The sequence below is a fragment of the Lolium perenne genome, chromosome 7 (genome assembly GCF_019359855.2).
Source record: "Lolium perenne isolate Kyuss_39 chromosome 7, Kyuss_2.0, whole genome shotgun sequence".
Classification (NCBI taxonomy): domain Eukaryota; kingdom Viridiplantae; phylum Streptophyta; class Magnoliopsida; order Poales; family Poaceae; genus Lolium; species Lolium perenne.
The window spans coordinates 33,211,604-33,283,692 of record NC_067250.2 but is presented as its reverse complement, the minus strand read 5'-3'; the positions used below and the strand labels follow the sequence as shown (position 1 = coordinate 33,283,692).

Genomic DNA, 72,089 nt, shown 5'->3' with positions numbered 1-72,089 from the left:
CAAAATCGTACCCCTGTACAAGAGCACAAGAGGCATGGCTGTAGGATCCTCACTAAATTCTCTCATGTCATCTTTGGTGGCTAATGAGACTAAGGAATTGACTCTCTCACTTTTCGTTATATCACTCACGACATTACAATTCTCTCGTCTATCTAAAGAAGCATCCTCCAAGTTCACTTCAACTTTCTGACGAGATTCATTGACAATTTGTTGTGGTGACATAGACTGTAAATTGATTTTCTTGCCCTTGAACTGATATGTATTGGCACGGCCATTGTGTTGCATAGAACGGTCATAGAGCCAAGGCCGACCCAATAGTAGGTGACACACCGTCATAGGAACCACATCAAAATCAATGGAATCCTTATACGGTCCAATCGCAAATTCAACACGCACCATGTGGTTTACCTTCATCTCACCATTGTCGCTCAACCGCTGAATATAGTATGGATGCTGGTGCGGTAGATACTTCAACTTCAGCTTGGTACACAACTCCTTGCTTGCTAAATTGCTGCAACTCCCGCCATCAATAATGACCTTGCAAGCCTTGTCAGGACCAACTAAAGCCTTTGTTTGGAACAAATTGCAGCGCTGAGTAGATGCACTAGGCAACACATTAAGAGCACGCTGAGACACAAATATAGTGCGAGCTTCAGACGGATAAGCATCTACACCATCACTGTCATAGTCATCATCTTCTGGAGCATTTGGATCAACCTCATCTCCAGTCTCATACTCATTGTCCTCATTGATAATCATGACCTTGCGGTTAGGACAATCCCTTCTAAAGTGACCCTTGCCACCACATGTATGGCAATTCATATCGCGGTTGCACGTAGTAGACATGCTAGAACCACTCGTACTTGCAGCAGATTCAGACTTCTTTGTGTTAGAAACATTGGAGACCGGTTTGCTAGGCGGAGTAGAGTAAGGTGCGGAGCGCGTAGATGGCGCCGACGCCATTGATGGGGGCGCCCGAGGCGTGAAATGCCCTGCTCCCGTAGTACGGCCTTTCACCTTAGCTTCGTCAGCCAACTGTGATTCAGCTTCTCTTGCATGATGTAGCAACTCATTCATAGTGGTGTAACTGTAATGACGAACAATGCCTTTGATATCATACTTCAAACCATTAAGAAAACGAGTCATTGTCATCTCAAGTGATTCTTTGACACAGCCATGTGATCTCTACGCACGCTTCTAGTCCTGTAGACAGTGGTGGGCCTCCAAGAGCAGAGGTTTGTAGAACAGCAGCAAGTTTCCCTTAAGTGAATCACCCAAGGTTTATCGAACTCAGGGAGGAAGAGGTCAAAGATATCCCTCTCAAGCAACCCTGCAATCACGATACAAGAAGTCTCTTGTGTCCCCAACACACCCAATACACTTGTTAGATGTATAGGTGCATTAGTTCGGCGAAGAGATAGTGAAATACAAGTAATATGGATGGATATGAGTGGTAATAGCAATCTGAAATAAATATGGCAGCGAGTAAACATGCAACAGAACAGTAAACAAACGGAGATTCGATGTTCGGAAACAAGGCCTAGGGATCATACTTTCACTAATGGACACTCTCAACATTGATCACATAATAAAGCCACTCTACATTTTCTTGTTGGATGACAAACACCGTTAATTGTGTAGGGCTACAAGAGCACCTCAATGCCGGAGTTAACAAGCTCCACAACATTCGATGTTCAAATTTAAGTAACCTTAGAGTGCATGATAGACCAACGCAATTATACCGAGTACTAACATAGCATGCACACCGTCACCGACAGGCTATGAAAGGGGGAATAGATCACATCAATACTATCATAGTAATAGTTAACTTCATAATCTACAAGAGATCACAATCATAGCTTATACCAAGTACTACATGATGCACACACTGTCAACAATACATCATGAAGGAGGAATAGACTACTTTAATAACATCACTAGAGTAGCACATAGAAGATATTCAACTAGATCACAAAGAGAGAGATGAACCACATAGCTACGGTAGAGCCCTCAGCCCCGGGGGAGAACTACTCCCTCCTCATCATGGGAAGCAGCGATGGCGATGAAGATGGCAGTGGTGTCGATGGAGATGGCTCCGGGGGCAATTCCCCGTCCCGGCAGGGTGCCGGAACAGAGACTACTGTCCCCCGAATTGGAGTTTCGCGATGCCGGCGGCTCTGGAAGGTTTTCTGGTGTTTCGTCAATCCGTATCGAAGATTTAGGTCAGGACGGCTTAAATAGGCGAAGAGTCGGAGTCGGAGGGGCCACGGGGCCTCCTCACAGTAGGGGGGCGCGCCTCCCCCCTTGGCCGCACCGCCACCACGTGTGGTGGCCCTGGGCCTCTCCTCTGGCCCCTCTTCGGTGCTCTGGAAGCTTCCTTGAAATATAAGATACTGGGCGTTGATTTCGTCAAATTCCGAGAATATTTCCTTAGTAGGATTTCTGAAACCAAAAACAACAGAAAACAAGAACTGGCACTTCGGCATCTCGTTAATAGGTTATTTTCGGAAAATGCATCAAAACGATATAAAGTGTGAACAAAACATGTAGGTATTGTCATAAAACAAGCATGGAACATCAGAAATTATAGATACGTTGGAGACGTATCAGCATCCCCAAGCTTAGTTCCTACTCGTCCTCGAGTAGGTAAACGATAACAAAGATAATTTCTGAATTGAGATGCTACCAACATAATCTTGATCATACTATTGTAAAGCATATGAGATGAATGAAGTGATTCGAAGCAATGGTAAAGACAATGAGTAAACAACTGAATCATATAACAAAGACTTTTCATGAATAGTAATTTCAAGACAAGCATCAATAAGTCTTGCATAAGAGTTAACTCATAAAGCAATAAATTCAAAGTAAAGGCATTGAAGCAACACAAAGGAAGATTAAGTTTCAGCGGTTGCTTTCAACTTGTAACATGTATATCTCATGGATAATTGTCAATGCAAAGTAATATGATGAATGCAAATATGCAAGCATGTAAGAATCAATGCACAGTTAACACAAGTGTTTTCTTCTAAGACAGAAAGAAGTAGGTAAACTGACTCAACATAAAAGTAGAAGAATGGCCCTTCGAAGAGGGAAGCATGGATTGCTATATTTGTGCTAGAGCTTTTATTTTGAAATCAAGAAACAATTTTTTCAACGGTAGTAATAAAGCATATGTGTTATGTATAAGATATCCTATAAGTTGCAAGCCTCATGCATAGTATACCAATAGTGCCCGCACCTTGTCCTAATTAGCTTGGATTTACATGGATTATCATTGCATAACATATGTTTTAACCAAGTGTCACAAAGGGGTACCTCTATGCCGCCTGTACAAAGGTATAAGGAGAAAGCTCGCATTGGATTTCTCGCTTTTGATTATTCTCAACTTAGACATCCATACCGGGACAACATAGACAACAGATAATGGTCTCCTCTTTAATGCATAAGCATTCAACAACAAATAATATTCTCATAAGAGATTGAGGATTGTTGTCCAAACTGAAACTTCCACCATGGATCATGGCTTTAGTTAGCGGCCCAATGTTCTTCTCTAACAATATGCATGCTCAAACCATTCAATTCATGATAAATCACCCTTACTTCAGACAAGACGAACATGCATAGCAACTCACATGATATTCAACAAAGATAGTTGATGGCGTCCCCAGGAACATGGTTACCGCTCAACAAGCAACTTAATAAGAAATAAGATACATAAGTACATATTCAATACCACAATAGTTTTTAGGCTATTTTTCCCATGAGCTATATATTGCAAAGACAAAGAATGGAATTTTAAAGGTAGCACTCAAGCAATTTACTTTGGAATGGCAGAGAAATACCATGTAGTAGGTAGGTATGGTGGACACAAATGGCATAGTTTTTGGCTCAAGGATTTGGATGCACGAGAAGTAATCCCTCTCAATACAGGGCTTAGGCTAGCAAGGTTGTTTGAAGCAAACACAAGTATGAACCGGTACAACAAAACTTACATAAGAACATATTGCAAGCATTATAAGACTCTACACTGTCTTCCTTGTTGCTCAAACCCTTACCAGAAAATATCTAGACCTTAGAGAGACCAATCATGCAAACCAAATTTCAGCAAGCTCTATGTATTTCTTCACTAATAGGTGCAAAGTATATGATGCAAGAGCTTAAACATGAGCACAACAATTGCCAAGTATCAAATTATTCAAGACCATATACCTATTACTACATGCAGCATTTTCTGTTTCCGACCAAATAACAATGAACGAAGCAGTTTCAACCTTCGCCATGAACATTAAGAGTAAAGCTAAGAACACATGTGTTCATATGAACGAGCGGAGCGTGCCTCTCTCCCACACAAGCATGAATTTATTCAGAGAATGAAAATAACACAACGAAAATAAAACACACAGACGCTCCAAGTAAAGTACATAAGATGTGACGGAATAAAAATATAGTTTCACTAGAGGTGACCTGATAATTTGTCGATGACGAAGGGGATGCCTTGGGCATCCCCAAGCTTAGATGCTTGAGTCTTCTTGAAATATGCAGGGATGAACCATGGGGGCATCCCCAAGCTTAGACTTTTCACTCTTATTAATCATATATCATCCTCCTCTCTTGACCCTTGAAAACTTCCTCCACACCAAACTCGAAACAAACTCATTAGAGGGTTAGTGCATAATAAAAAATTCACATGTTCAGAGGTGACACAATCATTCTTAACACTTCTGGACATTGCCCAAGGCTACTGAAAGTTAATGAACAAAGAAATCCATCCAACACAGCAAATGAGGCAATGCGAAATAAAAGGCAGAATCTGTCAAAACAGAACAGTCCGTAAAGAAGAATTTTTCTGGGGTACTAAACTTGCTCAGATGAGAAAACTCCAAACTAATGAAAGTTGCGTACATATCTGAGGATCACGCACGTAAATTGGCAGATTTTTCTGAGTTACCTACAGAGAACCCTGCCCAAATTCGTGACAGCAAGAAATCTGTTTCTGCGCAGTAATCCAAATCTAGTATCAACCCTCTATTAGAGACTTCACTTGGCACAACAATGCAATAAAATAAAGATAAGAAGAGGTTGCTACTGTAGTAACAACTTCCAAGACACAACAAAACAGTAGCAAAATAAAGACATGGGTTATCTCCCAAGAAGTGCTTTCTTTATAGCCATTAAGATGGGCTCAGCAATATTAATGATGCACTCGCAAGAAATAGTAGTTGAAGCAAAAGAGAGCATCAAAAAGCAAATTCAAAATAAATTTAAGTCTAACCCACTTCCTATTAAAAGGAATCTTGTACACAAATGAATTCATGAAGAACAAAGTGACAAGCATAGGAAGATAAAACACGAGTAACTTCAAGATCCTCAACATAAAGAGGGGAAACTTAATATTATTAAGATGCATATAACCATGTTTCCCTCTCTCATAATAACTTTCAGTAGCATCATTGATGAAATCCACAATATACCCATCGCTTAAAACATTCTTATCATGGTTCATATGCATAGAAGTATCATTAATTTTGGCATAAGAAGAGTTCTTCTCATTAATAGCAATTGGAGCAAGATTATTATCAAGAATTTGAACATGGTAAACAAGTTGCATACTAAGGGAATTGTTTTTGGCAATCCAATCATAACTATGACAAGTTTCATAAGGATATTTATAACCTATATCATAGCATTCTTCATAATAATCATCAAAGGTCGGAGGCATAGTGTCATCATAAGAAATAGAATAGTTATCTTTCACAGTAGGTTCATCCGTGACCATACCATCATTGTTACTAGAAGGAGATGAATCAAACATATAATGTGTAGGGATTCGTTGCAATGGAAAACAAAAAATTTCCTACCGCGAGAACGCAATCCAAGCCAAGATGCAATCTAGAAGACGGGAGCAACGAGGGGATGATCAAGACTAACCCTTGAAGATTTCCAAAGCCTATAAAAGTAGGCTCTTATTGCTACGGTAGACGATCACTTGCCGCTTGCAAAAGCGCGTAGAAGATCTTGATCACGGTGCCACGATCGGGCAGCACCTCCGTACTCGGTCACACGTTCGGTGTTGATGAAGACGACGTCCTTCTCCCCGTTCCAGCGGGCAGCGGAAGTAGTAGCTCCTCCTTGAATCCGGCAGCACGACGGCGTGGTGGCGGTGGCGGTGGAGATCTCCGGCGGAGCTTCGCTACGCGTGCGGGAGAAGAGGAGGAGAGAGGGGGCGGCTAGGGTTTGGGAGAGGGGGTGGCCGGCCACCTAGGGGTGCGGCCAAGCTATGGGCTTGTGGTGGTCAGCCCCCTCTCCTATGCCCCTCATTATATAGGTGGAAGCCCCAAGAGTTGTAGTCCAAGTCTTCGAATAAGACCCCAACACCAAAACTTCCCAAAGGTGGGAAACCTACTCAAGGAGGGAGTCCTACCCAAGGTGGGACTCCCACCTTTTCCTTAGGTGGGGTGGCTGGCCACCTTAGGTGGAATCCACCTGGGATTCCTTCCCCTTAGGGCTGGCCGGCCATGCTAGTGGAGTTCCTCCGGGACTCCACCTTCCATAGTGCTATTCTTCCGGACTTTTCTAGAACCTTCTAGAACCTGCCATAAATGCACCGGATCATTTCCAAACTTGGAATATGACTTCCTATATATGAATCTTATTCTCCGGACCATTCCGGAACTCCTCGTGATGTCCGGGATCTCATCCGGGACTTCGAACAAAACTTCGAACTCCATTCCAGATTCAAGTTCTACCATTTCAACATCAAACCTTAAGTGTGTCACCCTACGGTTCGTGAACTATGTAGACATGGTTGAGACTTCTCCGACCAATAACCAATAGCGGGATCTGGAGATCCATAATGGCTCCCACATATTCAACGATGACTTAGTGATCGAATGAACCATTCACATACGATACCAATTCCCTTTGTCACGCGATATTTTACTTGTCCGAGGTTTGATCATCGGTATCACTCTATACCTTGTTCAACCTCGTCTCCTGACAAGTACTCTTTACTCGTACCGTGGTATGTGGTCTCTTATGAACTTATTCATATGCTTGCAAGACATTAGACGACATTCCACCGAGAGGGCCCAGAGTATATCTATCCGTCATCGGGATGGACAAATCCCACTGTTGATCCATATGCCTCAACTCATACTTTCCGGATACTTAATCCCACCTTTATAACCACCCATTTACGCAGTGGCGTTTGATGTAATCAAAGTACCTTTCCGGTATAAGTGATTTACATGATCTCATGGTCATAAGGACTAGGTAACTATGTATCGAAAGCTTATAGCAAATAACTTAATGACGTGATCTTATGCTATGCTTAATTGGGTGTGTCCATTACATCATTCATACAATGATATAACCTTGTTATTAATAACATCCAATGTTCATGATTATGAAACTAATCATCCATTAATCAACAAGCTAGTTAAGAGGCATACTAGGGACTCTTTGTTGTTTACATATCACACATGTATCAATGTTTCGGTTAATACAATTATAGCATGATATATAAACATTTATCATAAACATAAAGATATATAATAACCACTTTTATTATTGCCTCTTGGGCATATCTCCTTCAGTCTCCCACTTGCACTAGAGTCAATAATCTAGTTTACATTTGTAAAGATATAACACCTTGGCCTTCCGGTGCTTTATCATGTTTTGCTCACGGGAGAGGTTTTAGTCAACGGATCTGACATGCTCAGAACCGTATGTATTTTGTAATTCTTTTGCGTCTCAACGCATCACTCATTTCCAAATGAGTCGGCATTAAATATGTTTGGTCTTCTGGTGGAACCTTAATTCCGCGGTCTGAAATATGTCACTAATATTTTCACACACAATATAGCTTCAAAGTTCTGACACTATCGGAACTACACCAAGTTCTCAAAGAACTTCTTGACTTAACATCCACAGTCTTCGTTTGTAGAATCCATCACAATATTTAGAACTCTTCTAAATCTAGCATAGACAACTTCTAGCTCATTGTGCTACCTTTTAAACAACACTTAGTCTAATTTGAGATTGAAATTTTATTTTTATATGTGACTAAACAAATATCGGTGCAACACCTTACAGCGATTTGTTTGTCATTTCTCCATACAAAACTATATATATATATCCTTGGTTCTTCTTAAGTACTCAAGAATATTCTTACTGTTTTTCAATGATCATTACATGAATCATTCTGGTACATGCTCATAATACTTTTAGAGCACATGACATCTGATTGTGTACATATTATTCGTGATCCATAATCACTCATGTGTTTTTACTCATTAAGTGTCAGATACACTCACGTCTTGTTAAACCTTCACATGACAAGAACATTTTCTTAATATTTCTATATTGAACTACTTCAATATCCATTCTATGTACTTTGACTTAAACTTATTATGTGTTTCAATCTATCTTCATAGATCTTGACACTAAACTTGTTTCAGTCCATATCCTTTCATTGAAGTTAATTTTCAATGAAACCTTTTTAATCAAGTATATAATTACATCATTTATAACCAACTATATGTCATCTACATAAAGTATTATAAATATGTCTCAGCGCTCCCACTTAATTTCTTGCAAATGCAAGCCTCTTCATCGTTTCTGATGAAATCAAAAACTCTTTGACTATTTCATCTGGTGAAGATTCCAACTCCGTGATACTCACTTCATCCAATTGAAGTTCGTATACCTATCTAGTATTCTACGGACTAGCAAAACAATTGGTTGTATCTTGTATACACCTTTAATACACACTTCTGTTAAGTAGTGTATTTTGCCATCCTACTAGCATATCTCATAAAAGAAATATGTAGTGATTACTAGAATAATCCACATAGACTATAAGCATTGCTACGGAAGATCTAATCTTATCGTAGTCAACTCTTTGAAATTTGTTGTAAACAACTTTTCAACAAGTCGAGCTTCTTCAAGGATATTCCATCCAAGTCCATCAATTTTATAGATCCATTTACTTTCAAAAAGTATTCATCTATCTTGGATTTTATGGCGTATAGCCATTTTAACGGAGTCAGGGCCCATCATAACTTCTTTGTTTGTAGTTGGTTTATCATTGTTCAAAATCAATCCTTTGTCCACAAATCATTTATTTGATCACAAAGTAAACCATACCTACAAGGTTCAATATGTACTTCGATCTCCATGGCTAAAACACTTTGTAGTCATGGGAGCCATGATCGTCGTGGCCGCTTCCGGAACCAATTCCAATGCTGCGCTACTCTGATCATTATGCTCAAGTTCATAAACTTTATCAAGTTCTATTGTCCTCCCACTCAAATACTTCGCTAGAAACAATTTCTTGGAAATAAGAAACATTGACAAACACTTTTGTCTTTGTCTCCATAGTGGGAAGAATTCCCAATCAATTCTCTGGGATAACCAACAAAGACATTCATCCGATTTTGGTTGTAAACTTATTTACTTATGCTATGCATACCAAAATTTAAGAAAAGACTATTAGGATTCTTACCCATGCCATAACTCGTATGGTGTCATTTCTACGGATCATGATGATGCTCTATTTAGTGTAAAAGCGGTAGTCACTAAAGCATAATCCACAAAATATAATGGCATCAATATTTTATCTCATCATTGATCCAACAAGGTTTGGATACATCTCTCGGATACTATATCATCATTATGATACTCCAAGAAATGTGAGTTGTAGAACAATTTCATGACTCTCTTAGATGTTCGCTAAAACTCGTAATTCAAATATTTCCACCATGTTCCAATCATAGATATTTGACTTTTCTATTACGATGATTTCCACTTCATGCTGAAATTTATTTGAATCCATTCAAATTTTTCAAACTTCTTCCTTATCGAATATATCCACATATATATACTCAATTCATTGTTGAAAGTTTTCATGAAGTAGAAGAATCTCCCGCACACAACTATGCCTAGTGAACCACATACATCATCATGTATTTTTCCACTAAGTTAGTTGCCCGTTCAACTCTTGGCCTATGAACGGTATTTCAGTCATTAGTTTTAGAAAAGATTTTGCAAGCGCCAAACGATTCAAAAATCAAATGACTCCAAAAATCCATTTGCATGGAGTTCCTTCATGCGTTCCTTTCCAACATGACCTAAATGGCGGTTCCACAAATAAGTGGAATTCAAATCATTTGCCTTATGGCATTTTAGCGTCAGTGTTATGTATGTGTGTTTCACCATTAAGATTTATAATAACTTATCCATCGTACATGGAGTAATGTCATAATTTGAACAACTCATTGTTTTCATTTGACCAGAGCAAAATAACAATTATTAAGTTCTTTATTTATAAATTCTAAGGGCTAGATAGAATGCCAACGACGAACATAATAACACTTTATTTTGTTCCAGACGTGCATTCCTATCATATTCCTTGTCAGTCACTTAGGCCATTGTATTCTTGTATTGCGTTGTTTTGTATGACACTTCATACCAACCAATATAGTACTAATACCCAAGAATTTCATAGTGTGACTTAACTAGGAATACAACCATAACATGTATATCATTTATATACACTTGAGCTAGACTTTCTAGTCTTTTCTTTTCTTTTTGCCAAAAAATCTTTTGCAATTTCTCTTTTAGCTTTCCTCATTATTCAGAAAAACACTTCAACATTATTAACTTCTAGGTTTGTTGGTCAAATACCAATAACCTTGAGGCTCTTACTTTAAGTTGATCATCATATGACAAGTGTTTCAGATTTCACTATTAGTAACTTTGTAATATGATGAACAATTTCACTCATAATTTTATCCATCATATCATGACGACTTTCCGAGACCATGTCTGTACATGCTAGGCTCGTAAAGTTTTAACCTTGGTATTCGCATGTGCAAATCTGGCTTGCACCCGTTGTATGCACACGTAGAATCTATCACACCCGATCATCACGTGATGCTTCGAAACGACGAGTCTTAGCAACGGTGCATACTAAGGATGATAACTTCATGGATATGCGAATATTATTAGTGCCCCAATAGTTGGAGGATTGTGACGCCTGGCGTCTTCAACCTTCATACATTCCCATAAAACTTATGAGTTTATGTAGTCTCACCAAATTTATATTCTATCATCTTGCAATAAGGTCTTAGATATCACATATATCTTATACCTTGATTATTTCTGAAAACTAAATTTTCAGCTCCTTACTTTTCAAACAGATTTGAACTTCAAGTTTCACGGAGACAAGATAACTTTAGGTACTAATTGAAACCATAGCTCTTTGAATCAACAATGTGAGGTTTACTAAAAGTTTGCAATAGGACTTAATTAATTCTTTATTCTTTAACAATACGGTACCAATCCATAAAGTTTCTTGTTAGATTTTAACAGTATTTCTATCTCAATAACAAGACTAGCGCATGGTAGAAAACGGATGCCAACACTACAAAATTAATTCAAAATACTACTCAGACTATGTTTATGATAATTAGTTCATGTTTTAATCTAATTACTAATGAACTCCCACTTAATACAACATCCCTCATAGTTGTTTAAGTGGTACACGATCCAAATCCACTACACCAAAACCGATCATCACGTGAGATGATGTAGCTTCAATGGTGAACATCAACATGTTGATCATATCATCCATATGACTCGTGTTCAACCTTTCGGTTTCCGTTGTCCCGAGGCCATTTCTGTACATGCTAGGCTCGTCAAGCAAACCCAAGTATTCCGCGTGTGCAACATGGCTTACACCCGTTGTATATGAACGTTTGAATCTATCACATCCGATCATCACGAGATGCTTTGAAACGACGAACTTTGGCAACGGTGCATACGAGGGGAGAACACTTTATTATCTTGATATTAATGTGAGGGATCATCTTATAATGCTACCGCCGCGTTCTAAGCAAAATAAGATGCATAAAGGATTAACATCACATGCAATTCATATGTGATATGATATGGCCCTTTTTTCTTTGCGCCTTTGATCTTCATCTCCAAAGCACGGACATGATCTCCATCATCAACGGGCATGATCTCCATCATCGTCGGCGTAGCGTCAAGGTTCATGGCGCCGTCTTCATGGTTGTTCACCTCATGTAGCAACTATTACAACTACTTTGAAATACTACTCAACATGAAATTTAAAGACAACCATAAGGCTCCTGCCGGTTGCCACAATACAATAATGATCATCTCATACATATTCATCATCACATTATGGCCATATCACATCACCAAACCCTGCAAAAACAAGTTAGACGTCTCTAATTTGGCTTGCATATTTTACGTGGTTTAGGGTTTTCGAGTAAGATCTAATCTACCTACGAACATGAACCACAACGGTGATACTAGTGTTGTCAATAGAAGAGTAAATTGAATCTTCACTATAGTAGGAGAGATAGACACCCGCAAAGCCTCTTATGCAATACAAGTTGCATGTCGAACAAGGAACAAGTCTCATGAATGCGGTCATGTAAAGTTAGTCCGAGCCGCTTCATCCCACTATGCCACAAAGATGCAAAGTACTCAAACTAAAGACAACAAGAGCATCAACACCCACAAAACGATTGTGTTCTACTCGTGCAACCATCTATGCATAGACACGACTCTGATACCACTGTAGGGATTCGTTGCATAGAAAACAAAAAATTTCCTACCGCGAGAACGCAATCCAAGCCAAGATGCAATCTAGAAGACGGGAGCAACGAGGGGATGATCAAGACTAACCCTTGAAGATTTCCAAAGCCTATAAGAGTAGGCTCTTATTGCTGCGGTAGACGATCACTTGCCGCTTGCAAAAGCGCGTAGAAGATCTTGATCACGGTGCCACGATCGGGCAGCACCTCCGTACTCGGTCACACGTTCGGTGTTGATGAAGACGACGTCCTTCTCCCCGTTCCAGCGGGCAGCGGAAGTAGTAGCTCCTCCTTTAATCCGGCAGCACGACGGCGTGGTGGCGGTGGCGGTGGAGATCTCCGGCGGAGCTTCGCTAAGCGTGCGGGAGAAGAGGAGGAGAGAGGGGGCGGCTAGGGTTTGGGAGAGGGGGTGGCCGGCCACCTAGGGGTGCGGCCAAGCTATGGGCTTGTGGTGGTCAGCCCCCTCTCCTATGGCCCTCATTATATAGGTGGAAGCCCCAAGAGTTGTAGTCCAAGTCTTCGAATAAGACCCCAACACCAAAACTTCCCAAAGGTGGGAAACCTACTCAAGGAGGGAGTCCTACCCAAGGTGGGACTCCCACCTTTTCCTTAGGTGGGGTGGCCGGCCACCTTAGGTGGAATCCACCTGGGATTCCTTCCCCTTACGGATGGCCGGCCATGCTAGTGGAGTTCCTCCGGGACTCCACCTTCCATAGTGCTATTCTTCCGGACTTTTCTAGAACCTTCTAGAACCTGCCATAAATGCACCGGATTATTTCCAAACTTGGAATATGACTTCCTATATATGAATCTTATTCTCCGGACCATTCCGGAACTCCTCGTGATGTCCGGGATCTCATCCGGGACTTCGAACAAAACTTCGAACTCCATTCCATATTCAAGTTCTACCATTTCAACATCAAACCTTAAGTGTGTCACCCTACAGTTCGTGAACTATGTAGACATGGTTAAGACTTCTCTCTGAACAATAACCAATAGCGGGATCTGGAGATCCATAATGGCTCCCACATATTCAACGATGACTTAGTGATCGAATGAACCATTCACATACGATACCAATTCCCTTTGTCACACGATATTTTACTTGTCCGAGGTTTGATCATCGGTATCACTCTATACCTTGTTCAACCTCGTCTCCTGACAAGTACTCTTTACTCGTACCGTGGTATGTGGTCTCTTATGAACTTATTCATATGCTTGCAAGACATTAGACGACATTCCACCGAGAGGGCCCAGAGTATATCTATCCGTCATCGGGATGGACAAATCCCACTGTTGATCCATATGCCTCAACTCATACTTTCCGGATACTTAATCCCACCTTTATAACCACCCATTTACGCAGTGGCGTTTGATGTAATCAAAGTACCTTTCCGGTATAAGTGATTTACATGATCTCATGGTCATAAGGACTAGGTAACTATGTATCGAAAGCTTATAGCAAATAACTTAATGACGTGATGTTATGCTATGCTTAATTGGGTGTGTCCATTACATCATTCATACAATGATATAACCTTGTTATTAATAACATCCAATGTTCATGATTATGAAACTAATCATCCATTAATCAACAAGCTAGTTAAGAGGCATACTAGGGACTCTTTGTTGTTTACATATCACACATGTATCAATGTTTCGGTTAATACAATTATAGCATGATATATAAACATTTATCATAAACATAAAGATATATAATAACCACTTTTATTATTGCCTCTTGGGCATATCTCCTTCATAATGATCAGTAGAAAAAGGATTTTCAAACACCTCATCCCCAAGCTTAGAGCTTTCTATATCATTATGGGAGGAAGCATGGATAGTACTGATACTATGGCAATTATTATCATCAAGTGTAGGACGCATAGTATAATCATAATAAAATTTATCCTCCATAGTAGGCGGCACCAAAAGACCACTATCATTATAATCATCATAAATAGGAGGCAAAGTATCATCAAAGTAAATTTTCTCCTCCATGCTTGGGGGACTAAAAATATCATGCTCATCAAAACCAGCTTCCCCAACCTTAGACTTCTCCATAGCATTAGCAGTGATTGCGTTCATACTAATAACATTGCTACTAGCATGCAAATAAGGTTCCATAGGTTTTTTAATTTTCGCATCACACAATTCATGTCTTAACTTAGGAAATAAATTAAAAAGCTCACAGTTGTTTTCCATTATGCCTAACTAGTGAAAAACAAGAAACAAAAAGATGCAATTGCAGGATCTAAAGGAAATAGCTTCGAGCACTTACAACGGCACCAGAAAATAACTTAGTTACCTGGGACCGGAGTGTGAGTGCCTTTTTACCTTTCCTCCCCGGCAATGGCGCCAGAAAATAGCTTGATGTCTACGCACGCTTCTAGTCCCGTAGACAGTGTTGGGCCTCCAAGAGCAGAGGTTTGTAGAACAACAGCAAGTTTCCCTTAAGTGAATCACCCAAGGTTTATCGAACTCAGGGAGGAAGAGGTCAAAGATATCCCTCTCAAGCAACCCTGCAATCACGATACAAGAAGTCTCTTGTGTCCCCAACACACCCAATACACTTGTCAGATGTATAGGTGCACTAGTTCGGCGAAGAGATAGTGAAATACAAGTAATATGGATGGATATGAGTGGTAATAGCAATCTGAAATAAATATGGCAGCGAGTAAACATGCAACAGAACAGTAAACAAACGGAGATTCGATGTTCGGAAACAAGGCCTAGGGATCATACTTTCACTAATGGACACTCTCAACATTGATCACATAATAAAGCCACTCTATACTCTCTTGTTGGATGACAAAAACCGTTAATTGTGTAGGGCTACAAGAGCACCTCAATGCCAGAGTTAACAAGCTCCACAACATTCGATGTTCATATTTAAGTAACCTTAGAGTGCATGATAGACCAACGCAATTATACCGAGTACTAACATAGCATGCACACCGTCACCGACAGGCTATGAAAGGGGGAATAGATCACATCAATACTATCATAGTAATAGTTAACTTCATAATCTACAAGAGATCACAATCATAGCTTATACCAAGTACTACCTGATGCACACACTGTCAACAATACATCATGAAGGAGGAATAGACTACTTTAATAACATCACTAGAGTAGCACATAGATGATATTCAACTAGATCACAAAGAGAGAGATGAACCACATAGCTACGGTAGAGCCCTCAGCCCCAGGGGAGAACTACTCCCTCCTCATCATGGGAAGCAGCGATGGCGATGAAGATGGCAGTGGTGTCGATGGAGATGGCTCCGGGGGCAATTCCCCGTCCCGGCAGGGTGCCGGAACAGAGACTTCTGTGCCCCGAATTGGAGTTTCGCGATGGCGGCGGCTCTGGAAGGTTTTCTGGTGTTTCGTCAATCCGTATCGAAGATTTATGTCAGGACGGCTTAAATAGGCGAAGAGTCGGAGTCGGAGGGTGATACGTCTCTGACGTATCGATAATTTCTTATGTTCCATGCCACATTATTGATGATGTCTACATGTTTTATGCACATTTTATGTCATTATTATGCATTTTTCGGAACTAACCTATTGACGAGATGCCGAAGGGCCAGTTCCTGTTTTCTGCTGTTTTTGGTTTCAGAAATCCTAGTAAGGAAATATTCTCGGAATCGGACGAAATCAACGCCCAACATCCTATTTTTCCACGAAGCTTCCAGAACACCCGAGAGTCGCCAGAGGGGAGCCCTGGTGGGCCCAGGAGGTAGGCCGGCGCGGCCCAGGCCCTGGCCGCGCCGCCATACCCCCTCACCGCCTCGTCGCCCCTCTGACTCCGCCTCTTCGCCTATATAAAGGTCCCAGACCTAAAACCTCGATACGAAAAAGCCACGGTACGAGAAACCTTCCAGAGCCGCCGCCATCGCAAAGCCAAGATCTGGGGGACAGGAGTCTCTGTTCCGGCACGCTGCCGGGACGGGGAAGTGCCCCCGGAAGGCTTCTCCATCGACACCGCTGCCATCTCCACCGCCATCTTCATCACCGCTACTGTCTCCCATGAGGAGGGAGTAGTTCTCCATCGAGGCTAAGGGGCTCTACCGGTAGCTATGTGGTTAATCTCTCTCCTATGTACTTCAATACAATGATCTCATGAGCTGCCTTACATGATTGAGATTCATATGAGTTTTGTATCACAATTCATCTATGTGCTACTCTAGTGATGTTATTAAAGTACTCTATTCCTCCTGCACGGTGTAATGGTGACAGTGTGTGCATCGTGTAGTACTTGGCGTAGGCTATGATTGTGATCTCTTGTAGATTATGAAGTTAACTATTGCTATGATGGTATTGATGTGATCTATGCCTCCTTTCGTAGTGTGAAGGTGACAGTGTGCATGCTATGTTAGTACTTGGTTTGGTTATGTTGATCTGTCATGCACTCTAAGGTTATTTAAACATGAATATCGAATATTGTGGAGCTTGTTAACTCCGGCATTGAGGGTTCGTGTAATCCTACACAGTTAGTGGTGTTCATCATCCAACAAGAGGGTGTAGAGTCTAGCATCTATCTATTTATTCTGTTATGTGATCAATGTTGAGAGTGTCCACTAGTGAAAGTATGATCCCTAGGCCTTGTTCCTAAATACTGCTATCGCTGCTTGTTTACTATTCTACTGCATCTGTATTGCCTGCAATATCACCACCATCAACCACACGCCAGTCCTGGGCAGCAAAGCACTTTTCTGGCGCTGTTACTACTGCTCATACTTATTCATACCACCTGTATTTCACTATCTCTTCGCCGAACTAGTGCACCTATTACGTGTGTTGGGGACACAAGAGACTTCTTGCTTTGTGGTTGCAGGGTTGCATGAGAGGGATATCTTTGACCTCTTCCTCCCTGAGATCGATAAACCTTGGGTGATCCACTTAAGGGAAACTTGCTGCTGTTCTACAAACCTCTGCTCTTGGAGGCCCAACACTGTCTACAAGAAAAGAAGCGTGAGTAGACATCAAGCACTTTTCTGGCGCCGTTGCCGGGGAGGAAAGGTAAAAGGCACTCATACTTCGGTTCCAGGTAACAAGATTTTCTCGCGCCATTGTGTTTGTGCTCGAAGCTATTTCCTTTAGATCCTGCAATTGCATCTTTTTGTTTCTTGTTTACACTAGTTAGGCATAATGGAAAACAACAAAAATATGAGAGATCTTTATGAACTTTATCTTGAATTAGGACATGATGTGTTTGAAGAGAGAATTAAAAAACCCATGGAACTTTATATGCATGCTAATGGGAATGTTATTAATATGAATGCTTTGAACACTATTGTTGCTAATGCTATGGAAAATTCTAAGCTTGGGGAAGCTGGTTTTGATGAGCATGATCTTTTTAGTCCCCCAAGCATTGAGGAGAAAATTTACTTTGATGATACTTTGCCTCCTATTTATGATGATTATAATGATAGTAGTCTTTTGGTGCCACCTGTTATGGAGGATAAATTTGATTATGATTACAATATGCCTCCTATATTTGATGATGAGAATAATGATGATAGCTACTTTGTTGAATTTGCTCCCACTATTACTAATAAAATTGATTATGCTTATGTGGAGAGTAATAATTTTATGCATGAGACTCATGATAAGAATGCTTTATGTGATAGTTATATTGTTGAGTTTGCTCATGTTGCTACTGAAAGTTATTATGAGAGAGGAAAATATGGTTGTAGAAATTTTCATGTTACTAAAACACCTCTCTATGTGCTGAAATTTTTGAAGCTACACTTGTTTTATCTTCCTATGCTTGTCACTTTGCTCTTCATGAACTTGTTTATTTACAAGATTCCTATGCATAGGAAGCATGTTAGGCTTAAATTTGTTTCATACTTGCCTTTTGATGCTCTCTTTTGCTTCAAATACTATTTCTTGCGAGTGCATCATTAAAACTGCTGAGCCCATCTTAATGGCTATAAAGAAAGCACTTCTTGGGAGATAACCCATGTGTTTTTTTTACTACAGTACCTTTTATTTTATATTTGAGTCTTGGAAGTTGTTTACTACTGTAGCAACCTCTCCTTATCTTAGTTTAGTGTTTTGTTGTGCCAAGTAAAGTCGTTGATAGTAAGGTTCATACTAGATTTGGATTACTGCGCAGAAACAGATTTCTTTGCTGTCACGAATCTGGGCAAAATTCTCTGTAGGTAACTCAGAAAATTATGCCAATTTACGTGAGTGATCCTCAGATATGTACGCAACTTTCATTCAATTTGAGCATTTTCATTTGAGCAAGTCTGGTGCCTCAGTAAAATTCGTCTTTACGGACTGTTCTGTTTTGACAGATTCTGCCTTTTATTTCGCATTGTTTCTTTTGCTATGTGGGATGGATTTCTTTGTTCCATTGACTTCCAGTAGCTTTGAGCAATGTCCAGAAGTGTTAAGAATGATTGTGTCACCTCTGAACATGTGAGTTTTTGATTATGCACTAACCCTCTAATGAGTTTGTTTCGAGTTTGGTGTGGAGGAAGTTTTCAAGGGTCAAGAGAGGAGGATGATATACTACGATCAAGAAGAGTGAAAAGTCTAAGCTTGGGGATGCCCCGGTGGTTCATCCCTGCATATTTCAAGAAGACTCAAGCATCTAAGCTTGGGGATGCCCAAGGCATCCCCTTCTTCATCGACAAATTATCAGGTTCCTTCTCTTGAAACTATATTTTTATTCGGCCACATCATATGTACTTTACTTGGAGCGTCTGTTTGTTTTTGTTTTTGTTTTTGTTTGAATAAATGCTTGTGTGGGAGAGAGACACGCTCCGCTGGTTCATTTGAACACATGTGTTCTTAGCTTTTAATTTTCATGGCGAAGGTTGAAACTGCTTCGTTAATTTGTTATATGGTTGGAATCGGGAAATGCTACATGTAGTAATTTGTAAAATGTCTTGGATAATGTGATACTTGGCAATTGTTGTGTTCATGATTAAGCTCTTGCATCATATACTTTGCACCCATTAATGAAGAAATACATAGAGCATGCTAAAATTTGGTTTGCATATTTGGTCTCTCTAAGGTCTAGATAATTTCTAGTATTGAGTTTGAACAACAAGGAAGACGGTGTAGAGTTTTATAATGTTTACAATATGTCTTTTATGTGAGTTTTGCTGCACCGGTTCATCCTTGTGTTTGTTTCAAATAGCCTTGCTAGCCTAAGCCTTGTATCGAGAAGGAATACTTCTCATGCATCCAAAATCCTTGAGCCAACCACTATGCCATTTGTGTCCACCATACCTACCTATTACATGGTATTTCTCCGCCATTCCAAAGTAAATTGCTTGAGTGCTACCTTTAAACAATTCGAAATTTATCACCTCTGATTTGTGTCAATGTTTTATAGCTCATGAGGAAGTATGTGGTGTTTATCTTTCAATCTTGTTGGGCAACTTTCACCAATGGACTAGTGGCTTCATCCGCTTATCCAATAATTTTGCAAAAAGAGCTGGCAATGGGATTCCCAGTCCCAAATTAATTAATAAAAATAGACACTCCTCCATGGTATGTGATTGTTGGACGGCACCCGAAGGATTCGGTTAGCCATGTCTTGAGAAAGCAAAGGTGGGGAGGAGTGTCATCATAATAAAACTAAAATAAAAAGGCACTCCTTCATGGTATGAGATTGTTGGCAGGCACCCGAAGGATTCGGTTAGCCATGGTTTGTGAAAGCAAGGTTGGAAGGAGTGCCACCCAAAAATAAAATAAAATGGGAGCCGCTCTTTGAAGGTTTGTCTGGCAAGGGGGTTAGAGTACCCACTACCATTCGTTGACAACAACAAACACCTCTCAAAAATTTACTTTTATGCTCTCTTTATGTTTTCAAAATCAAAGCTCTAGCACAAATATAGCAATCGATGCTTTCCTCTTTGAAGGACCATTCTTTTACTTTTATGTTGAGTCAGTTCACCTATTTCTCTCCACCTCAAGAAGCAAACACTTGTGTGAACTGTGCATTGATTCCTACATACTTGCTTATTGCACTTGTTATATTGCTTTGCATTGACAATATCCATGAGATATACATGTTATAAGTTGGAAGCAACCGCTGAAACTTAATCTTCCATTGTGTTGTTTCAATGCCTTTACTTTGAATTATTGCTTTATGAGTTAACTCTTATGCAAGACTTATTGATGCTTGTCTTGAAGTACTATTCATGAAAAGTATTTGCTATATGATTCATTTGTTTACTCATGTCATTTACCATTGTTTTGATCGCTGCATTCATTACATATGCTTACAATAGTATGATCAAGGTTATGATGGCATGTCACTCCAGAAATTATCTTTGTTATCGTTTACCTTCTCGGGACGAGCAGGAACTAAGCTTGGGGATGCTGATACGTCTCCGACGTATCGATAATTTCTTATGTTCCATGCCACATTATTGATGATATCTACATGTTTTATGCACATTTTATGTCATTATTATGCGTTTTCCGGAACTAACCTATTGACGAGATGCCGAAGGGCCAGTTCCTGTTTTCTGCTGTTTTTGGTTTCAGAAATCCTAGTAAGGAAATATTCTCGGAATCGGACGAAATCAACGCCCAGCATCCTATTTTTCCACGAAGCTTCCAGAACACCCGAGAGTCGCCAGAGGGGAGCCCTGGTGGGCCCAGGAGGTAGGCCGGCGCGGCCCAGGCCCTGGCCGCGCCGCCATACCCCCTCACCGCCTCGTCACCCCTCCGACTCCGCCTCTTCGCCTATATAAAGGTCCCAGACCTAAAATGTGATGACCCAGCGTACCACTGCATGGTGTAGTACACAAGTCGTTGACATAACACAAGTGAAACACCGTTCCACTCATATTACATCTCTCAGAGTGGTACAACAGAAACATATGCGAGTCCAAGGTATGTCTATAGAAGTACACACGAGCTGTTTACATAAGATCAACACAACCTCCTACTTTACAGTGAGGTAAAACTTCAAATAAAGCTTCAGAAGAACGACTCGTAGTCTATCTTATTGCTAACTCAAGTTTAAGAGCTACTTGGCTTGCTATAGAACTCTAGCTACTTAGGAGCTATGATTAGGGAAAGGTTCCCTTCTATTACTAGTCTAGGTTTCCATTATAGCTGATGCATAAGTTGACTCCATTGACTTCTTTGATTGGATTCTTCATCTTGTTGCAGTTGACTCCTTTGTCTTCGAGTTCCACGGTAGTTTCTCCTTCGGTGTCTTGATCTAAGAAGGGGGTTCAAATGGGATAGAATGAGTACGAGCGTACTCAGCAAGTTCATATTAGGAAATAGGTGTATCATGCACTAGCTACAGCCATAGACCAGAAAGTCATAGGCCAATGCAAGTTTTCATAATCATTTCTTCAAAAGGTTGCTTTTATTCAGAAGAACTATGTCCGTCAGCCTTCACCGGTTTACTAGAACTTCATGGAGTTCCTTTCCGGCAGCGTTCGCAGTTCCAAACCCGGAACAGGGAGTGACAGGTCACGATTCATTACACTCTGCAGAGGTGTGTTGCTTTACCCATAAGAGATCTTAACCTTGGTGCCAACCGGGCGTACACCCCGTCCACACTTCCTTTGGTGTGAGGCCCGGTATAAGGTCATAGCCAATCATATTCCTCCGCTACCTCATACACCCACCCGTTGTTGCAAACTCCGACCCTGGGTCCTCGTCGGTCCACTTACACCACTTAGGGACGGACCCCGACCACGACAACAGTTCAGGTCTCTACCATGAACTCCTTCGCCGGTAGCTGCAACCCATCATAGACCGCAATACCGTGGGGACTTAGGGCTTCCCCAGCCTGCCGCTTGATCCTCGGGCGACAAGTGCCTACGGTCTCTACCGTGGGGACTTAGGGCTTCCCCAGCCTGCCGCTTGCCCCTTTGGAATACAAGTGCCTACGGTAAAGCGCATCCGTTGATATACAAGAGGTGGAAATACAATTGACTATTCCGTCCCACTCCAGATCTTATGGTTAACACGGGTATTACGGCACAAGAATCACTGGACGACATTTGTTGTTTAATCCTAGATGGATATAAACCCTTGCAATGGAACCTCCACCATATCAACACATACCATGGTTCCATTGCCCACCACATAGTCATATTCATAGTTATGAAAATAGTACTTTTGCTTTTTATGCAAGAGTGATAAGTATAGTACTTTGCAAGTAATTTGGTAAAAATACTCAAATGACATGAGCAAGCGATGAACTTGCCTTTCTTGACTGCAAGATTATGCAGGCAAAAGCTTCGATACGTGAGAACTACAAATGCTGAAATACCATCATCGTCCGGTAAGGACAATGTTTAAAGAATTGGCAAGGATGCTATAATGCATAGTATGAGATGCAATCGTCCCGAGCGTAACCTAATCTCGATGATTTAAGATTGATGGGTTGTAAAGATTTCTTTAGGGTTGGTTGCACTTTTAGAATGGTTCTCAAACAAGGTTCTTATTAGGGTTTGGTTTTATTAACATCTTAAACAAGTGATATAAGACATCATAACAATCTTACACATAAAGAATAGTGGTGGAATAATATGTAAAGAACAGTTGTCAATTTTAAGTTCTACAGAACATGGTTGATGATTACTTCTATTATACTTCAAAAGAATAACTTTTGAAGAACATGTTGTTTAAGAAGTATTTAGTATTTCAAACAAGTATTGGGGCTTCTAAGGTTTGATTGACATTTGTACTTCAAAAGAATAACTTTTGAAGAACATGTTAAAATAAGAATATGAACTACTATATATAGGTGCTATGGCTTCTAGGGTTTACTATTGGATTCATTTAGTTTCACTAATAGGAACTAGTAGGGTTCTTAAATAGAAGTGGTCTATATGTAGAAAGTATTAGTAGGTTTATTACTAAGGTTGATTATGGGTATCATATTAAATAATGATGGTCAAGGTGTTGCTATGAGTTAGGGTTTACTATGACTTCACAAATACTTAATTAAGTAATCTCTAATGGTTGCCCAGCTAAGTGGTTTATCATTTCCTAAGTAGGGTGTAGTGGAATAGGAGCATGTGATGTGCACTACTACACAAGATTGGTATTAGGGTTTATCATTACGGTGCTACTAGGGTTTGATGATTTAGGTTGACCTTAATGGTATGGTATATAGGATAGTGGTTAGTGGTACTAACTCCATTCACAAGTTAGGGTTTGCAATTAAGTGGTACTAGAGAATCATACAAGTGTTAACTAAAAATAAACACATGAGATGATGGTCTCCTGTAAATTGTACTTAGTTTTATTTTAGTGGATCATGAGTATGCACTCATTGGTTGTTTTATTAAGTTTCTACACCTAAAGGTGAAGTGGATATAATCATATGGGCTAAACCCCTAGGGTTTTAGGATTTCAACTATTTAGGATGAATACATAAAATAATGGGATCCAGGTCTGACTTAAATTCAAACTAGGGTTTCTAAATTATGGTACAACTCCTAAAATGATGATTGGCAACATAGGTGTGGTAACTAATTACTTTGAAACAAAATTAATAATGGTTTAACATTTTATTAATTTTTACAAGATTTAATAATTAGAGTAATTTCTATTTAGGTTTAATTAAGAATCAGGGTTTAATAATTGTTATTAGGTTTTAGAATAATTAACTTGTTAACTAAAGATGTTTAAGTAAATAAGTTTTGGATTTACCAAAATAATATTGGCTTATAATATTTTCTTGAGTTATTACTTATTTAAAGAAAATGGTAAATGGTAATTTGCAAATTAGGGTTTATGAATTACCACTAATAATTAAGTTAATGCAAATATGATAAATAAAATTAATCTTAACATTTTACTTAGTTACTGAATAGTTAAAATTTAATTTTGAAACTTCACTAATTCTTGAATTCAAATTGTGTTTTAAATAAATGAAAAGGCATAATTAATGAAGTTAAAAATAAATGGATTTTTATTTTGTCACACATTTTTGTTTTATATTTTATTTGAATAGAGTTTATTTTTGTGAGCATTTTGATATATTATTCATATTTTTCTGAGTTGAAATGAATTTTATATAATTTTTCAAAGTTTCAACTATTTACTGGAATTTGAAATTAAACCTAAATACTAAACGTACCGGTTCGTTTCTACCCACACACGCTGACATGTGGGGCCTATTGACTGAGTCAATTGCCACGCAGGCAACGACCAGTCAACAAAGCTGAGGTGGCGGTGACACGTCACTCTCGCCGGAGAGAACGCCGGTGACGCTCCGGCGAGCGACGGAACGACGGCTAGAGACCTACAGAGACATCCTAACTAGGTGCGTTCGAACCAGTACTCGATGCTGAGCAAACGAGCGTGAACGCCTCCACCCAATGGTCACCGGAGCATCGGCGGTGAACACGTCTGCGGCGGCGAGCTCCGGCCAAATATCGATTGCAAGCTAGAGATGGTTCTAGAAAGCGAGAGTATGCTCCACAGACGCGGAAGCTCACCGTGAAGCTCAAGGTGTGGTCGGCTCCGGCGATGGTCGACGGAGACGATGGCGATTGATGATTTCCCGGCGAACCCGAGGGAAAGGGAACGCCGAAATTCCTCCTCGACTTGGCTCCCCTTGATGCTCTGCTCCTCCAGGGTGATCTACGCGGCCAGGCGCGTCGACTGAGCCACGCCATGGACTCCGGGGTGGCTTGTACCGTCGGGTTCGTCATCGACGCCGGCGACAGTACGTGGAAGAATACGAGAGATAGAGAGGTTCTAGGAACAAATGGATGGGCGGCGAAGCTTTAGGGTTTCCAGGGGAAGCTCTGGGCCTATTTATAAAGCTCGGCGAGGTCAAATTGGTAAGTTCACCGCCGGCGACGGGCGAGATGTAGCGGTGACATTGATACTGCAAACGAGCACGAATCAAAATGTTTCTAGATAGGCTCGGACGCGAGAAGAGTTGGGCGCGGTTCAGAGATGGCCTGCGACGTCCAGGGTCGTCCTTATCTCCGATGAGGTCGTGGCCTATTGTCTCCAACGCGTTGTCGACGCCGGGGAAGAAGAAGAAAGAGGTATCCCGCTTCGCACGATCTTTGACGCAACCGAAAATGGTACGGTGGTGTTGGGCTGACTTCGCTCGCGGGCTGGGCTGGCGACATAGGCTTCTGCTGGGCTGCGACGGCCTGCTTCGGTGGACAGGTAAGCCCCTCTCTCTCTTTTCTATTTCTGTTTTATTTTCTGTTTTGAATTTGATATTTGGACTCAAATTGATTTCTGTTTTTTTTGCAGGTACTAAATAATTTGAACATTAGTATAATTTGATAATGATGCTTACTGCATTATGTTGTTGTTTAAACAAGTATTGCAATCTTGGTTATATTTTGTGAGATTTGAGTAGAGTAGAAATAGGTTTAAATATTTATCTCAATTCTCTTTTATTTAGAAACCAAATTTATTTTAAATGGTTTGGAATTTGATAACATGTGTATGGTAAGCATATTACTAACTTTTTACTAGGGTGCTTAACAATATTGATGGTTCACATGCATTTTATTATGGCTAGTAGTTAAAGTAGATGGTAATAGGGATGGATTGGATCATGATTTCATGTGGAGAACTATTCCTGAGGTTTTAAGAAGATGATTGAATAAACTCTATAATTATTACTCTTGCTTAGCAACTTGTAACTTGGATTACTTAGGATAATTCCCAAGCTCTTCATTAGTCAATTCACTTGTTGAGGTGATGGTTCAAATTATGATACCTCTTCCTATTTGGTTAACTAAACAAGTACTTGGGATACCAAATAGAATTGGATATTGGTTTTACTCTTCTCACCAAATGGCATTTAGTCCATAAGCATATATGGCTTGGTTTATACTTGTGATCCTTGATACACAAGTTAGGACAACATTTCATGTGGGGTGAATCCTAGGTGAAAGGTTTAGGGTTTTGGTGATGCTTCACTAGTTGAAGTATTAAATAGGCATGAGGTATGGCAGGGTTATACTTATCCTCCCAAGTGATACTTGGATTGAAATTCAAATGTTGTCTAGGGTTTAAGTAGTGATCACCAATGTGATACACCACTAGGTTTAGGATGTGAGCAATAGTTAGGTTATGTTTAATTAATGGAACATGGCTCTCATCTACAAGATTAAAGGTTGGTTTAAACAAGTAAGATGTAATACTACTCTAAAATTCTCTAGGATAGACATGGATATGGTTAGCATCTATAATCTCTCTCACTTCTAAATGTCTTGTAATAGCCTAAGGTCCTACTCAAGATATGATGATATGATCCTCTAAATATATGGTTTGTCTAGGGATTCTACCTTGGTATCTTCTGTAGCTTGTTCTTCAGGAAATCTGATAAACCTGCATCTTGTGGTATGCCTCCACCTCCTAGCTTCTTCATATTGATCCTAGCTAATTCACATGGAGTAGCTCTATGTGTTTTCTTCCTTGTATCATGCTACAAGGTGACCAAATGGATGGAGGGTGTGGCTCTATTTATAGGCTTGGACAAGCTCTAGTATCATGACACATATGTGGTGACTCTTGTGTTGGTTTGATGAGTAAGGTGCTTGGTTGTCATGCCCTCATCCATAGCAATCCTTGGAGCATGAGGTGGCATAGGTTGGAAAGCAAGTCATGTAGATATTTTCATCCTATGTGGCAAGATCATTATCCTCTCATATGGTTTATTTTTGGATAGCCAAGTGGCATTTGTTACTAAATATCTTGTGGATGGTTTTATTATTGTGGATGAGTCACTATATAATATTGGATTGGATTCATATTATAATATTGATCCAAAGATCAAGGTTGAAGGTTATTCCTCAAATTTGGGTAGTGGGTGTTTGATTTCACCAAGGCATGATCATATGAGTTTCAAAATACCCATAGTTAGTTTTATTCAAATAGTTTGAACTATAATTTGTAATGTAAATGTATTTAGTTTTATGATATTCCATATATTTAATAAGTTATGATTTAAATAAGAATGTGTGGCTTTTATGCACTTTAGACCCTGTGGTTTACCTTATTTGGTAATAAGTTTAGAAGTGAATTAATTTACACACAAAGGTAGTTGCTAACTTTTAAGTGTTAATAACTTAGGGTTTGATTCTTAAAGAATGTGTTGTTGTAAATATAATTCCATTTGATCTAATCCATAGATCAAATCATCTCTACCCAAAACAAGGTTTTAGCAAAGATCATAGTGAAGTTTATAGCGCTTGACTTGATGATCTACTTCAATTCCAGCAAGTCAAGTGAAACTTCAGTTACTGTGGTAAGTTTTATTTGAAAGCGCGAAAATTCCCCGGATTTTCTATGCATGAATGCAATGCACACTTTGGTGTTCTCTCATTTTATAGCCTCTAAACCTGGGATATTACATAAAACCTCGATACGAAAAAGCCACGGTACGAGAAACCTTCCAGAGCCGCCGCCATCGCAAAGCCAAGATCTGGGGGACAGGAGTCTCTGTTCCGGCACGCCGCCGGGACGGGGAAGTGCCCCCGGAAGGCTTCTCCATCGACACCGCTGCCATCTCCACCGCCATCTTCATCACCGCTGCTGTCTCCCATGAGGAGGGAGTAGTTCTCCATCGAGGCTAAGGGGCTCTACCGGTAGCTATGTGGTTAATCTCTCTCCTATGTACTTCAATACAATGATCTCATGAGCTGCCTTACATGATTGAGATTCATATGAGTTTTGTATCACAATTCATCTATGTGCTACTCTAGTGATGTTATTAAAGTACTCTATTCCTCCTGCACGGTGTAATGGTGATAGTGTGTGCATCGTGTAGTACTTGGCGTAGGCTATGATTGTGATCTCTTGTAGATTATGAAGTTAACTATTGCTATGATGGTATTGATGTGATCTATGCCTCCTTTCGTAGTGTGAAGGTGACAGTGTGCATGCTATGTTAGTACTTGGTTTGGTTATGTTGATCTGTCATGCACTCTAAGGTTATTTAAACATGAATATCGAATATTGTGGAGCTTGTTAACTCCGGCATTGAGGGTTCGTGTAATCCTACACAGTTAGTGGTGTTCATCATCCAACAAGAGGGTGTAGAGTCTAGCATCTATCTATTTATTCTGTTATGTGATCAATGTTGAGAGTGTCCACTAGTGAAAGTATGATCCCTAGGCCTTGTTCCTAAATACTGCTATCGCTGCTTGTTTACTGTTCTACTGCATCTGTATTGCCTGCAATATCACCACCATCAACCACACGCCAGTCCTGGGCAGCAAAGCACTTTTCTGGCGCTGTTACTACTGCTCATACTTATTCATACCACCTGTATTTCACTATCTCTTCGCCGAACTAGTGCACCTATTAGGTGTGTTGGGGACACAAGAGACTTCTTGCTTTGTGGTTGCAGGGTTGCATGAGAGGGATATCTTTGACCTCTTCCTCCCTGAGATCGATAAACCTTGGGTGATCCACTTAAGGGAAACTTGCTGCTGTTCTACAAACCTCTGCTCTTGGAGGCCCAACACTATCTACAGGAAAAGAAGCGTGAGTAGACATCAGAGGGGCCACGGGGCCTCCTCACAGTAGGGGGGCACGCCTCCCCCCTTGGCCGCGCCGCCACCACGTGGGGTGGCCCTGGGCCTCTCCTCTGGCCCCTCTTTGGTGCTCTGGAAGCTTCCTTGAAATATAAGATACTGGGCGTTGATTTCGTCCAATTCCGAAAATATTTCCTTACAAGGATTTCTGAAACCAAAAACAGCAGAAAACAGGAACTGGCACTTCGGCATCTCGTTAATAGGTTAGTTCCGGAAAATGCATCAAAACGATATAAAGTGTGAACAAAACATGTAGGTATTGTCATAAAACAAGCATGGAACATCAGAAATTATAGATACGTTGGAGACGTATCACCACGCTGCATGAGCATCTCCATCTCCATGTAGTATTCATCAACAGTCTTCACACCTTGTCTCAATAGGGTCAACTTATCAAATATATTGTGCAAATAATTCGTGGGCACAAAACGCTCGGTCATTGCCGCCTTCATAGCACGCCATGTGATAATAGGCAGTTCACCATCTTCTTCACGATCACTTACATATCGATCCCACCAACGCAATGCATATCCATCAAATTCAGAAGAAGCAAGCTTGATCTTCCTATCTTCCGTGTAATTATGTAGGCGCCATAACTTCTCAATCTTCAGCTCCCAAGTGAGGTATTCTTCAACATCAGCACCTCCTTCAAACTTGGGTATGGAGAACTTAGGCTTACCCAATCCATCTTCTTCCTCAAATCCACGACCTGGACGTCGGAGTTCAGCAAACCCACGAGGACGATTCCCACATGGCGCACCACGAGCATTATGAGCGTCATCTTGAAGCTCAGGATCTTCATTGTCTTCTTCTTGTTGTTGTTGGGTCAAATTCTCAACAGCTAGTCGCAAATCTAGAAGACTGCGCTGTATATCCGTCATTTGATCTTTCATTGTAGTGGCGGTCTCACATGTAGTATCCAACTTCTGGGAGATCCCTTGGACCGTTCCCCTAAGCTCATCATCCTGAGTGCGGAATTCACGTCGCATCTCATTACGAAGAGCCTCATACTCCCTCCATGTCATCGAATCCGCGGAGTTCTTGTTCTCCTGGTTAACAATTTTTTCATCACTAGCAGACATGGTTAGTAGGTTAGTGCACTAAAACAAATATATATGGTGGTACTCTCACAACTCACTCAAAACTGATAAGAAAAGGAAATCTTACCGCTACAAAGTGAATTAGTATTGCTTACCACTTGTAGTGACAACTAGTGCACGGATGTAGCGAAGCGAATATCAAGGGTATAAGAACAAATCACACGGCAAAGCAGGATATGAAGGAGATATGCCCTAGAGGCAATAATAAAGTGGTTATTATTTATATCTTTATGTTTATGATAAATGATTATATATCATGCTATAATTGTATTAACCGAAACATTAGTACATGTGTGATATGTAGACAAACTAAGAAGTCCCTAGTATGCCTCTTAACTAGCTTGTTGATTAATGGATGATTAGTTTCATAATCATGAACATTGGATGTTATTAATAACAAGGTTATATCATTGTATGAATGATGTAATGGACACACCCAATTAAGCGTAGCATAAGATCTCGTCATTAAGTTATTTGCTATAAGCTTTTGATACATAGTTACCTAGTCCTTATAACCATGAGATCATGTAAATCACTTATACCGGAAAGGTACTTTGATTACACCAAACGCCACTGCGTAAATGGGTGGTTATAAAGGTGGGATTAAGTATCCGGAAAGTATGAGTTGAGGCATATGGATCAACAGTGGGATTTGTCCATCCCGATGACGGATAGATATACTCTGGGCCCTCTCGGTGGAATGTCGTCTAATGTCTTGCAAGCATATGAATGAGTTCATAAGAGACCACATACCACGGTACGAGTAAAGAGTACTTGTCAGGAGACGAGGTTGAACAAGGTATAGAGTGATACCAAAGATCAAACCTCGGACAAGTAAAATATCGCGTGACAAAGGGAATTGGTATTGTATGTGAATGGTTCATTCGATCACTAAAGTCATCGTTGAATATGTGGGAGCCATTATGGATCTCCAGATCCCGCTATTGGTTATTGGTCGGAGTGAGTACTCAACCATGTCCGCATAGTTCACGAACCGTAGGGTGACACACTTAAAGTTGGATGTTGAAATGGTAGAACTTGAATATGGAATGGAGTTCGAATATTTGTTCGGAGTCCCGGATGAGATCCCGGACATCACGAGGAGTTCCGGAATGGTCCGGAGAATAAGATTCATATATAGGATGTCATTTTATGTGAATTAAAATGTCGCGGAAGGTTCTATGGAAGGTTCTAGAAGGTTCTAGAAAAGTCCGGAAGAAACCACCAAGGAAGGTGGAGTCCACATGGGACTCCACCTCCATGGCCGGCCAACCCTAGTGGGGGTGGAGTCCCAAGTGGACTCCCCCTTAGGGGGCCGGCCACCCCCCCATATGGGAGGTGGAACTCCCACCTCTAGTGGGAGTCCTAGCTTGGGTAGGTTTGCCCACCATATGGAAGGTTTTGGGTTCGGGTCTTATTCGAAGACTTGGAGACCAACACTTGGGGTTCCACCTATATAATGAGGGGCCAAGGGAGGGGGCCGGCCACCCCAAGACCACAAGCTGGCTGCCCCCCTTGAAGTGGCCGGCCACCCCCTCCCAAACCCTAGCCGCCCCCCTCTCCTCCATATCTCCCGCGTAGCTTTAGCGAAGCTCCGCCGGAGTTCTCCACCGCCACCGACACCACGCCATCGTGCTATCGGATTCAAGAGGAGCTACTACTTCCGCTGCCCGCTGGAACGGGAGGTGGACGTCGTCTTCATCAACAACCGAACGTGTGACCGAGTACGGAGGTGCTGCCCGTTCGTGGCGCCGGAAGCGATCGTGATCAAGATCTTCTACGCGCTTTTGCAAGCGGCAAGTGAACGTCTACCGGAGCAACAAGAGCCTCATCTTGTAGGCTTTGGAATCTCTTCAAGGGTGAGACTCGATACCCCCTCGTTGCTACCGTCTTCTAGATTGCATCTTGGCTTGGATTGCGTGTTCGCGGTAGGAATTTTTTTGTTTTCTATGCAACGTTATCCTACAGTGGTATCAGAGCTGTGTCTATGCATAGATGGTTGCACGAGTAGAACACAATGGTTTGTGGGCGTTGATGCTCTTGTTATCTTTAGTTTGAGTACTTTGCATCTTTGTGGCATAGTGGGATGAAGCGGCTCGGACTAACTTTACATGACCGCGTTCATGAGACTTGTTCCTCGTTCGACATGCAACTAGTATTGCATAAGAGGCTTTGCGGGTGTCTGTCTCTCCTACTATAGTAAAGATTCAATTTACTCTTCTATTGAAAACATTGGTATCAACGTTGTGGTTCATGTTCGTAGGTAGATTAGATCTCTCTCGAAAACCCTAAACCACGTAAAGTATGCAAACCAAATTAGAGACGTCTAACTTGTTTTTGCAGGGTTTGGTGATGTGATATGGCCATAATGTGATGATGAATATGTATGAGATGATCATTATTGTATTGTGGCAACCGGCAGGAGCCTTATGGTTGTCTTTAAATTTCATGTTGAGTAGTATTTCAAAGTAGTTGTAATAGTTGCTACATGGAGGACAATCATGGAGACGGCGCCATTGACTTTGACGCTACGCCGACGATGATGGAGATCATGCCCGAAGATGATGGAGATCATGTCCGTGCTTTGGAGATGAAGATCAAAGGCGCAAAGACAAAAGGGCCATATCATATCACATATGAACTGCATGTGATGTTAATCCTTTTATGCATCTTATTTTGCTTAGATCGCGACGGTAGCATTATAAGATGATCCCTCACTAAAATCTCAAGATAATAAAGTGTTCATCCTTAGTAGCACCGTTACCAAGTCTTGTCATTTCGAAGCATCTCGTGATGATCGGGTGTGATAGATTCAATAAGTACATACAACGGGTGCAAGACAGTTTTGCACATGCGGATACTAAGGTGGCCTTGACGAGCCTAGCATGTACAGACATGGTCTCGGAACACGTGATACCGAAAGGTAGAGCATGAATCATATGGTTGATATGATGAACACTTTGAGTGTTCGCCATTGAAATCACACCTTATCTCGTGATGATCGGGTTTAGGTGTGGTGGATTTGGTTCGTGTGATCACTAAGACAATGCGAGGGATATTGTTTTGAGTGGGAGTTCACCTAGATTTTTAATTATGTTGAATTAAAATTTGAACTCAATTTGTCATAAACTTAGTCTAAACTTTTGCAAATATATGTTGTAGAGATGGCGTCCCCAATCAATTTTAACCAGTTCCTAGAGAAAGAAAAACTTAAGAGCAACGGTAGCAACTTCACCGACTGGTTTCGTCATGTGAGGATCTTCCTCTCTGGCGGAAATCTGCAATATGTGCTTGATGCACCGCTAGGTGACCCTCCTGCAGAAACTGAAACCGATGAAGTAAAAGCTGTTTACGAGACTCGGAAAACTCGGTACTCTCAAGTTCAGTGTGCCATCCTGTGCAGTCTGGAATCCGATCTTCAAAAACGTTTTGAGCACCACGATCCTCATGAGTTGATGAATGAGCTGAAAGCTATATTCGAAACTCATGCGGCTGTGGAATGCTATGAAGCATCGAAACATTTCTTCAGCTGTATGATGGAAGAAGGTAGCTCCGTCAGTGAGCACATGCTCGCCATGACCGGGCATGCGAAGAAACTCAGTGACTTGGGAATAGTGATTCCTAACAGACTGGGGATTAATCGTGTCCTTCAATCACTGCCACCAAGTTACAAGAACTTCATGATGAACTACAATATGCAGAACATGAACAAGGAGTTACCTGAACTCTTTGGCATGCTAAAAGCTGCTGAGATTGAGATCAAGAAAGAGCACCAAGTGTTGATGGTCAACAAGACCACCAGTTTCAAGAAACAGGGCAAGTCTAAGGGAAAATTCAAGAAGGGTGGCAAGAAAGCTGCCACGCCTCCTGTGAAACCTAAGAACGGCCCTAAGCCTGATGCTGAGTGCTATTACTGCAAGGAGAAGGGACACTGGAAGCGTAATTGCTCCAAATATCTGGCTGATCTGAAGAGCGGCCTTGTCAAGAAGAAGAAAGAAGGTATATCTGATATACATGTTATAGATGTTCATTTCACTGGTTCTCGTTCTAGTACCTGGGTATTTGATACTGGTTCGGTTGCTCATATTTGTAACTCGAAACAGGAACTAAAGAATAAATGACAACTGCTGAAAGATGAAGTGACGATGCGCGTTGGAAACGGATCCAAGGTCAATGTGATCGCAGTCGGCACACTTCCTCTACATCTACCTTCGGGATTAGTTTTAAGCCTAAATAATTGTTATTATGTACCTGCGTTGAGCATGAACATTATATCTGGATCTTGTTTAATGCAAGACGGTTATTCATTCAAGTCTGAGAATAATGGTTGTTCTATTTTTATGAATAATATCTTTTATGGTCGAGCACCACAAAAGAATGGCTTATTTCTGTTAGATCTCGATAGTAGTGATACGCATATACATAACATTGATGCTAAATGAATTAAATTGAATGATAATTCTACTTATATGTGGCACTGTCGTCTTGGTCATATTGGAGTGAAACGCATGAAGAAACTCCATACTGATGGATTACTTGAATCACATGACTTTGAGCCACTTGATAGATGCGAAGCATGTATAATGGGAAAAATGACAAAGACTCCATTTTCTGGTATGATGGAGCGAGCTACTGACTTATTGGAAATCATACATACCGATGTGTGCGGACCAATGAGCGTAGAATCGCGCGGTGGTTATCGTTATGTTCTAACCTTCACAGATGATCTGAGTAGATATGGGTATATCTATTTCATGAAACATAAATCCGAAACTTTCGAGAAGTTTAAGGAATTTCAAAGTGAAGTAGAAAATCAACGTAACAAGAAGATTAAATTTCTACGATCTGATCGTGGAGGTGAATATCTGAGTTATGAGTTTAGCATGCATTTAAAGAAATGCGGAATACTTTCACAATTGACACCGCCGGGAACACCACAACGAAACGGTGTGTCTGAACATCGTAATCGAACTCTCTTAGATATGGTTCGTTCTATGATGTCTCTTACTGATTTGCCGTTATCATTTTGGAGTTATGCATTAGAGACAGCAGCATTCACTTTAAATAGAGCACCATCAAAATCCGTAGAAACGACACCGTATGAATTATGGTTTAATAAGAAACCTAAGCTGTCGTTCCTAAAAGTTTGGGGTTGCGAAGCCTATGTAAAGAAGTTACAACCGGACAAGCTAGAACCCAAAGCGGAGAAATGCGTCTTCATAGGATACCCTAAGGAAACTATAGGGTACACTTTCTATCACAGATCCGAAGGCAAAATCTTTGTTGCTAAGAACGGAACCTTTCTTGAGAAAGAATTTCTCACTAAAGAAGTGACTGGAAGAAAAGTAGAACTCGATGAGATTGATGAATCTATACTCGTTGATCAGAGTAGCGCAGTACCGGAAGTTGTACCTGTACCGCCTACACCGGCAACAGAGGAAGCTAATGATAATGATCATGAAACTTCGAACGAGGAAACTACTGAACCTCGCAGATCAACAAGGGAACGTGCCACTCCTGATTGGTATGATCCTTGTCTAAATGTCATGATTGTGGATAACAATGATGAAGACCCTGCGACGTATGAAGAAGCGATGATGAGCCCAGATTCTAACAAATGGCAAGAAGCCATGAAATCCGAAATGGGATCCATGTATGATAACAAAGTATGGACTTTGGTAGACTTACCTGATAGCCGAAAGGCTGTCGAAAATAAATGGATCTTCAAGAGGAAAACAGATGCTGATGGTAATATTACTGTCTATAAAGCTCGACTTGTCGCAAAAGGTTTCCGACAAATTCAAGGAGTTGACTACGATGAGACTTTCTCACCTGTAGCGAAGCTAAAATCTGTGAGGATTTTGTTAGCAATAGCTGCATTTTTCGATTATGAGATTTGGCAGATGGATGTCAAAACGGCGTTCCTTAATGGAGACATTGAGGAAGAGTTGTATATGGTACAACCCAAAGGTTTTGTCGATCCTAAAAATGCTGACAAAGTATGCAAACTTCAGCGTTCAATCTATGGACTGAAGCAAGCATCAAGAAGTTGGAACCGATGCTTTGATAAGGTGATCAAAGACTTCGGGTTTATACAGTGTCATGGAGAGGCCTGTATTTACAAGAAAGTGAGTGGGAGCTCTGTAGCATTCCTGATATTATATGTAGATGACATATTATTGATCGGGAATGATATATAACTATTAAGCAGTGTTAAAGGTTATTTGAATAATAGTTTTTCAATGAAAGACCTTGGTGAAGCATCGTATATATTAGGCATCAAGATTTATAGAGATAGATCAAGACGCCTAATAGGGCTATCACAGAGTACATATCTGGACAAGATTCTAAAGAAGTTTAGAATGGACGAAAGTAAGAAAGGATTCTTACCTATGTTACCAGGCAAGGTCTTGAGTAAGACTCAAGGACCAGCTACGGCAGAAGAAAGAGAAAGGATGAGTAATATCCCCTATGCCTCGGCAGTAGGATCTATCATGTATGCCATGCTATGTACTAGACCGGATATAGCACATGCTGTTAGTTTGACTAGCAGATATCAAAGTGATCCAGGAATGGAACACTGGACAGCGGTCAAGAATATCCTGAAGTACTTAAAAAGAACTAAGGATATGTTTCTTTGTTATGGAGGTGACCAAGAGCTCGTTGTAAATGGTTACACCGATGCAAGTTGGAACACTGATCCTGATGACTCTAAGTCACAGTCTGGGTACGTGTTTATATTGAATGGTGCTGCAGTAAGCTGGGCAAGCTCGAAGCAGTGCACGGTGGCGAAGTCTTCAACGGGAATCGAGTACATAGCGGCTTCAGAGGCTTCATCAGAAGCGGTATGGATGAAGAGGTTCATTGTAGAGCTCGGTGTGGTTCCTAGTGCATTGGACCCATTAATCATTTACTGTGATAACATGGGTGCCATCGCCAATGCACAAGAGCCAAGGTCACACAAGAGGCTGAAGCATATCAAGCTGCGTTACCACTCGATTCGCGAGTACATCGAAGATGGAGAAGTAAAGATTTGCAAAGTACACACATATCTGAATGTAGCAGATCCGTTGACTAAAGCTCTCCCTAGGGCAAAGCATGACCAACACCAGAATGCCATGGGTGTTAGGTATATTACAATGTAATCTAGATTATTGACTCTAGTGCAAGTGGGAGACTGAAGGAGATATGCCCTAGAGGCAATAATAAAGTGGTTATTATTTATATCTTTATGTTTATGATAAATGTTTATATATCATGCTATAATTGTATTAACCGAAACATTAGTACATGTGTGATATGTAGACAAACTAAGAAGTCCCTAGTATGCCTCTTAACTAGCTTGTTGATTAATGGATGATTAGTTTCATAATCATGAACATTGGATGTTATTAATAACAAGATTATATCATTGTATGAATGATGTAATGGACACACCCAATTAAGCGTAGCATAAGATCTCGTCATTAAGTTATTTGCTATAAGCTTTTGATACATAGTTACCTAGTCCTTATGACCATGAGATCATGTAAATCACTTATACCGGAAAGGTACTTTGATTACACCAAACGCCACTGCGTAAATGGGTGGTTATAAAGGTGGGATTAAGTATCCGGAAAGTATGAGTTGAGGCATATGGATCAACAGTGGGATTTGTCCATCCCGATGACGGATAGATATACTCTGGGCCCTCTCGGTGGAATGTCGTCTAATGTCTTGCAAGCATATGAATGAGTTCATAAGAGACCACATACCACGGTACGAGTAAAGAGTACTTGTCAGGAGACGAGGTTGAACAAGGTATAGAGTGATACCAAAGATCAAACCTCGGACAAGTAAAATATCGCGTGACAAAGGGAATTGGTATTGTATGTGAATGGTTCATTCGATCACTAAAGTCATCGTTGAATATGTGGGAGCCATTATGGATCTCCTTATAACGCTATTGGTTATTGGTCGGAGTGAGTACTCAACCATGTCCGCATAGTTCACGAACCGTAGGGTGACACACTTAAAGTTGGATGTTGAAATGGTAGAACTTGAATATGGAATGGAGTTCGAATATTTGTTCGGAGTCCCGGATGAGATCCCGGACATCACGAGGAGTTCCGGAATGGTCCGGAGAATAAGATTCATATATAGGATGTCATTTTATGTGAATTAAAATGTCACGGAAGGTTCTATGGAAGGTTCTAGAAGGTTCTAGAAAAGTCCGGAAGAAACCACCAAGGAAGGTGGAGTCCACATGGGACTCCACCTCCATGGCCGGCCAACCCTAGTGGGGGTGGAGTCCCAAGTGGACTCCCCCTTAGGGGGCCGGCCACCCCCCCATATGGGAGGTGGAACTCCCACCTCTAGTGGGAGTCCTAGCTTGGGTAGGTTTGCCCACCATATGGAAGGTTTTGGGTTCGGGTCTTATTCGAAGACTTGGAGACCAACACTTGGGGTTCCACCTATATAATGAGGGGCCAAGGGAGGGGGCCGGCCACCCCAAGACCACAAGCTGGCCGCCCCCCTTGAAATGGCCAGCCACCCCCTCCCAAACCCTAGCCGCCCCCTCTCCTCCATATCTCCCGCGTAGCTTTAGCGAAGCTCCGCCGGAGTTCTCCACCGCCACCAACACCACGCCGTCGTGCTGTCGGATTCAAGAGGAGCTACTACTTCCGCTGCCCGCTGGAACGGGAGGTGGACGTCGTCTTCATCAACAACCGAACGTGTGACCGAGTACGGAGGTGCTGCCCGTTCGTGGCGCCGGAAGCGATCGTGATCAAGATCTTCTACACGCTTTTGCAAGCGGCAAGTGAACGTCTACCGCAGGAACAAGAGCCTCATCTTGTAGGCTTTGGAATCTCTTCAAGGGTGAGACTCGATACCCCCTCGTTACTACCGTCTTCTAGATTGCATCTTGGCTTGGATTGCGTGTTCGCGGTAGGAAATTTTTTGTTTTCTATGCAACGTTATCCTACAGGATATATGTGGGGCTGTAGGTGGGCTACCTATTTTCACTAATAACAAGCTCTAGCGCTGACCGTAGACAACCAATGATACTCACATAAGGCGATAAATGTGGCAATGCAACTATATGTAGGAAAGATTGCAATGCACTAGAGAGACGCTAGCAAAGCTCAACGAGACAGGCACAAGATTGCTCAACTACAGGTGCAGTAAAGTAAACTTAGGCCTACACTTGATTCTTCTAGCACTTCACTTTTCTTTTTGTATTTTTCTTTTTGTATAACACGCGGCTATGTAGCTCTTTTGCTTCTTTTCAATTTTCTGTTTTTTTATATGACACTACTCCTTGATAACACGGCCAACAAAATATGCAAATCACCAAACCCTAATGAGCAGCCTGTCGAGCTGTAAAACTAGTCTCTTCTGGGGAAGTTCCTAGTCACTTATATCGAAAGGCTGTGGCTATGGTTGGGACAAACACACTGTATGCTATGTGGACTCAGAGTAACAAAAAATAAAACAAGATGATAATAGAGACTCAAACCCTAACAACTAGATGAAAGAAAAAGATACGCAAAAACACTACGAAAAGCAACTAAAACATGAAATTAGTGCAATCTAAGGCTATGGCAAAACCTAACCCTAATTTTTTTTTTGGCTTTTTCTGGATAGGAAAACACTCACAACTCAACTATGGGGTGGATTGTGGATGGCTTACCGAGGAAACCCGAGAATCTGATACCAAGATGATAAGGGGTGGCTCGATCTTCTCAGTAAGCAACGGTGGTGATGATGATCACGGGGTTATTGCAGCGGAGGTAACTTGATGAAGTGGATGATAACTTGTATGATGCAACGAGATCTCTCAATTGGTCCCTGTCGCCAATGCAACAGCTCTCAACTCTGCAAGATATTCGCAACTCCACACACTTGCGCACGTAGCCGTTGACCACGAAGCGGTAAGTTGCAACTTTCTAATTCCCAATGGAACAGCAGATTACACAATACTTTCAGATCTACACAATATCAAGCAACATGGTGTAGGGAATTCAATAGTTTTGCAGAGCAAACAACTAGGGTTTATCTCAAACATGGTCTAAAGCAGCTAGGGGGGGGCGTCCTGGGCACTTATATAGGCGTCCGGGACGACCTCAAGTCGAAAAGATACAAAAATAACCGACCTAGAATAGATCTGGTCGAGACAGACTCGGACACGGCCGGTCTGGGGGCCGGTTGACCGGGCCTGGGACCGGCCGGTCCGGTTTGGACCGGGCCTAGCGCCGGGTGGCGACCGGATGGAGCGTCCAGGCTTACTGTATACGCCCCGGTTGGCACAAGCGTGGAACCCGGTTTGGACCGGGCGGATCCGGCGTGGGAGCCGGCCAACCGGGTCTGGGACCGGGTGGCCCGGCGGCACGGCCGATTGGACCGGCCCTGGAGCCGACCTCCTGAACTTCATCTCCTCCTCTCGCGCATGCCTCCCACTCCTCCCTCACGCGTCCATGGGATGTCTTCAGGTCCAGCTCCATGTCCAGCTTCACGTCCATCGTCTTGTCCAGCTGCTCCTCTCCTCCTCGTGCGATGCTTGTCTCCTCTTCATACCTGATGATACATAAGTAACAGGACTTAGGCAGTATAAAGTTCTCATCAATCAATGTATTGTTTAGAAACAAGTTCACCTGTTGTTTAAGTAGCTTCGCACGAGCCCTTGTAATAGGTCCATTCCGAACTTCATTGGACTTGAGCTTCACAACAGGTTCATCTTCATTTGGCAACGACGGAGGTAGTGGTGTAGTAGGGATGTCCTCATCACTCTCGACGAGATCACAGCCGAAACCTTCGGCACCCCATTGTAACCCGATATTTTCATAATCAAGATCAGACAGGCAGGACGTAAGGGTTTTACCTCATCGAGGGCCCCGAACCTGGGTAAATCACTTTCCCCGCTTATTTGATAACCGATGTCTCGTGTCAGCCTACATGATTCCATCTACCCTAAGCCCCAAACGGAGGGCATTGCTGAGGAGTACCCTCGACACCATGTGTAAAATTACCATAGAATTGATTATGTAAGGTCCAAATTTATAACATGAAAAAATAATTACTAAAAATAAGTTCTAAATTTATCTTGTGAAAAGTGTGACTTAGAAGACAAATTTGTACCTTTCCTTGTAGTGGAAGGCACAATAACCTTCTTAGAAAAATCCTTATCCTTTCCCATGGTGAGAAACAAATAAGTACAAAAATTAAATAATAACAAGTGTTCTTACCAATAAATCTAGGCTCTCTGGCAACGATGCAAGAAAATGGATTGATGCCCACAAGTAGAGGGGATGCTAAAATCTTCGATAGGAAATATTACCCTAATTTATAGTTCGACTAAAGGGGAACACAAGAATATCAATAAGACTTCACACTCCCAACCACACATGTGTATCAATAAACTCAGAAAGCAAGTGGTGATTTATAGCAGTTCATTCAAAGCAGTAACCAATAGTAGCAGATTTCCAGTTTTCACCGGAAGTAGTGACGTGTAACTTTCAGTGGCTAAAGGCGTATGCATGAGGTGATAGCGGGGTGTTGGATGAATGATATTGATCATATAATGTAATCCTAATAACATGACATTCATCTCTAGTTCAGTTATATATAGGTGTGTTATCCAAAAATAGTTATGCATACTGACCAAGAGAATATGCATTATTATCCCGCCTGCCCATTTCACAGGGGACAACTTGGAACTACATGAAATTAAGGATATCCTTTCGAATAGGCCGGAACATAGCATTAACACTCCATGAACACACAATATCCTCAAACTATCGCATATTCCCATTGTTTTCCCTAACTGTCACTTTAGGGTTCGCATGTTCAACACAATAATAGGCAATACACTTTGCAAATAGATACCAAACTCATATAAATGATATGGCAATATAAGTTTAATACTACAATCATGTCACTTGGGTCCTAGCAATAAGAATTAAACATAGCAAAGGTGTACCAACACCTATCCAAGAATATCCTCAAGACAAATACCTCAACTATCCAATGGATGATTGCATGATTAATCTCATCCATTCCCCTTACCCCTCACTTGCATAGAGAGACTTACTCACACATGATGATGGAGAGTGAGCACATGGTTGTTGGTGATGAACGTTGGTGGCGATGATGGGGGAGAAGACCTCGAAATCTCCCTCTCCAGCGTGGAGAGCAGGACCAATCTGACCCCAAAACAAAGATTGTGGATGTGGGGGCGCTCTGTTTATCGAAAGGGTCCCTCCTCGTGTGATTCACCTAGTAGAGGGGGGCACCACCTGCGCTATTTTGGGCCTCGTGTCCCCCTGGTGTGATTCCAAATCCCAACCTCCTTGTTTTGGTGAAAAACCTGTGTGGTAGTTTTCCTCAATTTTATTTCCTGCGAAAATAGATAGAAATAAGATTTTTGCTAAAAACAACATCAGATTCGGCAGTTTTATCAAAGTATGGTGAGATTTCGGAGCAAATCATCGAGCAAAATATTTGAAAAAGTAGATACATTCGAGATGTATCGACCGGCGGCACCCTTCTTATTCAGGAACACTTTGTTTGAGGGGACATAGCCGCCGGAGCTCGACATAATCGAGCGGCGATCGATGATGGAGGCGACGCGGAGTCGCAGGAGCACGCAGATGAGCGACTTAGAGAGAGAGAGAGAGATAGATAGAGAGAGAGAGAGAGAGAGAGGCCGGGTTGGATCGACCGACCGAGCTGGTCGAATCAGTTCAGTCTCTAGACTGACTAGTGGGGGCGAGGATGATATATAGTCAAATTAAGAAAATACAAAAAGTAAATCAAAAAATAAACGTAACTCAAAAATGCAAAGCAAAATCATTTTTAGGACCCCAATGACCCAATGAGTTCAAATATGATTGTTATTAAATTTTATGAAGTCTTGATGATTTGTGAGTCAAAGGAGTTTAAAAGACTTAGGAGCCAAATGGTCATTTTGACAATGATTCAAAATAGATACAAGTTTTTCAAAAAACTATGATATTTGCGCCAAACATGATTTCAAACCTTGAAATCATGAAAATAATCAAATTCTTACAGACATTTCAAATCACTTTGAATGAATTATAAAATACCCTAAAATTGAGTCTATATATATAACTCAAGGGTAAAAATACACAAAGAAGGGGAAACAACAAATTAAACCAATAAAGCATGTCATGATTATGCTTAGTAGCATAACTTATTTCTTAAAATATTATCTTATTAGGCGTTGGTACTCCTTTTTAGAGCACGAGGTCCAGGGTCAAGCTGAACCATTGAATTGCATTATCTTGCAGTCACAACTCACAAGGCCAGTTTAACACTTCGCATGCAGGTCTGTACAAGATCCAAATGAAGACGGAATATCTCATGAGTCCATTAATTAAGCAGCATGCAGACTCCCCAGCTCAGGAAATTAACCAAACAAAAATACTGTTATTAATGAAAGCATGCATATAGGAGCATGGAGTACTAGCTTATTCATCAATAATCACGAGCAATCAAGTCATCAAGAGCTGGTCTAGCCGATGTAGTACATGGGGTCAGGCAGCTTGAAGGTGCGGGTGCCCTCAGGCGCGCCGAGGATGTCGCTCCACTGGTCGCCGATGTTGCCGACGATGACGTACCCGGCGTCCTGCAGCTTCTGCCTCTCGCCGGACTTGTACGCGATGGCGGAGCCCTTGAACCCGGGCTGCTTGAGCAGCAGGTTCATCCACCCGGAGAAGCCCTGGTGGAGGAGGTTGGCGATGGTGATGGCCCTCTGGTCCTCGGTCCGGCCCGTGAGCAACACCGGCTTCACGCCGATCGATAGCAGCTTCTTGTACAGCCGCTTCGTCTCCGGCAGGGCAAGCGCGCTCCCCTCCAGCACGTACGCGTTGAAGCTCGTCGCGTTGAACGGCTTAGTCCTGCGTGCGTATACATTACACGACACAATGGATTAACGCCACACTTTAACAGTAGCAATACATACATGTCTGCTGTCTGCATATGCAGTTCTAACAAAAACATGACCATGATCTTTGTTTGGAACACACTAACTTTACAGTTATGTGCAACAATCCATTTACTGTAAGGTTTTTAATTACTTGCTCTGTATGTGAGCACGTGCATGAGCATGCTGTTGTCGACGAACCAGAGACCGATGATAAGGTGACCAAGAAGAGGCCATAAATTGATACCAAACAATACATATACCGACGTGAACTCGCCGTCTGGATCACGCCACTGTTTGATGGACCAAACGGTGTCAGACTTGCACCTTTTTTAGTTCCATCGTATCTCACACTCCTCATCCAAACGTAGTACTATGCAACAGCTCAGCTTTATTGTTTTTGTCGATATATATAACCTTTTTTCGACGCAGTTGTCACTATCTCTTGCTGGCATACTTGTCTTGTTCGTCATTGACAGGTCCTATTGCCCGTCCGTGTGTTTTGTGATGACTATATATCATGTCCAGACCATACATTTTTATTTCAAACTTCAAGTTTAATATATTTCTCCCCTATTTTTATCTATGAGGGATCCGGTGCTGCAGACGCTTATGATGATGTGTTGTGTTAAGCATATTTTTCGAGTTATCTATTTTCTACAAGGTGTAGTCAGATTTTATTCTTTATCTGAAGGATAAAGTAAGTGTCTCAAATGCAGCTACAAAAATAGCAAAACTAAGCAACTAAAATGCGTACCCGAAGCCGTGCTTGGCGTAGTATGGGAGGTTGGAGAGCGTGGTCTCGTCGATGTCGAACACCCACACCTCCTTGCCTTTGCCGGCGAGCTTGAGGGTCTCGGCGTAGGCGAGGGCCTCGTCGACGACGACCTTGGAGTCCCGGCGGTAGTGGCTGCCCAGCATGTAGTGCCCGACGTAGCCCTCGCAGTTGGCCGGGACCGTCTTCCAGTCCCTCACATTGTGGGCCTCCACGCCGAGCATCCAGCTGTCGCACGGCACGCCGCCGCGGCTTGCCAGCACCCTGCCGGAGCCAAGCAGCTGCCGCAACGGGTGGATGACCGGCGCCCCCGTTAGCTCCGAAGCGCTGCAGGAGCCCAGTAGAGCCATGGTGACGAGGAGGAGGAGCATCCTAGCCATGGCCATTGTAGGAGCTGCTCTTAAGCTGCAATGTCCAGAGTAGTGTGTGCGGTTAGCCTTTTAAATAGGATGGCTACAGGCAGGGTGTGTGTCATGTGTGAGCTTGACAAAGACAAATTAGCAAAGGTGGGGGCATCGGCGGGGTCGCATTCAGCCATTCAGGGCGTGGAACACGCGAGCTGCAAAAATATGATTCGATCGAGCTGCGCGTGTACCAGGCAGATCAATCTACATTGATATATTCATATTTTTCTCTCTACGGCAGTGTCAGCTTGTGAACATCAATCAGTTGGATAGAGAGACAGCAAGATATGCATGCAGTACTGTACAGCTTCAACGCGATCGATCAGATCTGATGACCAGCGACAAAACTAAAACTGAGGAGCTTAATATAAGTACGGTGCTTTAAGCTAATTGTAAAAGCATCTCCACGGACGCTCCTAAAATAGATACCGGCACTAGCCTGCCGGTACTCGCTTCCACCATTTGGAGAGGAGCTGCGCACGCAATAGACCATCCCCTATAGAATTAGACCTAAAAATATATGTTCAAACTCACAATCAAAATAGAAAAGGAAATTCAAAGCCTAGAATTTATGAATAAAATTCAAAGTCTCCCACATCAAATTCTGGCCAGCACAAGCCACTATATCGTCATCAAAGTTCCGCTACCAGAAAACATAGACTTCTCATCGCCAACATAGATCAAATGAATGGTGTCGACACCTCCATCACGTCCGGTTCCTCCTTCACCGGCGGTGTTACAAGGGATGCCGATGTTGGCACCGATAGGGAGGTGCTCCTTGAATAGCTGTCAGTTGGTTCTCCCTTGACCGTGTTCGTCCGGTGCCGGTGAAGAAGCTGCACCCGCCTTTAGATTGCGTGCTTCCGAGGCTTAGGCAAACCAGCGCTGCCGCCGGCTTTTTGTCCCCGTCTCGCTAGCCTTGCGATGCAATTTTGTGGTTGGCCGTCACTGTGCTTGGCTAGCCAATCTTCCTCTGTTATGTCCATCGGCTTGACCTTCAACACCGCCTTGCACGACTTCTCCATCATCATCGTCTTCTTCTTCGGAGGCATGCCGGCAGTGGCGGCGGCAAGGGGGAGGGCATGCTCTAGGCACGAACTGGAGTGGAGGGGGGGAGGGGGTAAATTGGAGAATATATAGGGTTTTCGGTGTGTGAGGCTGCTAGGTGGGACCCGCAAGCGATATCAAATGTGGTTACCCACCAAACCCATATGCATAGGAGCTGACATGGAGTTGCCGATGATTTTATTATACTCCACAGTTTGCCGGGGGCTTATGGGAGAAGACATGTGAGCCTAAAATATAGCCGACACCCCAATAGGCCTATTGGTGCGCTGATCTAATCTCATTAATTCACTATAATTCTAAGGAGAGGGAATGCCTTATAATTTTCCGATTAGATGAAACCCTAAACCAGAAATATGGGAAACAAGTTACCTGATTAAGAACAGAGAAGATCGGCCAAGAGGCCGGCCAGTTGGAGATGACGAGCACGTGTAAGGTAGCGAGCGCGGGGTGCCGGTGGACGATAGACGGCGGCAGCTGCAGCGGCTTGGTTCCACGCGGTTGAGATAACGCGGTCGGCGGTCGAAAAAGCGAGGGTGCTTTTTACGTAGTAGCTACGGCGGGGCGGTCAAGCCGTGCAACAAAGCACCGTTGTTTTCTCTCTCACACGGGCGGAGGTTGGAGAAAGACTCCCGTGTTGCTACGCGTATCGGTGCCTGGCTGCGTACGTTTGCAAATCGGCCCTGCTGTTTTTTTTTTGGTCTGGGCCACTTTTGTGCTTAGAAGTTTTGACATACTATTGCCCAAGGAGGAAGTACCTACACCGAGCGGGCCAGGCCTACTCTACACTCTAGGCTTTATCATAGGCCAACGCTCAGCGTCCATCGCCTGACAAACCAGCCAAAAATCGGTTGTCCTCAGCACCCTCCGATGACGATCCAACGTACAGAATCAATCGCAATGTGAGTTTTGTGTTTTACCCCTCAATTTTTAGAAACTCAACCCACAGTCCTTTCCTTCACCAATTAAACTGAAAAGGTATGTCTCGCTAGGCCCAACCTTCTCAATATTTACAACAAAAATGCCACCCCTATGACAGCTAAGTATTACAACAAAACCTCTCACTCTGCTTACAAAAAATATATAGTATTATAAAAAAATCTTCACAACAAAATTTTAAAAAGTAATGTTATAAAATATGGTTAAGTAACAACTATTTTCATACATGTTGGTTTACAACAAAAATCGGCAGCAAATTACAATAAAAATCAAAAACTATTACTACAAAAAAACACATGTGTTTGTGGCTATGAAATTTTTGATAAGCAATAACAAATTTGCTACATATTGAGTTACAACAAAAACCACAAACTATTTTAACATAAAATATAGGTGTTTACAATAAAAATCACAAACTTGTGGCAAACGCTAGGTAAAAGATTACAACATCTCCGACGTGCTTTAGCTATAAAATTTATGTGAAATTGTTACAAAATTTATACGCAATTGTTATATCCTTCCGTTGGAACGGTCAGTTTCACCATCCCCATAGTCGATGGTATGCTCAGCGACGCTGGTCTTGGCCGGTCTTATCATTGGTGGTGTCGTCCCTACAATCGGTAATATGGTTAATGGTGCCGTACGTACCGTCGATGGTGTCGTCGGCACTGTGGATGACACAGTCCCTACCAACAACGGTGCGCGGAGCGAACATCATGGCGAAGTGGTTGAGCTCGGCAGTCATAAACCCATGCGAGTCTAGTGTAACTTGTACCTCTACGTTAATGAAAAGTTGTTAAAATACAGAGCTAGCAAGCACCCCCATGCAGCTCTATGGTTTGGGGTTGGGCACACGACACACATGTGTCGTGGCATAGCTAGCACGCACACGTAGCCAGTTTTTTTTTTTTTTTTGAGATGTATCCAGCTTTGATGTCCACCCACGTGAGATTAAGAGAAGACGTGCACGCATAGCTAGCTGCGCGGGCCGTCAGTACGATCGCGCCAAAATCAGCCCACGCGAGCGAGCGACAACGGCCGATCCCGGGCGCGCGATCGGTCGGCGGACGGAAAGCGTTTTCCTTTATCATATGGTCGGCAATATGTTGGATGGTAGCCCATAGCCCAACTATGTGATTCCACTGAGATGCACGCCTACAATGCAGATCACTGATTCATGCACAGTACTCTCTTTGAACCATATAACCAAGTGCCAATTTGTTCACAACACGTAGAGAGCCATCAAGCTATGCAGCACGGCTGCCAAGCCTGCTATGCGGTTGGCACAATGTCAGTCTAGTGGGTGTGGGTTGGGAGCCCGGGCCAAACAAGAACAAGAGTGGCCTTTAGTACAAATATATCAATAATGCTTTCGGCTAACTGTGATCTCGGTGAATACCATGGCGGCATCGTGGTGGTGTAGGCTATTTACGTCCGCCGACGGTAGGCCTTTTCCTAATAGTGGAACATCGCATTTTTTTTCAAACTCTAAACTTTATTAGATTTTATCATTTTTTGTGTGTCCTCGAATACCAGAAATTCTAGGTTAAGATAAAATGCCTGTAAGATAGATATATCATTGACTACATGCGAAAGCTATTATATTTTCTCTGAAACTTTAAAGTATGATTTTATTATTATTGTTTTTAACTAAGGGGTTACATGGAGCTAGGTAGCCATTTATCCGCACTAAAAAAATTGAAGCTAAACAAGAAAAGATAGAACTGAAGAAATGCTAGCGAAGCACGAAGGAACAACGAACAGCTTACTCGTAATCCTGCAAGACCACACAGGAGCTTGAGCAAGACTACGCATGAGTCTAATCTGACAGATCGTGGTACATAGCGTCCTGATAAACACATGCTAACTTACCCTTGGACCTTGGTTAAAATGAAAGTAACAAACTGTTACCCGCTTCTGCTCCGGTGCTCCCCCCCTGGGATAAGTCTGGACATGCCAAACACATGGACGGCTGAGATCTTCTGATACCTCTTCGGCAGCGGGGGTAAAATCGTAATTTCGCTATGCGTAGACCGTCCGTAGAGCCCTGTACAAGCCCGTATGGCCCGCGCACGTCATTCTGTACGTATCTACAGCGTGCCTACAGCACGTGCGTACGAGCGTGCGTGTACCGAAATAGAAACCCATATAAAAAGCCGACGTTTCCTTCTCCGCCTCCCTCGCCCCACCATTCCCCCCCAAATCAGGTACGGAGAAAACCCTCTCCTCCTCCCTCGGCCACTTCGTCTTCTCCACTCCCTCTCCCACCTCCAGTTCTCTTCTTTAATCCTTCTTCTCCGCGCATTTCCGTCGAATCGGAGGCCGATGGAGGGTAGCAGCTCCACCGCGAGGGCGGCCGCCGCAGCCTTGGTCAAGAACACCGGCGTGGCGGAGGCAGATGTGGTGCCGGGTGGATGGAGCCGTCGTGGTGCGGCCGCGTCGGGCGGAGGATTGGTGCTGACGGCGGCGGATGAGCAGGAGCACGGGTTCGGCGGCGAGATCGTGCCGGATCTGAACGTGCAGCCAGCGGTGGAAGACCCTCTGGTATGTGCTATCCTCTCAACACCTCAGCTTATTTGCCCTTATTTGATGGTGATTAGGGTTAGATGAAACCGAAGAATAGACGAATCATATGATTTGTGATTAGGGCTTAATGTGGACCAAATGGATCTAGCAGACTGTCCTGTGGTTTGTGTATATGTTGGCAAGGATTTTTTTAATCTGGTTTGACATCCGTGTGCATTCGTAGTTAAGGGGGGTTTTATTGTCATGTGACCCCAATTTATATACCGTGTGCACAATTTATCTGGTTTGATTACTGTGTGCATAATTTATTTGTTAGTAGTAGCATCAATTGTTTGCTACAGAGCTTCATTAGTATGTTTTTATTACATGATTGCATAATTGCTTTAGGGATTCACATTGATTTGTAAATCTATGGTAATGCTGTTGTGCTCCAGGAGTGTTATCTTGCTATGATGGCAACAACATTGACATAATAATTTGTTCCCTGCTATGGGAAAATATGTAGTTACTATAATTGTACATCACCACAGTATGAATAATAGCATGTGTACCTATTATTTGAAATGGTATGATTTTGCAGGACCTCCACTTCTGGGTGTTAGAAGCTAAAAACCCCTATATGCTGCTTACTTAACATCTTATGGTGATAATTATTGCTTATTAAATTTATGGTACTTCTGCTCCAGAGGCATTCCCATTTGTGCATAAGATATTTCCTTTTTCAGAATGTGTTGTAATCTATTAATTCCACCTGTATTAAACATGCTTTATGTAGTAATATTTAACATGCTTTGTATAGCTATAGTTGTCATGTTTTGAAAGTATAGTTGTAATTTAGAATGTGCTCCATTTCTTTGAAGCACCTATAATGTAGTAACGATTGCAATATAATCTTGACTCTGTTTACTCTATGAAATTTACTTTTAAGAGCATTATTATGTTAAGGTGAAACATAATATTGTCTATGATTACTCTATGATATTAAGATCAATATTAATGATAGGTTGACAGAATTATGTTTCACCTTAACATAGGAGGAGAAATATAATGTTACTGGCCTATTATTGTAATGATTGCAATAAGGATTTGTAGTATATGTGTTATGCTGCCATGATTGCAATTTAGATTGACATAATAATTTGCTCCCTGCTAGTATATTAATTGAAATGGAATGATAGCACCTGTATATGGTACTATAAACTGTAAATATGCTGAGTTATTAGTTCCCAAAGTTTTGTACTAGCATTATCCATTCGATAAACATTGTACAATTAATTGCAATGTGTACTCTTTAATTTATAATAATGCATCATTGAGTTTATTATTTGCTTAGTTTTCCCACTTATTTTCTCTAAATTAGGCAATGTGAAATCTGTATATATGAACATTGTTTTTAAATTTATTCTTATTAGGTTGGTGAGACCTCCTCTGTCCGCAAGAGGAAGTTTGAGGAGTTGGATGACTCGGAGGACTCTGGCCAGTCCTACATTTCCTTGGAGGTCGAGTCCGGGGACGCCGTGTCGGTAAGATAGCTAGCATTCTCAATATTGATTGTGCATGGTTGACAAGTTTATTGAACTCATTGATGTACAATAGTTGTGACATATGATTGTGATATTGTTGTTTTGCAGTACAACTCAGATGCTTCATCTGATAATGAAGTCAGCAAGTACAATGTGTTGTCATATGAGAAGAAGGTGGAGGAGAAGATCTGGGCTGAGGGAATCAGTGCTTACATGAAACCTGATGGGAGGTACTACTGCAAGTTCCATCCCTCCAAGCAGGTTCCTAGGGATGGTCTGCGTGAAGGACTTGTTAGCCATGTGAAGGAGGTGCACCCGAAGGATCTCCGCGACAAGTCGAACCATGCTGCCCTGAGGAAAGTACTGGAGTACTATGGTCAGGATTGACTGAATGTCTGAAAAAGTTACTGAAGAAGTACATCATCAGTAGTATGATGATGTTAAGTAATGTATGTTATTAAGAACTGCTAGTTTATGTGTGCACCTTCTGTTATGGTGCGGTAACTATGTATGGACTTGCTAGGCATGTGAACTTTAGCTATGGTAGCTATGTATGCACTGTACCAGTGTGCTAGATGGTATGTAGCACACTGTGTTTGCTTTTACTGGTTCTTCACTTTGTTATAAGATAAGTGAAGTTATGGATGGCTACAAAGTATTGTCAGCCTTTTTATGTACCATGCATGTTGTGTTGGAAAAATGGTAGTCCAGAAATATTATCTTGTTTGCAAGGAAATGGTAATTCTAAAATTTTGCTTGTTTGAAAATTTGATAGTTCAGTAATATTGACTTATGTACCAATTTGATCTCTGTCATAATGTTTTCAATAGTTTAAAAACATAGTAGATAAGTTACATGAATGAATAGAAAGCCGCTATGTGATGAGAATAGCAACCACCAATGTCATGAGAATAAAACAGAGTAGCAATTTCATATGTTATTTGTATCTGATATTTCATATGTGAATTTAAATAATCGAATTTGTAAAAAGTTCATATAAAGAAAATGTACAAAAGATGCATTGAAGGTTGGCAGATCAACCCAACCTTGTATGTTTTCATTAATTTGTTTTAGAATTGTCCTTTATCAAAATATATACTTGAAAGTAGAGTGATTGAAATAAAATTATAAACTTTATTTTAAATGTTTTTCAATAATACTTTATATTACATGCATGGGAGCATACAAAAAATAGGATGAACTAGAGATGGTCGAAAAAAATCATTTGCTCTACGACGGACTGTTAGGTCTAACATTTAGCCCCATTTTTAAAGCAAGTGATTTTTGTACCTCCTCCAAATCACCTCAAATTTTTATCACATTGTATGTAACACAAGAAAACATGGAATGTGACGATTTTTTTTCATTTTGAATATTTTTTAATTACTAATGGATGCTCCTTGGTTGGGGGGGTGCCGATACAAGGGTTTTAGGGTCAAAATGGGTCTACCCTGCCCTAAAACATACCCAACCACCTTGGATGGGGCCAATATTTGGCACACTTGTCCATGGTTGTGTGCCCCACCCTTCTTGCATTGCTTTTTCTAGGTTGGTTTTTACATTCATGGTGATCCCATGGTTGGGGGGTGCCGATACAAGGGTTTTAGGGTCAAAATGGGTCTACCCTGCCCTAAAACATGCCCAACCACCTTGGATGGGGCCAATATTTGGCACACTTGTCCATGGTGGTGTGCCCCACCCTTCTTGCATTGCTTTTTCTAGGTTGGTTTTTACATGCATGGTGATCCCATGGTTGGGGGGTGCCGATACAAGGGTTTTAGGGCCAAAATGGGTCTACCCTGCCCTAAAACATACCCAACCACCTTGGATGGGGCCAATATTTGGCACACTTGTCCATGGTGGTGTGCCCCACCCTTCTTGCATTGCTTTTTCTAGGTTGGTTTTTACATTCATGGTGATCCCATGGTTGGGGGTGCCGATACTAGGGTTTTAGGGTCAAAATGGGTCTACCCTGCCCTAAAACATACCCAACCACCTTGGATGGGGCCAATATTTGGCACACTTGTCCATGGTGGTGTGCCCCACCCTTCTTGCATTGCTTTTTCTAGGTTTTTTTTACATTCATGGTGATCCCATGGTTGGGGGGTGTCGATACTAGGGTTTTAGGGTCAAAATGGGTCTACCCTACCCTAAAACATACCCAACCACCTTGGATGGGGCCAATATTTGGCACACTTGTCCATGGTGGTGTGCCCCACCCTTCTTGCATTGCTTTTTCTAGGTTGGTTTTTACATGCATGGTGATCCCATGGTTGGGGGGTGCCGATACTAGGTTTTTAGGGTCAAAATGGGTCTACCCTGCCCTAAAACATACCCAACCACCTTGGATGGGGCCAATATTTGGCACACTTGTCCATGGTGGTGTGCCCCACCCTTCTTGCATTGCTTTTTCTTGGTTGGTTTTTACATTCATGGTGATCCCATGGTTGGGGGGGTGAGGTTGGGTATGTTTTAGGGCAGGGTAGACCCATTTTGACCCTAAAACCCTTGTATCGGCACCCCCCAACCATGGGATCACCATGAATGTAAAAACCAACCTAGAAAAAGCAATGCAAGAAGGGTGGGTCACACCACCATGGACAAGTGTGCCAAATATTGGCCCCATCCAAGGTGGTTGGGTATGTTTTAGGGCAGGGTAGACCCATTTTGACCCTAAAACCCTTGTATCGGCACCCCCCAACCATGGATCACCATGAATGTAAAAACCAACCTAGAAAAAGCAATGCAAGAAGGGTGGGGCACACCACCATGGACAAGTGTGCCAAATATTGGCCCCATCCAAGGTGGTTGGGTATGTTTTAGGGCAGGGTAGACCCATTTTGACCCTAAAACCCTTGTATCGGCACCCCCCCAACCATGGGATCACCATGAATGTAAAAACCAACCTAGAAAAAGCAATGCAAGAAGGGTGGGGCACACCACCATGGACAAGTGTGCCAAATATTGGCCCCATCCAAGGTGGTTGGGTATGTTTTAGGGCATGGTAGACCCATTTTGACCCTAAAACCCTAGTATCGGCACCCCCAACCATGGGATCACCATGCATGTAAAAACCAACCTAGAAAAAGCAATGCAAGAAGGGTGGGGCACACCACCATGGACAAGTGTGCCAAATATTGGCCCCATCCAAGGTGGTTGGGTATGTTTTAGGCCATGGTAGACCCATTTTGACCCTAAAACCCTTGTATCGGCACCCCCCAATCATGGTATCACCATGAATATAAAAACCAACCTAGAAAAAGCAATGCAAGAAGGGTGGGGCACACCACCATGGAGAAGTGTGCCAAATATTGGCCCCATCCAAGGTGGTTGGGTATGTTTTAGGGCAGGGTAGACCCATTTTGACCCTAAAACCCTAGTATCGGCACCCCCAACCATGGGATCACCATGAATGTAAAAACCAACCTAGAAAAAGCAATGCAAGAAGGGTGGGGCACACCACCATGGACAAGTGTGCCAAATATTGGCCCCATCCAAGGTGGTTGGGTATGTTTTAGGGCAGGGTAGACCCATTTTGACCCTAAAACCCTAGTATCGGCACCCCCAACCATGGGATCACCATGCATGTAAAAACCAACCTAGAAAAAGCAATGCAAGAAGGGTGGGGCACACCACCATGGACAAGTGTGCCAAATATTGGCCCCATCCAAGGTGGTTGGGTATGTTTTAGGGCAGGGTAGACCCATTTTGACCCTAAAACCCTAGTATCGGCACCCCCCAACCATGGGATCACCATGAATGTAAAAAAAACCTAGAAAAAGCAATGCAAGAAGGGTGGGGCACACCACCATGGACAAGTGTGCCAAATATTGGCCCCATCCAAGGTGGTTGGGTATGTTTTAGGGCAGGGTAGACCCATTTTGACCCTAAAACCCTAGTATCGGCACCCCCAACCATGGGATCACCATGAATGTAAAAACCAACCTAGAAAAAGCAATGCAAGAAGGGTGGGGCACACCACCATGGACAAGTGTGCCAAATATTGGCCCCATCCAAGGTGGTTGGGTATGTTTTAGGGCAGGGTAGACCCATCACTACAAGAAAAGTTGCCATGGCCGACGAAGTTGAAGTCGCGCCGTGGTTGCTGGTGTACCATGGCCGACGATTTTGGGTCTGTCCGTTGTGCATGTCAAAACGTTTTTTTTCTCGTTTTTGAGGCCACCTAGCCCGACGAAACCGGCCAAAACGTTGCGTATGGTGGCCCGGGACGTGGTGCATCTCGAATTCTCGGGTTCGCCGGCCGAGTCAACGCAAATCCGCACCACCGAGGGATGTAGGGCCCAGATGGCAGCCTCTCTAGCATTGTTTTTTTTCTCGATCGCGCCATCTCGTTCAACGCTCTCCGATCGAGCCGTTTACGATGCAGGATCATGGGTCCCGCATGTCATCCTCTATGAACCAAAATTCTTTCTATTCTTGGATTTTTTTTGACCCCCTGATTTCTGGCTACTTCCTTTTTCTTTTGATCCCTTGCCGCCTTGGAAACGTTGAGACCGCTGCTGCTAATTGGGACCCGCATGTCATCCTCTATGAGCAATCAACTTTCTTTTCTTGGAGTTTTTTTTGGCACCTCAAATTTGGTCACTTGCCTTTTTCTTTCGATCCCCGCCGCCTCTCAAACGGTGATACCGCTCTTGCTAAATGGGACCCGCATGTCATCCTCTATGTACTATAAAACTTTCTTTTCTTGGATTTTTTTGGCACCTCATATTTGGTCACTTACCTTTTTCTTTCGATCCCCTGCCGCCTCTCAAACGGTGAGACCGCTGCTGCTAAATGGGACCCGCATGTCATCCTCTATGTACTATAAAACTTTCTTTTCTAGGATTTTTTTGGAACCTCATATTTGGTCACTTGCCATTTTCTTTCGATCCCGTGCAGCCTCTCAAACGGTGATACCGCTGCTGCTAAATGGGACCCGCATGTCATCCTCTATGTACAATCAAGTTTCTTTTCTTGAATTATTTTTGGCTCCTGATATTTGGTCACTTGCATTTTTCTTTCGATCTCATGCCACGTTGAGGACCCTGCAGGCTCATGGGACCCGCATGTCATCCTCTATGTACTATAAAACTTTCTTTTCTTGGAATTTTTGGCACCTCATATTTGGTCACTTGCCTTTTTCTTTCGATCCCCTGCCGCTTCTCAAACGGTGATACCGCTGCTGCTAAATGGGACCCGCATGTCATCCTCTATGTACACTCAAGTTTCTTTTCTTGAATTATATTTGGCTCTGATATTTAGTCACTTGCATTTTTCTTTCGATCTCATGCCACGTTTGAAACGTTGAGGAACCTGCTGGCTCATGGGACCCGCATGTCATCCTCTATGTGCTATAAAAGTTTATTTTCTTGGGTTTTTTTTCACCCTCTGATTTTTGGCTATTTCCTTTTCCTTTTGATCCCACTGCCGCCTTGGAAACGTTGAGTAAGTCGACTCATGGGACCCGCATGTCATCCTCTATGTACAATCAACTTTCTTTTTCTTTTGATCTCAAGACGCATTTGAAACGTTGAGACCGCTGCTGCTAATTGGGACCCGCATGTCATCCTCTATGTACAATAAAGTTTTTTTTCTTGGATTATCTTTGGCTCCTGATATTTTGTCACTTGCCTTTTTCTTTCGATCTCATGCCGCCTTTGAAATGTTGAGTAAGCTGCTGGCTCATGGGTCCCGCATGTCATCCTCTACGAATAATAAAAGTTTCCTTTCTTGGAGTTATTTTTTACCCCTAATTTCTGGCTATTTGCCTTTTTCTTTTGATCTTCTGCCCCCTTTGAAACGATGAGGACGCTGTTGGCAGGTCGGTCCCACATGTCATCCTCTGTGAACAATAAAAGTTTCCTTTGATGGATTTATTTTGAACCCCTAATTAATTTCGGGATATTTCCTTTTTTTTCCTTTGATCCCCTGCCGCCTTGGAATCGTTGAGGATGCTGCTGCCTCATGGGTCCCGCATGTCATCCTCTCAGAACGGTAAATGTTTTTTTTTCTTGGTTTTTGTTTACCAAATGATTTTTGGCTAATTTTTCTTTCGATCTCCTGCCGCCTTTAAAACGTTGAGGACGTTGCTGGCTCACGGGACCCACATGTCAGCCTCTATGAACAATAAACGCTGAGGATGCTGCTGCCTCATGGGTCCCGCATGTCATCCTCTTAGAACGAAAATGTTTCTTTTCTTAGATTTTGTACCAACATATTTTTGGTTTATTTTTTCTTTCCATCCCCTGCCGCCTTTAAAACGTTGACGACGCTGCTGGCTCATGGGTCCCCGATGTCAGCCTCCCCGTACAAGAAACATATGATAGCTTGATTATTTTGCAGACAATAAATAGTGTATTGCGCTCTGAGCTATTTCAAACGGAAAATTAAATCTTTATTTTTACATAAACAAACTTATATGTTGAATCTCCTTGTTTTTTTGTCTTTGCGAAGCATAGGACTTTCCTGTTTTTTTAGAAAATTCGGAACTTTCCTGTTTTGGAGTGGGCTGAAATTGTACGAGTCAAAAGGCCAAGCAGGATAGTTCGAAGGCCCAGATGTCCAGATGCAGCCCAATTGAAATCTTTCTTCTTGGATTTTTTTCACCCCCTGATTTCTGGCTACTTAATTTTTCTTTTGGTTCTGTGCCGCCTTGGAAACGTTGAGACCGCTGCTGCAAAATGGGACCCGCATGTCATCCTCTACGTATAATAAAATTTCTTTTCTTGGATTTTTTTGGCTCCTGATATTTGGTCACTTGCCTTTTTCTTTCGATCCCGTGCAGCCTCTCAAACGGTGATACCGCTGCTGCTAAATGGGACCCGCATGTCATCCTCTATGTACAATCAAGTTTCTTTTCTTGAATTATTTTTGGCTCCTGATATTTGGTCACTTGCCTTTTTCTTTCGATCTCATGCCACGTTTGAAACGTTGAGGAACCTGCAGGATCATGGGACCCGCATGTCATCCTCTATGTACTATAAAACTTTCTTTTCTTGAATTATTTTTGGCTCCTCATATTTGGTCACTTGCCTTTTTCTTTCGATCTCATGCCACGTTTGAAACGTTGAGGAACCTGCTGGCTCATGGGACCCGCATGCCATCCTCTATGTACTATAAAAGTTCATTTTTTTTGTTTTTTTCACCCTCTGATTTTTGGCTATTTCCTTTTTCTTTTGATCCCCTGCCGCCTTGGAAACGTTGACAAACCTGCTAGCTCATGGGACCCGCATGTCATCCTCTATGTCCATCAACTTTATTTTCTTGGATTTTTTGACCCCCTAATTTCTGGCTACTTTCTTTTTCTTTTGATCTCAAGCCGCATTTGAAACGTTGGGACCGCTGCTGCAAAATGGGACCCGCATGTCATCCTCTATGTAAATAAAGTTTCTTTTCTTGGATTATCTTTGGCTCCTGATATTTTGTCACTTGCCTTTTTCTTTCGATCTCATGCCGCCTTTGAAACTTTAAGTAAGCTGTTGGCTCATGGGTCCCGCATGTCATCCTCTACGAACAATAAAAGTTTCCTTTCTTGGAGTTATATATTACGCCTAATTTATTGATAATTGAGTTTATCTTTTGATCTCATGCCCCCGGTGAAACGATTAGAACGCTTATGTGGCAGGTCGGTCCCACATGTCATCCTCTATGAACAATAAAACTTTCCTTTGATGGATTTATTTTGAACCCCTAATTAATTTCTGGATATTTTTTTTTTTCTTTTGATCCCCTGCAGCCTTGGAATCGTTGAGGATGCTGCTGCCTCATAGGTCCAGCATGTCATCCTCTCAGAACGGTAAATGTTTATTTTCTTGGATTTTGAATAGCAAATGATTTTTGGCTTATTTTTTCTTTCGATCTCCTGCCGCCTTTAAAACGTTGAGGACGCTGCTGGCTCATAGGTCTGACATGTCATCCTCTAACATTAAACGCTGAGGATGCTGCTGCCTCATGGGTCCCGCATGTTATCCTCTCAGAACGAAAATGTTTCTTTTCTTGGATTTTGTACCAACAGATTTTTGGTTTATTTTTTCTTTCCATCCCTGCCGCCTTTAAAATGTTGACGACGTCGCCGGCGCATGGGTCCCTGATGTCAGCCTCCCCGTATTAAGAAACATGTGATATCTTGATTATTTTGCAGACAATAAACAGTGTATTTTACTCTGAGCTATTGCAAAGGGATAAATTAAATCTTTATTTTTACATAAACAAACTTATATGTTGAATCTCCTTGTTTTTTTTTGTTTTTGCGAGGCATAGGACTTTCCTGTTTTGGAATGGGCTGAAATTGTACGAATCAAAAGGCGTCCAGCGGGATAGTTTGAAGGCCCAGATGGCCAGAAACAGCCCAATTGAAATATTCCTTTTCTTGGATTTTTTGACACCCTTATTTCTGGCTACTTCCTTTTTCTTTTGGTCATGTGCCGCCTTGGAAACATTGAGACCGCGGCTGCAAAATGGGACCCGCATATCATCCTCTATATACAATAGAAGTTTCTTTTCTTGGATTATTTTTGGCTCCTGATATTTGGCACTTGTCTTTTTTCTTTCGATCTAATGCCGACTTTGAAACCTTCAGACCGGTGCTGCAAAATGGGACTCGCATGTCATTCTCTATGCACAATAAAGTTTCTTTCCTTAGATTATTTTTGGCTCCTGATATTTGGTCACTTTCCTTTTCCTTTCGATCTCATGCCGCCTTAGAAACGTTGAGGAAGCTGCTGGCTCATGGGTCCCGCATGTCATACTCTATGAACAATAAAAGTGTCCTAAATTGGATTTATTTTTTACCCCTAATTTCTGGCTATTTGCCATTTTCTTTTGGTCCCCTGCCCCCTTTGAAACGATGAGGACGCTACTGGCAGGTCGGTCCCACATCCTCTATGAACAATAAAAGTTTCCTATGATGGATTTATTTTTGACCCCTTTTGATCCCCTGCCGCCTTGGAATCGTTGAGGATGCTGCTGCCTCATGGGTCCCGCATGTCAGCCTCTCAGAACGGTAAATGTTTCTTTTCTTGGATTTTTTTACCAACTGATTTTTGGCCTTTGTCTTTCGATCTCCTGCCGCCTTTAACACGTTGGGGACGCTGCCGGCTCAGGGGTCCCACATGTCAGCCTCTATGAACAATAAACCTTTACTTTGTTTGATTTACTATTGACCCATAATTTCTTGGTATTTGCCTTTTTCTTTCGATCTCATGCCGCCTCTGAAACGTTGAGACGCTGCTGGCTCTTGGGTCCCTGTCAGCCTCTATGAACAGTAAAAGTTTCCTTTGTTTGATTTATTTTTGACCCTAATTACTGGCTATTTGCCTTTTTTTTATCCCCTGCCGTCTTTGAAACTAAGAGGATGCTGCTGGCCCATGGGTCCCACATCTCAGCCTCTCTGAACGATAAACCTTTCCTTTCTTTTTTTTCGATCCAGTGCCGCCTTGGAAACGGTGAGACCGCTCCTGCAAAACGGGACCCATATGTCATCCTCTATGTACAATAAAAGTTTCTTTGCTTGTTTTATTTTTTTCACCTGATATATTGCGATTTGCCTTTTTTTACGATCCCCTGCCGCCTTTGAAACGTTGAGGACGCTGCTGGCTCGTGGGTCCCACATGTCAGCCTCTATGAACAATAAACATTTCATTTCTTGGATTTATTTTTGACCGCTGATTTCTGGCAACTTTGCTTTTTCTTTCGATCCCCTAGCCTTTGTTAAAGTTGAGGACGCTGCTGCAAAATGCGTCCCACATGTCAGCTTCTCTGTACGATAATTGCTTCCTTTCTTGGATTTTTTTTCCACGGCTGGTCGATGGGTCCACGATGTCAGCCTCTATGTACAAGAAATATGTGATTTCTCGATATGTTTTAACCCGAGATATGTAGGATACTTGCTTTTTTTCGATCCCTTCTGTTTGTCTTTACCTTCAAATGTTGAGGGACGCTACTGGCAAATGGGTCCTGCTCTAGCATTCTCAACTGAAGGAAAAACTGAAATATTGCCTATTCATTTGTTTTTCGTACTCCATGCACCTAATCCATACTAACTGTTGATCCAGGTTTTAATTCAACTTAATTAGTTCAAATTTGATCTACGAGGAAGTATGTAATATATTTTGGGTTCACAACACTACACTTGTTAACAACAATCTGATGAAGAGGTTTGTCATTTTTTTAAACTACAAATACACTCAAAGATCTTGCAAACTGATAGAATAAATCTTGGAACTTTAAATAATTTATGAAAATTTTGAAATCGACTATATGAATATATCAAAATATAGATCCCATGTAGATGCGCATACTGGCTATGCGCATTTAAAAAGAATCATAATCATAATTGATACGAAATAAAAATAACTTTATATGTAGAATCTCGGTTTCTTGAGGGCCAATCATAGGATCTCCATGTTTAAATTAGGAAGGGCCCCAATGGCATGAGTCGGAGGCCCATTAAATGTTTTTGGATTGTTATCAGCGAAGTAAGCAGGTTGACAGCAATCACCACGTACATGGCCGGCGGCAGCCCAAAAGTACAAACAATTGGCCCATGCAGGGAAGGTAGTACTTTTTTTTATTGGAAAGGTTGTCTGGGCTAACCCCAAAAAAAAGTGGTGCTACATGGGGTAGCACTTGAACCCGGAATGAGACCATGAACAGTACATATGCTACATGCTACAGTACTTAGTTCTTAGCTATCTATTTTCGATCCAACGTCCAAATCTACAAGTCAACCAACTGTTCATCTGTGCTTGCTGATGTCAAGGCACTGGATCCTGGACGCTTGAACCCATGATCGTTACTGAGGGTTGCCTATTTGCACATAATATGTTTTGTCAGCGGGCACTTCACTAGTTTGTGCAAAACATATCCAGCGCAGGATTCGAAAAAACATCACGTTTTTTTTTCTTTACGGAAACAACAGAACATCTCATGTTCATCACAATCCAGCCAACATAAGCACATAATAATTAATAGTACAACTAGAGAGCTGTACATATAAATAAGGTTTGTCAAGCTTCATGCAGTAGCCAACGCAACCAAAAGTCAGAACTGATGGAAAGGGCTAGGCAATCCACTTATACATCTCAACACCCCTCCTCACGTGTGACCGGAAGAAGGGAAGAGGTCAACACAAGGAGACTCTCAAGAGGCATATACGTGGACTCCGAGGAGGGCAACGGAGGGCAGCACCAATTTTTAGGATAAATTACGAAAGCCAGGTCGCGAACTCGAGACCCACGGGCTCGATACCATGCCAAGCTTCATACACAAGCCAACACAACCAAAAGTCCGAACTAATGGAAAGGGCTAGGCAATCCACTAATCCAAGAATGGTACCATCATGTTCACCACAATGCATCATTATACTATTATAGACCAGCTCTCTCTACGTAACATTTGTAAGACAACTTAATACAAATGTGATTCATTTTGTTGCCCCAGCGATGGGTGATAACCTGAACACCATATAACCTTCTCACAAGAATTGTAACCAAATATGAGCACCTGCAATGATTTGGTGTCAATCTTCTTGAAGGTCGGAGGTATCCTACCTTCAAGTCATGTGCTTTGACAAACTCTGGCCATCCTGCGTCCATTAAAACATTGCCATCTTGTTGCTTCAGGTCCACAATCCAGGTGCATGCAGTGGACATCTTCAGGTTGATGGACTCTGGACACCCACCGTAAAACCAGGGTAGAAAATGACTGGGGATGGTAATCACCTCTAACTCCGATGTACATAGTACCTTGCAGAAGCTGTCAGCGGTATTCTCCTCATCGATGCGCCTAAACACCTTGCACTCTGGGGCTGGCTCTACAGATGTCTCCTTCCATGATAAGCTCTCTCCAAGCTTGAGCTTCTTGTTTGAACACTGCAAAAAAGAGACCTCAATTAGATAATGCCTCTAGCTTCTGACCGTAATTCCAAGCAAATGCATAATCAAAGGCACCTAGCAAAGTCAGCGGATCATTGTTCTTATCGAACACACAGTCTGAACAATAAGCTTCTGAATCTAGCTAGGATGATATGTACAACCTTGTATCATCAAATTATTCAGCATAGTGTATCATTGTATCGCAGAAGCCAAATCGATATAAATAGTAGCTATGAGAATAGAAATCAAGCTAGCATGAGCCATGCATGCTTGCTGGCTAGGTCTAGCATCAGAGTAATGCATCTGCAGTTCATCATCCGCCATCTGAGATCGACCACGCAAACAAAAAAAAATCAGCGTCGGCCTAAAGAGTCCATAAGCCGTACATGCATGCTCGGTGTCCTCATATGTGATTATCGGCCGTGGATTGACCAATATCATATTTGAACGATTATTATTGCACACATTAGATCCAGTCCCAACCTAGCTAGCATGCGTGCATGTGTAGCCCGAGTCTTTACCAGAGGATTAATATATACACTGGATGAGAGAAATAGTCTATATCAAACAATGCTAAGCAACCGGCAATACAGCTTAGATATAATAAAGATGTGACCGGCAACGCTAGTGATTCGGAAACATACCGCCATTGCAGCCATGGACCGAGAGAATCGGGGATGCCGCGCTGCCTTAGTGGAGTTTTTAGGTGCGACGTCGCCGCATCCGTAGAGGACAGAGTCCAAGCCGCGTAGTCCGAGCGGTGGTGGACGCCGGTGGTGTAGGGAGAGGACTCAGGGGAGATGGACGGCGAGGTATCTGGGGAGATCTGAACATGAGGGGGCTGTGAGAAACTGAGAATGATACATCAGCAAGGGAATAAATGCGCGTGTCCCCCCGGTCAAAAAAAATGCGCGTTTCTTGGAGGAACGGCCAGTGCACGCAGGAATCCACACAGAAAACTTCACCCGGTGGGTCACCGGGCTTTATCGCATTCTGGTGGGGCCCGGACCTACATACCAGTGAGACAGGTCGTGTGGGTTATGATCCGATCAGTGTGCACACAGTATATTGCATTCAGAGCTCAGGGCCCAGGCTACTTTGTACTATACAAAGATATCCATTTATTTTGGTAAAATGAAAACGATACTCCATCTGATCCTCATTACTTGATGATAAAATGGATATCTCTACAACTAACAGTATCTCAAAAAAATGGATCGGAGGGAGCATTAAGAGGTGTCAAAAAAAACTGCAAACAAACATGGATGTAAGCAGTTGAGTATTAAACCAGTGCGTAAAATACCTTTATATCTCGACCATGTAACAATGAATATGAGAAGTTTTGGGGGTTTGACCATCTGCACTTGTGTTCGCTACAATCGTTCGCTACAATCAGATCAAAAAAATTGGTCACTTTTACACTTTCTAAAATAAAATGTTGAGCTCCATGTAGCTAGGTATAATACAAATCATCATACCGCACATTGAAACTACCGCAGCATATCACAGTAAATTAAAGTAAAATAAAACATGTCTAACATATACTATATTAGCTAATTAACAAAGTCTCATCACATTGTATCTGATCCCCAGTTCAGCTTAATACAAAAACCAAGTTCAAAAGATGAACATCAATGGGCACTACCCCAGGTCCAAAAGCAGCATCTAGTTAATTCAATAAAATATTGAGGTGTTTCTGATCCCCTCTTCCTAAAAGCACTGCAGATCATGCATGCAACTAAGGGTGATCAGCACAAAATATTACCCTCTGGGTGGAGGTGTTACAGTCGTAGATCAACACATTCATCAAGGAAGTGTCTTTCACCTCGAAGACGAGAATGTCATCGAGCTGCAGTTCATGCGCCTCTGCAAACCCGAACCAACCATCCTTCAAGACCAGTTCACCCTGGTACTCATCGATGTGCACATACCAGGCGCAGCCTACGCTGGTCTTGAGCTTGATAGGCCTGGGAAGAATCCCTTTCAGACATTGCTTGAATTCTCTGGGGATGACCAACATATACATGTCATCGTTGCCGTCCAGTTGCACATAGAAGCGCGAGGGCTGAGGAGGGTCCGCCGAGTGACCAACCCGTTTAGGTGGCCTTTCCCTCGCCCTTTTAATATACAACGTTGAATTGCTGCATCACGCCTGCCCGTCACCTTTGGCTTTTTGGCTAGTGAATTTCTTTGAATTCTGAACTCGGGGGGTTGCAGTGGACATGTACAATCGACAGTCCTAAGACGTAGTTGCTCATTGATGTTGGAGCGAGTTTGCTTCTGCATCTAGTTAAGCATGGTATATATCAATCAACAACATATAAATCAGAACGTAACATACATGGAGAAAATGCATCTAGCTATCTCTTTAATTAGTTTGCACAAAATCTAGCAGCAGCAAGACAATTTGATTTTACATGTACTGAGCAAGCTTTCAGACTTTCTGAAACAGGTAACATGGAGCATATATTTATATGTTCAGATCACAAACCCTGCTCTGTGATGGATACTATTACTTAACATCTTTTTTTGCCAGAACTAGTACTTAACATCTACTGTTTCCCGTCATTAAAAAACATTTGCAGAAGAATACTACTACGGTTTCCCATCATTAAAGAAAAAAGAACTTGTTAAAACCCCAACTATCATTGACTACTTACACCTGCATCCTAGTGAGTTCAGGACAACTTACAGCCACTTTTGGTGGTGCCGCCACCGGAGAAGACCGTGCCGCGGGGGTTGGGGTCGGCGCAACCGGAGAAGCTGGTGCCGCCGCCAGGGAAATCAGTGCCGAGCCAGATGGTGCTTCCAGCGAAGAAGAAAGTACCGCAAGAGATGGAACCGACGCTGCCAAAGGGTAAGAAACGGATGTACCCGTAGATCCTTCTCTAGTCACGATCTGGATAGAAGAGACTGGACGTCCATCAAGCTGCTGGAGGATGCGGTGGATCAAATCGGCTGAGTTCAGGAAATATCGGCGATGTTCATCTGTGTCGGCGGCCGTTACCGCCAGGCAGCTGCCGGTGGAGGGAGGAGGCGAGCCGTTCATGGCAGTCATTAGTGTAAAAGAGGTGAAGTAGGTGGGAGAGATAGAGGGTTCGGGACTGAAGTAATTGTAGTCTGCTCTCTCTTTTTTACAAGCATGCATCCTCAGGCAGATTTTTTTTTAGATGCGTACTCAGGCTGCTTTGTCAAACTAGGGCCTCAATGAAGCCCAGTTAACTATTTCTCCGCTAAAAGCGCGCTATAGCATATCTAGAGGGTCCACGCTTAGTAATTTTGCTCGCTGAGGCGCTATTTGCGAAATAGCATGCTATATCGCCCTAAAACTTCATAGTGTTAGCGCGCTATTTTTTTCAGGCAAGTTGCTTTCACTTTTTTGTGGTGATGAACTACAATCTGTTGGTTCCACTTCTAAGTCAGAAGATAATATCGCTAATGCTAATATGTTTTAATAAATAATTTATACTATGTTGTTGCCTTGTGAAATGTTGATGTTAGCCTTCTAAAATACTTGAGATCTATTTCTATATGTGGTTATGTATGTATGATTCAGTCACTTTTGGACTATATATATCTATTCGCTCTAGTAAAATTATTTATTTTTAGGCTATATTTAGTATTATTTTGAAAATGCTATTTAAAATATACCACACTATTACCACGATATAGCGTACATATCGTTTGAAGGAGGCTGCCGCTAATTCATTTAGCACGCTATTTTAAAACTTAAGACGTGTTTGGCGGCCTGCATCCAGGCTGGTGGGGAAATACCGTACCCAAGTGCTTAAAAGATTGCACCTTTTAGCAGGAAAACATTAGGGCACGTCCAACACAGGCGCTACTGCAAGGGTGCTAGGAATCATTTCCTCTTCGTTTGGCGGTTGGAGAGGTGAATTCCTGCGGTAGGCCTACTGTCGACGCAAAAGAAAGCAGGGCGTGAAACTCTTTTCACCTGTCCTAGCTAAAGCACCGGAACCAACAGAAGTCGATGCCATCAGCAATTAGCGCTGCAAGGAGAGTACCTGGAGGATTTTACAATCTTTTGACATTCATTTGTTCTCTATTAGCGCCATATAGTATATAGCATTGTAATGCCCTTATACTCCTCTCAACATTAAAAAAAAGGTGTGCATATACTAATAACAGTTGCTGAAATGAAACTAAAAATAAACAGACATGCACGGTTTACGAAGGATGGAAATACAGAGTTCATCACCATCCGTTTTAAATTATAAGATTAGATTACTTCAATGTGGGCTACATACACACTAAAATGAGTAAACAGACACACTGAAATGGGTCCAGGTATATAAGATTCAGAAAAAAGGAAGAGCATCTTAAGATACGGAACAGATTACTGAATTGTTCAAACATATCGTACAAAAAAGATTATTTTCTCCAGAAAGATTCATGGCTCAGTTTAGGGTTGCATCAACATGCGGATATTTTTCAGACTAGGCTTAAACCACATTGTCGTCTGTCGGGAAATCCCCAACCATCTTCCTGAAGGGTGATAACTCCCATGAGCTCATTTTCCCCTTGCTGCAGGTTACAACGACAAATACAACTAAATGCTGGTTCCCGAAATGCATAGTACGCGATGTACACACAATTTGACCTCATGAACGGAGTCAATGTTCCATCAGGAGAATTGCCATCATTTATCTTCAGGTTCATTGGATAATTCAGTCCAATGAACAGAGAGTGTGTGCCAAGGCTGTCAACTCGACTCCAATTGGGTCCAATCAGGGATAGATCTTTCTCAAAAATATGTATGACAAGCAGGATACTCTCGCAGATAAGGCCATTACCATGATGCAGAACTTCGCAGCTCAAGGTGATCATTGCTACGTATATACCGATCATCATGGATGATCATCAAGCGCTTGCCATCGGCTGATCGAGCTAAAAACCATCTGCCAGACGGTTCCTTCATCGGTGATGGGATCACGAATGGCAGGGCAAGGTGGGCATCTGCATTGTAAACGGAGACAAAAAAAAATAGTGTTTGAATGGCTCAGGAAGACAAAAATTCCAGTAGATGCAACTTCACATTTGTAGGATCAAATGGAGGATGCAGTCATTATACTTGTATAAAAACTCGAAGAAATAAAATTGTTCCCATTTGAGATGTATGTTAATTACACTCATATTCATTGATGGTAGATACATGTCTCAACCTTATCTGATCCATGATTGTAATGCTTTGAGTACATCGAATATTCAAATAAATTGAAAGTTTGCATGCATCAATTGATGAAGAGGCCAGGGCTAAGCTCCTTATTCATATTCTGATAAGAGCATGCAGTAACTAATTAAGGAATACATTCATATACTGCAATAATCTGGTTTGGGTTGACAGATTAGTGCACTGCATATACTACTGTAATTCGTTTGTAGCAATGGTTCAGTCAGGTTAGGATAATTAAATGGTGCACAGTCATTTGAAAGGTGAAAAAAATCTTATTGACCAATTAGTTAATTCAGTTACAATATATCATGAATGGGCTTGATATTAAAATTTATTGCGAAGTATATCATATGGATTGAAGAATTACCGGCCTGTGATTGATCCCAGCAATATGTGGTGCCGGTCCACCCATCCACCGCAACAATGAAGCCGTTGTGCTCGATGGCGTCACTGTAATCTACACCCCAACTAGCAAGAGAGAATAACCTCCACTCCTGGCTACCATTAGCCAGGTAAGCGAGTCCAGAATTGAATAGAGCGATGAGCTTGTAATCTGAGTAATGTCCAGCTTTTGTGGGCACTTCGCAAATTACAATCTTCAACAAAAACATGGCACGCCCATACGTCATGTACCTTTCAGGAGGCAAGTCGGGGAAGCCAATCCATTCCTCCCGAAAAATGTTGCAAGTTTCCGACGATGGTAGGGAGATTTCTTGGTGCGTGTAGATGTTCGCGAGGAACTAGTTCCCACCACTGTCCACGCCGGCGATCCAGTCGCCGTTCATGCCAACCCAGAATCTATTGTCCATGAACGGCAGGATGGCTGTGCGCCGAGGATGGTCGAGGGGCACAACGTGGTACACCGTGTGGTGCGCACTACTATCATCATAGTGCCAATGGGCAGAATCGGACATCAGCAAGCAGGGTCCATCCCAATGGTGTAGATTCATGTTGTCGGCGACATGGCGGCACATCGTTTTGGAGCATGCGGCCAGCCGGACGTCGACTGTAACGTCCAGACTCTGGGCATGAGATTGAACAGCTCGGCGGGGAGCTTCCCCTAGTCGCCATACAGCTGGTCATCGTTCGATGCCGCCATGGAGACGAGAAGGATTTAAGAGGGCGGAAGCAAGTATGTGTGATTGGAGTTTTGTAGGAGAGTCGAGCGGGAAGGAGGAGTGCTGCGGTTCTGCGGAGGGGTGAGGAGAGAAAGCTATGCAAATGGGAGATCTAGAGGATGAAAAAATTTGCTAGCAGTGCTTGGCGAGTGGAGAACGATGATGGAAGTGGAGAGCCAAGGATGGAAACGATGGAGGTGAAGAGTAGGAGTGGATATGACTTTTTTTATTCTTCAGCAGCTGCATCGAGGCGCCGAGTAAAATTTCGGCTAGGATAGCACGCCACTACGTCCTGGTGCGATTCTTGTCCGTCAAATCAGTTTGACCACAGAAATGGTTTCTTTATTAGTACAGTATAACTTAATTTTTTCGAACAATATATACTACTCCATTTAATATACTCACTCCGATTCATATTACTTGTCAAATGATATGGATGAATCTTGAACTAAAATGTGTCTAGATATATCCATATTATAGTCAACTAATATGAATCGGAGTTTGTTTGGTTCAAAGGATTTCTAAAGGTATCTTGTACGGAGTAGGATTTTTACACATAGGGATTTTTCCTATAGAGCTTGCTTGATTCAAAGGATTGAGAACCCTCCAAAATACCTATGGATTGCTTTCTCTACAATCCTATCTCTTGGTAATATTGCTATGTGTCTATAACAACTATGAAATGAACTCAATCTCAATAGAAATTTCCTTTGTCTTTCCTAATCAAACAACTAGTTATTTTATGTCTTCGTTTACAAATTAAGATAATTTTTAGGTTATAGGTAATCATCGAGCTTATGTGATCATCTTTTATGATCAAACTTACTTGATCAGCCGCGGAGGCGCAAAGGAGCAGTGGTGTGCATTAATACGGCCGCATGGGGAAGGCACAACTAGCGACGATGAGACGTATCGCCAGCATTGGCCTAGGGAACCGTCGCCACCATTAATAAAAGCTATCCCTTTGGGCACCATGTCTCCCACTACTCGTGTCACGCGCGCATGTGGGTTACGGATGGATGGGCTGGGGAAGCCGGACAGAAAACATGACAACCAGGGGGAAAATGAATAAAAATAATACAAAGTCGAAAATATTATTAGATAGAAAGTTTGACTAAGTTTTTACCAAATGCATTAATATGCAAGATACAAAATCAATATTATTAGATAGAAAATAAATTATATTTTCATATGGTGTCTACAAAATATTATATGTGCTGATAGGTTTGGTTGAACTTTACTTGGTTTGACTTTTCAAGAAAAATATACTAAGCTTTAAGCATTGGAACGGAGGTATTTTTCGAAGCACCTACATGTCTTTAGAAGACAAAAGAAAACATGGAGTAAGGTTGTTTTTTGTGCAAAAGTTTACGTCAAAATCTGGTTATTTGTGTAAAAAGAATCTCAAATTATGTTATGTGCAAAAACTGCACCAACAAGTGGTGGCATGTGCAATTTCCTCCGTCACACAAAAGGCAAGCCATTGATTCATACTTAATTGTGAATAATTACAAAAGTAGTAGGCAACTAATAAGCGCACATGATTAAAATGCTATGCGAGATCTTCAGCCACCAGAAGTCATTCACGCGCCTCTCTAGCATTGAAAATCACGCGTTCTGCGACTTCCATCAAAGAGACAAGCTGAGCTTTGATTCGTTCTCCCAGATGAATGGCCTCGTCACAACTCCTACGAGCGCAGGCCGTGATCTCATCCACTTCTAGGAAAGACACCGCCTGCCTGTACCGAAATATCATGATCCCTAACTCTCTGTTCTCCTCCCGCATGCTGGCAAGATCCAACTTCATCCTCCGATAGGATAAGCAAGGGGAGTGATCCTGCCAAAGGTAACAACAAACATATCGAGCGTTACCGGCAAACGAAATGCACAAATTAGCTTATTAACGAATGTGGTCACTAACATGTAGGACAGACTTAAGTGGTGTCTACACGTCAGTGACTCGAAGTACCAAAAACCAGCAACCCAAAGTCAGCTAATATTAACCTCCATCTTCAGCTCCTTCATCCTCTTGAACGGCGGGGAAGCTGGCAACTTATCTTCTTCTACGACCTCTCGCTGGAACCTGACGTCGAAGGATGAGAGATCCTGCGAACGGATGTGCTGCGCCTGCGCGTGCGATTCCCCAGGGCGCTTCTGGCGTAACTCGGAGTTCTCGGCGCCGAGATGCGGAAGTTCCGCTCCCGGGGCCTTGTTGACCCTAAGCCGAGATAGCTCATGTGTAAGCCGACGAAAAATGTTCAAAATGTTATAGATCAGGCATATCATTACCAGTGCAAACGAGGTAAGTGAATCTCCGGGATCTCGCCCAACGACCGCGGTTGGTCCAATGCCACCACATCTTCTCCGAGATTGACTAACTCCTTTACATCATCTTCTCCGAGCTTGACTATCTCCTTTACATCATCTTCTGCTCCGAGCTTGACCATCTCCTTTACATCATCTTCTCCTGCGAGCTTGATCATC

At 42.2% G+C, this 72,089-nt stretch overlaps 1 protein-coding gene across 1 annotated transcript; it reads right to left on the bottom strand.

Annotated features, from left to right (window-relative positions):
- Positions 1-43,606: 43,606 nt before the first annotated feature.
- Positions 43,607-45,390, bottom strand: LOC127317879 (stem 28 kDa glycoprotein). Its single transcript, XM_051348479.2, has 2 exons — positions 44,943-45,390; positions 43,607-44,159 (listed from the first exon to the last, which is right to left on the bottom strand). The coding sequence occupies exons 1-2, from the start codon at positions 45,344-45,346 to the stop codon at positions 43,775-43,777; spliced, it is 789 nt and encodes a 262-aa protein (XP_051204439.1). The 5' UTR covers positions 45,347-45,390; the 3' UTR covers positions 43,607-43,774.
- Between the last annotated feature and the right edge of the window lie 26,699 nt (positions 45,391-72,089).

Bases quoted from the DNA above. Each gene is read 5' to 3' on its own strand.
- LOC127317879 (XM_051348479.2), bottom strand. From the start codon at position 45,346: ATGGCCATGGCTAGGATGCTCCTCCTCCTCGTCACCATGGCTCTACTG. The intron at 44,160-44,942 runs GTACGCATTTTA...ATACGCACGCAG, and splicing joins TACGCCAAGCACGGCTTCGG to GACTAAGCCGTTCAACGCGA.